Genomic DNA, 71,795 nt, shown 5'->3' with positions numbered 1-71,795 from the left:
GAGAGAGGGAGCGAGAGAGGGAAGTTGAAAGATACGGAGGCTAGACAGATAGCGGGGAGAGGGAAAAGGAGAGAGAATGAGAGACAGAGATGAGAGAGAGAAGCTGAAAGGCCAGATAGATAGGAGGACAAGAGACACACGAGAGAGAGAGAGAGAGAGAGAGAGAGAGAGAGAGAGAGAGAGAGAGAGAGAGAGAGAGAGAGAGAGAGGGAGAGAGGCCTGACGGACGGGGAGAAGTTACCTGCCTATAATTATCTCACCAGGTCAGCTTCCTCCTCGCCTCAATCACAAAAATCCCTCACTCACACGAAGTCGACCCATCAAACAGCTATCTCTCCCCTCTCTCCCCCCCCCCCTCTCTCTCTCTCTCTCTCTCTCACCCCTCCCCTCTCTCTCCCTCTCTTTCTCTTTCCCCTGTTCTCTTTACACAGAGAAAAGACCTTGATGTTTTTCCAATAATTGGCAGCAGCAGTTTATTTTTCTCTCTCTCTCCCTCTCTACCTCTCTCTCTCTCTCTGTGTATTTTTTTGTTGCTCTTCCTCTTCCTTTTGAGATGAATAGTTGGCCGGGGATCAAAGCCTGACCCCTACCCCGTTCAGGCCGCCACAAAGGGGCGTGGGGTCTGGCGAGAGGCCCGGTGCTCCACAGTGACACGGACGAAGACAGTCCTGCAGAATGGTGCTTGCGGGGGCCTCAGCCCCCATGCCACGGTCAACAGCCACAGTGTCTGAGCGCGTGCTTCCTGTAAAACGATCCTGCATCATGTAACTGACTCTCTCTCTCTCTCTCTCTTTGTCTTGCTCTCTCCTGTTTGGTCTCCTCTCCTACCATACCTCTCGATCTCAACCTTTTCTTCGCTTTCTCTTTTCACTTTTTGTTCCCTCCTCTCTTTTTGGGTCTCTTACCTTCCTCTCTCTGCTCTCCCTCTCTCTGTGTCTCCAGAGTCTTGATCAGAGGCAGGTAGAGGAGGATTCAAGGCCTACACAGCCAGATGAGGTTGCAGCTTTGGCGGCGGCAGTCTGATAAACCAGCTAAGGTAAACAACTTTTTCCCCCCATGGAGACACAAATGTTTAAATGTTTGAGAAGACCTGACTGGTGTTCAGTGGAACACTTGCTATCCCCCCCCCCCCAACCCTCCACGGACCTTGTTCAAACATATATTTGCCTCGGCCCAGTCAGATGTGGCTAATGCTAGAACTAATAAATGGAGGTGGAGGAGACACAAAAAATCGGGGTAGGTAAAACAAATGAACAAGCCTGTGTAGTCCAAACATATATCCAAGACCCTGCTTAGGTTTCGCCTCCTCGCTTTTACACGTCTGCAGAAATCTCACCTGGTGGAAAGGATAGGCTTCTGGGGGTTACCATACATTAGACTGTACATGCCTTTCAGATCCCCCTGATATTGCTAGCTAAACCCCTATGACGTGGTGTGCATGGCAACCTTTCTTCCTTGTTCGTTATTTTACACGTATAAAATACTTTCACAACTGTTGTCATGATCCCGTGACACTTCCTTCCCTCACCTCCCTCACTTGAAGTTGCTCTATCCTTGCATAGCGACATAACAACTTATGTGCTATTCTGCATCGTTCAATTCATCTACCTCACCTGACATTTATTTATATTGGTTGTGTGTCTGGAGCTCTCTTGGTCTTGTCCTGGTTCCTATAGCTACCAGGAACCACCTGGTTCCCATAGCTCAGCTGTACCACCTGGGGGACGTAGTTTAACCACGGCCTTCGCTACACAAGGTGTTTTATGAACACGAAAAATCTAGCTGAAACCTCCAAAACCCCCCGTTCATTTGTTTTCCTGTTTATTCGCACCGTCAAGTCTGCAGCAATCCCTCAAGTCTAGATGCCTGAGACGGTCTCAAATGTGTTCATACGTATGTCCATATTGAGAGAGAGAGAGAGAGAGAGCAGGATGGAGAGAGAGTGAGTGAGAGAAAGAGAGAGAGAGAGAGAGAGAGAGAGAGAGAGAGAGAGAGAGAGAGAGAGAGAGAGAGAGAGAGAGAGAGAGAGAGAGAGAGAGAGAAAAAAACTGCGGCTGTACTTTTCCACACTGCATGCCGTCATGTGAGAATCCCTGGCCTCGGCCATATGTTCTACATTAGATGTAGTCTCTGTCAGAGGAGAACACAGTCAACAGAGTTATGCTTCTTCTTTCGCTGGTCGTGAATCAACTGAGTCCTATTCCTCACCCTCTGCTTATGGTTTGCATAGCATAACCCCATCTAATGCTATGATAATAGCCATTACGAAAGAGCAATAACAAGCAATGCCATGTATGACACCATGGCATGGGTATGCTGCCACATAGCAATAGCACGGGTTATTTTTCATGTTGTGTACATATAGAGTTGAATTTTTGACTTGCGGAACAGTGTAAATAACTTGGGCATCATCCACAGAACATGACGGTCACGTTATATAATTCTTGAGTGGTTTTAGACAATTGTTTTTAATGGTAATTCAATGGTAGCCTCATAATAAACTCAGGGTCCTTGGGAACCGTGTTCTATTAGAATCTGAGTGAGCTACCAGTGTATTAAGTTATAATAATTAACTGCTTTGTGGTCTGACACTACTGGCTAACGTGTCTGCTTTGATAAAACATCATCTTATCAGGTTACATAATGGTAACAAATGCAACATCAAAGGCTTCTTAGAAAGTGTGAGAGGTCATGAATTCTAAGCCTTCCCTTTCTCTCCAAGGGCTAAAGAACTATTGACAACGTGCCAAATTCTTCACTCCTTGCTGGTTCGAACTGAAGACATGAATATAATAGTGAGGCCTGAGGGTTCTCTATGATGCTTTGGGTACAGAGTTGATAGGTGATGGATGTTGTTTAGGTTAAGTTCATTTCCATCTGATTCCATCTGACCGCGCCTTGTGGCTACATAGTATAAATACTGTAGATGAATGCCTGCTGGGGTTAGGCCGTAAAGTCAACTAAATAAAAAGAAGTTACAGACTTAATGGAACAACTATGGAAAAAGTAATTAGTTCAGACAAATAATGATCCGCTTAGCAAGAGTTCGCTAATTAGCAGCGAAAAGAATGCTAACGCAATTAGCTTAACAGGGTCAACTGGTTAAGCTCTGCGATCAAGTTATAAGAAAATTATTAGAGGAGAAGTCAGATGTTGTTACGCCATAATAACAGGCATTATTTTAACTTTTATGTGGTCCTCCTACAGAGAAAATAAGCCTGATCTCTCTCTTTGTGGTTGCTTCAACTGCTCACTCCCACCCACCCACACACCACATTTATTCAAGCAACATTGTTCCTCCAAAGTTTACACACATTAAATAATGATATGCCCAGAGCAGTTAGCAGTGGCCTCGTACTCCGTTTCCTGGCTGAAGTTGAAATGAAATGGTAATTTTGACTTGAGGAGGATTTCAAAGGCACGGCCTCCACTTTTCATCTCGGGCGCATTCCACGAGTTCGCCGACACATTCTCACTGGCCGTGGAGGAAACCAAAAAAAAGATACAATTTGTGTACGTTTCTCTATGAGGTTTCTGTCTTTCCTCTTGTCTCCCTACAGACGAGAGATGTGAAGTTGGAGAGATATCTCCTTCAGATGTCCACTCGGACGGTCACTATTTACGTAAACAACCTTCCGCCTGGCAGACCAACAGATTGATGTGTCATTGTCCAAGATGGATTCCAGGGATTTGAATATATAATGTTGCACATTTCCGATGAATCTCAAGGTTAGGGTTCACCCTGACACGCAATCGAGGGGGTAGAAATTGAGGGGGTAGAACATTCTATTGTTGTTTCATGCTTTTCAAGTAGAAGTTGAAAAGTCGAAAGATAGGAGTCTGCTCGCCACACAAGGGAGATTGACTAGCGCATCAATCGTCCGTGTGTTCAAGAGTTTGGAAACTCTTTTCAAATGCTATCCGATTTACAACTAACACCTGCTTCTCCTGTCTCCTGATGCTGGAACAATCTTGGTTGGAGTCTAAGAGAATGAAAGTGTCTTTTGCATGTCTTTTTCTTAGATCTGCCATACTTTGATTGCTGCACCACCATCTAAACGAGTCTCAGGATGCCTTGGACGGCCTCACAACTCCATCAGGTCTGTGGGCAGGACAAAAGAAGCCCGAGCTACCACGACAAGGTTGGTCTACGAAGACACACACACGCACACACACACCACAAGTGATCTCAACTCCTCACATCAACATGTCATTTTATACTTGCATGAAATTATTCATATTTTTTTTTATAGAATGAGTCACTGTGATTCCATTTCCATTTAAAATCAACTCCCTTTCTATAGAAACTTCCATCATAGTTTGCCAGAGTATAGGCCGGTCCTTAGTTAGGCTGTCTCTGTCACATTCCAACAATGTCAACAAGCCATGAGGCCATGTCACCATGACAAAGGACTGGGTGTGAAAGGGCCGTGCTCTGGTGTCTTCATTATCTGGGGAGGTTCACTTCACGTGAACCAGGGCCGGGTTAATTGCTGTTGATGAAAGTCAGTTTGCATGGATGAGCAAGAAAAGAGTCGGTATTCAATAGACTGAAGAGAGAGAGTAGGGAGAGAGAGAGAGAGAGAGAGAGAGAGAGAGAGAGAAGAGAGAGAGAGAGAGAGAGAGAGAGAGAGAGAGAGAGAGAGAGGAATTGGGTGGAAGTGGGAGGGGGTTAAATGAAGTTGTCTGTAGACACCGGTCAATAGTGTGCGATGTTTTTTTCTCTTTCATTGCATATGACCTCTTTTGTACATTCATTCATACCCAACCCTTTGGAATTATTTTTTTTAATATCTCCAACCAATCCATGACATCATCACTTAAACCTCAAATAGATTTTCACCTGAACAGCTATTGTAACGTAAAAATTCTCTAAAACTCCATTTAGTCTTGAAACAGTTGCTGAAGAAGCAAACTGTTTTCGCTCATCGCGCCAACCTTACTTTTAAGGTCAGAGGTAGATGACTCCCGTCTCTCGTGTGTGCTTTCGTAGCCACAATAATCTGGGCGGAAGAGGCTGGTTTTGGCAGAGGGGGAAAGAGCAGGGTGGGGAGCAAGGGGAGGAAAGACTCTAACCTTCACGCCTTTTGCATAGCAAGTTCATGCTTTGTTTAAAATTCCTCAGATCAAAGGGCTCAATGCAAATTCCGGCAGCTCAGAACCACATTTGATGTTTTTGAGAGCCAAATTATTGTGGTGATTACAGTAGCCGTACATAGCCGGTGAAACAGACCAAACAACCCTGCTTGTTGTGTCTCTCAATTAGCAGTGTGACTTCTAGGCTAGCTTCAGAAGCATACCCCACAATAAGAGAGCTGTTTGGGCTGATAAAGTGATTTGGCTTTGCTCTGACTCTTTCATCTCTACCGACAGTAGGGTATTTCAGGCTTTGGGTATTCTCTCTCTCTCTCTCTCTCTCTCTCTCTCTCTCTCTCTCTCTCTCTCTCTCTCTCTCTCTCTCTCTCTCTCTCTCTCTCTGTGTCTGTCTGTATCTCTGTCTGTGCATATCTCTCTGTCTGTCTCTTTCTCCCTCTCTGTCTGCCCGCCTCTCCCTCAGTCCGTAATTTGTTAGTTTTTCTAGAACGACATTCATAGTAAGCAGAGTGTGACCCCCTAAAAATTACCTTTGTTACCTTTGTGACAAAGAAGGTGCTCTTCCAACACTCACAGCACTGTATGTTGACGTGAAGGTGATACGTTTATGTCACAGCGCCCGCAACAGTGTCAGTTAACCTAACATCCCTTTGGTAAGTTTAGCTTGAACGGCGTCCACAACAGCAACAAATCCGACATTGCATTCAGCTTGTGTGAGACACATAGCGGACATGGCTGAAAGTCACTCAGAGGACACAGACTTCACAAAGGAATATACCAAACGGATGCATTATTATTCATAAACATGACTACAAGGGTGGTGTGCAGCCGTTGTGTTGAAACAGCACCTAAAACATTAACGTGCAATCCCAGACCGCAATGTACATCGGCCTTCATCCATGAGTGCATATTCATTGTCGTGTCTGAAATTGCACTGGCTGTCGTTATTTTTGTTTGTCGGTTATTGAAGGCAACAGCCAGTTGAAAGGATAACTTTGCCTGTTTGTCGGTTATTGAAGGCAACAGCCAGTTGAAAGGATAACATTGCCTGCAGGAAGGACGGGCGACAGAGGTTCAAGTTCAGCTGTATTTCTGATAACACTTTGCATTCCAGAAGCCACTCACTGAGTTCTGAAGCCTCCTTTTTGATTATTTCTTTCATGTTCTTTCCCTCCTGCAACCCAAGGGATTGAGGTGTGTGGACTGCAGGGGCTAAGGACCACGTCTCCGCAGTGAAACCAGATGGAGGTGGATGTCACTTAACAAGGTGAGCTATGTAGGAAGGGATGTCTTTTTTATTTTTTTGTATGCTTCAGGCCGCGTGTGCGTAACTTGGCTGTGTGAGAAGTTCCTGTAGGCGGAATATGCCAGAAGCAATTAGCGCTGACAGGAGCAAGTTGGTAGGCAACCATATGATGCTTGCTCAGGATCAAACGTGTGCCCTGAAATCGTGTTATGGGAAAGAGATCATGTTAAAGTAAAACATGGCATTCCTTCATGTGAGAAATGAGGTGTGATTTGAGTTTGAACCTGTTTCAAAAAGGGAGAAGTTCCACGTACAGATATGGAGTTCTGACACTCTTTAAACTATAAACATGATAGCTCACACCTCACTCAATATTTTTTTTTTCAAAAGTCACGATTCACAATTTTTGGTTCGTAAACTATTTTTTACATTGACCAACAAAAGGCTGGGAAATCACTCGTGCGAGCAAGTCTCAAAATCCCCACATCTTCCTTTGGGTCTTTTCCAACCCGAAATATAACAGTATTAGATCTAGTTTAATTACACTAGGCTTGTGGATGGGGCCCTCACTTTCTCTGGACGGTGAAACCGCTTAGCGTTTGTTGTCGGTTCAAGGCCCTCCAAAGGATGTGTTGGCATGTGAAGGGCCCTGGCAGAGGAAACATGGGGGTGCGGGGAGGGGAGGAGGGGTCAAACTGTTATTGTTTGAAAAGCGTGTAAGCGGCCTTCACAACGGCACAGCCACATCCATGAAAATGTAGAGAGAGAGAGAGAGGGAGAGAGAGAGAAAAGAGAACCCTCTCGCGCGGCTTTGACGGACGGCTTAACAGGCGAAACCGAATTTTGTCTTTTGCCGGGAGACGTCAGATGGCTTGCCAGTGAGAGAGAGGGACAGGGAGAGGGAGAGGAGGAGAAAGAATGAGAAGGGGAGCCAAGGCAGCACCACAAAATCTCTCTTCCGCGTCTTACTCACTCTCTCTTTTCTCCTCCGCTTTAAGTCGGTTTGGTGAATATGAAACATCAAAGGATGAACACTGCGGATGTACATTGTTGTTCCACTAACCACATGAAACAGAGACAAAGAGAGGGAGAGGGAGAGAGAGAGGGAGAGGGAGAGAGAGAGAGAGAGAGAGAGAGAGAGAGAGAGAGAGAGAGAGAGAGAGAGAGAGAGAGAGAAAGAGAGAGAGAGAGAGGAGGAGGACCTTACCCCTCCCATAGATAAATAGGGAACCATGGAGGATTGGGTTTGGAAATGGAGGGAAGATTAACTCTTTTATCTCTTCATTTCAAACGTCTTCCTCTTCTTCTTTCGAAACCACCTTCTCCATCTTCATGCCTGACCAACTCCGCTACAAAGCCACAAGCCTCCTGTATGGGGCAAGGTAATCTCCCACAAACAGAGCTGATGTGAGCAGCGAGGCTTGCGGGGACTTGGGAGGTTTATACAGTCTGAGACAGTCATGCTCCTGACTCATTGTCATTAAACAAGCTCTGTAATCGGAGCTAAACTTAGAGGCTCCTGCACTGTAGAAGCACAGACATTCCCCACACAAAGAGAGAGAGAGAGAGAGAGAGAGAGAGAGAGAGAGAGAGAGAGAGAGAGAGAGAGAGAGAGAGAGAGGGAGGACAGGCCGAAGCTAACCCAACAGAACAGTCCCAAACTTGTGCTTCGACTCTGAGCTTTGTGCACGCTTGCCTTATCTTTACACAAGGACCACCCAGGAGCTACAAGTCAGTTCTCACCTTCAGTCAGTGACTGTGTGTGCACTCCTGTCTTTGAGCCCTTGGGAAGCACAGGCATTTGTGTGTGTGTGCGCACTTGTGTGTGTGTGTGTGCGCACGTACCTCAGAAACCACAAGTTTGAGTTTGTGAGTGTAAGAACATCGAAGTCTGTGTGTCTGCCTGCCTGTGTTACTGCGTGCCCCATGTGTGTGTACGTCAGTGTTTTATGTGTGTCTACCTCCCACCATCTGGGCTCTCTTTGGAGAGATTCTCTGTAAAAAAACCCAGTCAACACTCTTATCCAGAGTGACTTACAGTAAGTACAGGGACATTCACCCCGAGGCAAGTAGGGTGAAGTGCCTAGCCCAAGGACACAACGTCATTTGGCCAGCGGGGAATCGATCCAGCAACCTTCTGATTATTAGCCCAACTCCCTCACCGCTCAGCTATCTGCCTCCACTGTGAAATGCAGCACCTGGAAGACACCCCCACTGCTTCTCCACTCCCTCTCATCCTGAAATGGGGGATCTGGGTTCTAGGCTCTCTGCTGGAGGCGCGGGATTTGTTTCTGACCTACATGGGCGTCCCGGTGTTGTGTTCCCGTCCAAAAACACAGAAAATCTCCAGATTCTCACCGGCGGCGTCAAGCTAGATTTCATCCGAGCCTTGATAGACACGGAGGTCTTGTATGAGAATGGGGCACAGTAGACCTCCTTCTCGTGAGAAAACCGTCCGGACCTCTCTGATGAAGGGGCAGGTTATGGCCCCCTATACCCAGACTGCAGTGGAAACGAGAGAGTCGTAAGCTTTGATTAAGATCAGTTTCACCTCTGATCTTGATTGGTTCGGTCCAAAATCCAAATCTAGTCACTATTTACCTTGGTGTAGGTGGGTACCACTTAAAGAGTAGGGGAAGGCTGCTGCCTGGCCCAGGCTGTTATTCCCACCCCCACCACAGTGAGTGGGTTGTGGATAGGGTGACCGCACCGTGGCCTCACATTGGCTGCTGTACTCTGTAAGAATGTGCCGAGTTATGCAGAGTTCCTGAGCAACCCACATGGTTAGATTATCAGACTCCATCAAGCCACGGTTCAAAGGCACGGGGCCGGGGCCTCACTCTAATTTCTCTGTGTGTGTGTGTGTGTGTGTGTGTGTGTGTTGGTGCCTCTGACTTTGTCTGGGTAATTTGTCCCGTGTGTGTCCATGTTTTTGACCTTTGACTCAGTGTGTGTCTGTGTGGACGTGGTTGTCCTCTCTTCCTTGGACACACTGACTACACTATCAAGTACCAGGGCCCCACCCCCTCCCACACCCCCTCTGCCCTTTTCCCCTCGCCTGTTGCCATCCACCCACAGTCCTGCCCCGGTGACCCCCGGTCAGTGTCTGTCCCGGGACAGCATCATCCGTCATGAAGAGTCCCCCGCCATGCCCTGAGGGTCAATGGGCACGATTGTTCCTCAGCACAGTGACGTGCGTGTGGCACGCTCCTACTGTAATCATGAATGGTGAAAGGGAGGGCCGAACAAGAGGGTGGGCTGTGAGGATCACGGCATTGGATGTCTCAGCTGTTCTTGAAAGGAAGTTGTTGAGTTGAAATGCAACAAAGGACCAAAGTATGTCTCTGCATCTTGGGTGTGAGGTGAAAAGAACCTTTAACAAGTACCCTTTTCTAGGAAATCTTTGTGTGTGTTTGTGGGTGCGTATTTCATGTTTTATTAAGAGCGTTGTGTGTCAGTCTTCAAGTGGGCCTTACAGTCGTTTTTACAATCTTCTCTTGTTTGTGTTTTCCTAACGAACTTGGTTATTAGCACAAACCATGATTAGATCTCCACAGCTAGCTAGGGCAACCACATGCAATTAGGAGACCACGGAAGGCTTTGATGAGACTAGACAAAACAAATGAAAACACAAAAAACTCAGATATCTGTGAAAATACTGGAGTATTCCCGCGTCTACGGCCTTTGCCATTCTTTCCTGATTCAATTCACAGAGTCGTCTTAATCTGTTGTTTTTGACACATAACAGACATTAGTAATCTATCCAGTGGATGAACTGGCCAGTGGAGATAGTGTTCGTTTCTTGGAATTCCGAAGGGATCCACATCTGGGACGAATTTAGGCTGTCTCCTTCAAAGCCGGTGCTTCTGAACTGTTCAACTAAACCTGCTTAGTCAGTGATGTTATGATGGATTCTGCAGTTCAGCTTAGCTGTTACCTGCTATGATGCTAAACCAGTGACACCTGAAAATTCAACAGGACTACTTGTTTGTGGCACCTGGTGCCTTGGTTAAGGTGCCATATTCTCAGTAGCTCTCCTTAGCTTAATGCTGAACTATTATGAGAAAATGCCATATTTTGTGTTCTTGTTGTTTTAATCTGAGGGAGCTGTAGGAACATCTTTTCAAAGATTATAATCCTAGAAGAGCTGAAGAGTGAAGGAATGAGTAAGACATTGAGACAGTACGTTTTTGTTAGTGTAGACAAAGACAAAACACTTTGACTCTTTCTGAGGAAAGCACTGTAGACGTCAAGAGTTTACGGGAGATAGCTTACCAGTCTCTTGTCAGAAAATAAAAGTCTCACACCTTTACTCCATATGGAGAACTGTCCCAATTTCCCGTTCTTTTCATCAAATGTGGCGCCCTGAAAGTCAAACCGCCGTCTTTGCCGCGGTAACAGCGCACGATCTAAGCTCTTTGTAGAGATGCAAACTTTGCACGACATGTGACTTTTTGATATCCCAGAGAAGAGTGGCTGACAAGGTTTGTCGCTCTACTCTTTTTCTCTGCGAGTGTGCATTCTTTCTGCCACTTCATTTGCATTCATCGAGCTCCTGTCACCACGGAAACATTTAATTTGAATCTTCAGAGGGTTCGAGACCGGTGTCTTTCAACTTGCAGCTGTCAGGCACATCAACTCATGACACACACCGCATTGGGGCGAAGTTAAATCGGAGTACACTCCCAATGATATATATAGATGACATGTCACTTTTTTTCCAGGGAATAGGCACTTTCGATGTCATCAATATAGAGAGTGCTTTATCAGGAACAAAAGAGAGAAGAAAAAAGTACTTTGAAACAATGGAGGAGATGAAATGATTCTTTTATCTTTTTTTTCTCTTCCTTTTCAAGAGTGAAAAGCAAAATTGTTCCAAAGTAGGTAGACACGTTTAAGGGCCTGGGTTTTTGATCCACCTGTCCGTCAAAGCCAACTAGCTCCGCCTCCCAACGCGCCTGATTGCTGGGTGTCCTCAAAATGTCTCCAAGTCTCTTTGTTAGTGCCGAGCAACGTCGATTAAAGAGACAAATATCATTTATTCATCTAGCCATTGAGCGGAAAGAAAGGGAGGACTCGAGAGTTTGCCGTTCACATCCATCCGACTCATATTTGCCGTGATCAGCTAGTCATCTTTCTTCCCAGAGACTGAAGGAGACAGAATGATCTAGATGAATTGAGAAGTTTAAACGATGCATGTTTTGGAGGAAAAAGAGTAGAGCTTTGATCTCTTTTTGTGAGATAAGCGGTATTTAAACTTTTTGGGGGTGGAACTTTGAATTGTAGGAGAGAGACAGAGAGAGAAAAGCCCACCACAACACGAAGCTTTACAATTATTTGTTGAGCAAAAGCCATACACACACAAACACATGCACACACTTACAGACACAGGGCGAGGATGAGAGTCAGTAACCCTTGATTGCTATGATAGATCCTATCACCCCATTCACTTACATAGTATTATCACTTGCACAGTATGGTATCATGTTTGCATGCCATCTCTACAGTATGTGTACTCCATCACTATGTCAAATGTGCCTTTGCCTGCAAAACTGTCAGTCTCTAAATCCCATTTACTCTTGCAGCTTCGATTTGTCTTCATCTCAATCCTGTTGGAAGGCTTTCTATTTTGGTGGATTGCTAAGTTTCCTTAGATGCCTGAAGTTTTGCCATCTTCACTTTTCAACTGGCAAGATGAATATCAGTAGGACAAAGCAAAAGAAGGAAAGCCTTTTTTGCTCTACTTCTAACAAGCAGATTCTGTCGTCTCACTGCAGTTTTTCCTTAACTGTCTTCCTCGCGTGGCCGCTGAAAAGACACTATATCAAATGCAAACTGAAAAGTCAAAGTCTCTCAAGTTAACATCAATTGGGCCCTGGTGGAAATGTTGCTCTCCTAAGGTTTTCTCAACTTTTCTTTTTCCCTTTCTCTTTGAAAAATACAGAAATCAGTTCTTTCTTGCCTTTACTGGATGGGAACACGTCGATAGTTCTACTGCGGCAGTGGCAGAATGTGTTCTTTTCATGTGGACAGCCTCCGTCTGTGTCTCACGGTTCTGCACCAGGAGGTGAAATTCACTCTGAAGTAAACAGAGCACCGTGCACAGTATCCATGGTTATGGCTTTCATCAGAATTCATTTGAGTGTGAATTCACATGACCACTGCTTTGGCCATAACGTCCACACCTCAAAACAGGAAGCGTTCACAAGGCAAAGCGTGAGCAGACCTAAACCAGATGTCGACTTTGAGTGATAACAAGAGAAAAGCCCCCAAATAAATCACCTCAGTAGCTTGTTATGATAAAGTAACGCCACGGTTTTATGTTTAGTCAGTCGACGAAGCAAAGCCAATGACTTTAAACAAAACATTTTGCAGCTACAGTAACATCCAGCCCACGTGAAGAGAGGAAAGTGTCAAATACAAACTGGTTTTAGGGCAGACCTACGATCTGTGTTCGATATTTCAAGTCTCAACACTGTTTGGGGTTCAGGGAGAATTAAAGGGGGGGGGGGGGGGGCAGTGGTTGACACTTTCAAGAACACTTGGAGGGGCGTTACCGTGGAAACCTGAAATAGCTGATTCTAGACTTCTGTCCAAATAATCCCCAGGCTTTTCCAAACCAGCGTGTTTATGTATTGTAAATCGCGAACAGAAATGCTTCAACATCGTGTGGCATGTATATTTCAAGGTTCGAACATTATATGGTATCCGAATTTCACCCACACAACCGCAGGTTTTTGCTGTTTCTCCTAAGAAGTACTTGCGTGTATTCCTGGGGCCCCTAAAAAGGAAATATTCTTGAGGTTTCCCAAGAATGTGTCTAAAACTCCTCACGGTTGTTCTCTGTACATTCAACTTTGTCTGAAACACTCAGAAACATCACCATCCCAGCTCAAACCTCTGTGTATGAATCAGGTTTTGGCAGGTAGAAGTAGCCTCACAGGTTTCCAACACTATAATTCACTCCTGCATGCACACACCCACACACACACACACACACATACACACCCACCCCCACACACACACACACACACACCCACACACACACACACCCTCGCTTTGATCTCCAACGAGATCAACAGATTCCTAAGGCTCACTGTTCCCTGTTTGGTCTCTGCAGAGTGGCGAATGAGGCCCTGGTGATGTCACTCGGGCAATTCACCAGAGAACGCCAGGCTGTTACATCATCTCAGGGTTTCGCTGGAGTAGAAAATACACACTCTCTCACACACACACACACACACTTGCCCTATCTCTCTCAAACACCTACACACACACAAATCCGGGGTCTGCAGCACCGAAGGGGTGGGGTGTGGGGGACACTAAAGATCCAAAAGGCCCCTCTCAAAGCCCCCCAGGTAGCGTTTCACGAGTGTCGTGCCAGAACACAAGGGCATGCAGGAAGGCCAAGGGAACCAAAGGGCACAGAGGAGGCTTCCAAACAAGAGGCCCTGGCGGCTGCTTTACCTTTGTACCTGTGGAAAACAGGAAAGGGGTGTGAAAGAGGAGGACTCGGTGTGGAAACGTTCTCACCTGCGGGCTTGGTTAAAGTCACCAAGACTTGACGTTTCGTCAGAAGCCGACGATCGACTTCCACACGGTCACGCAAGCATGCACACACACACGCACGCACACGCGATACAAGTGACATCTCCTCTTTGAGAGGAAGGGAGATTTACACCATAGAAAAGCAAGTAGGATGACATTTTGAACCCTGCGGGTTGATAGAGGTTCTGAAAGGAAATATGATAAGGTATGCCTGTGGAATGTCTTTGAGGGAAGGGGGCGGGGACATTCAGGAAACGCTCGCTTCCTAAGTGTACTTGAACTCTGGTTTCAATAGCTTGTGCTTTCCGTTCATCCCGTGGTTCATGTAAGCATTTTCACAAACACTGTATTGCCAGCACTTCAAAGAAACCTCAAATTGATTTTTCTTCCATGTATGTGCCACCAACAATGGCATCCTATCAAAGTATGGTTAGGAAATGGTTATTTACAATATCGAAGAAAAAGTGAAATATTTAAACTTATACATGTTTGTTTTTTGTTCTAGGTGGAGTTTGGGGGGTAGAAATGACGAGAGAGAGCAGAAATGCAACGCGTGGGTGAGATTTATTTTCTTTCTTGGATGCAAAAACATGTTCTGAATGATAGTCGGAGGAATAATAAACAATCACATGGAATTATTTACGAGATGCATGTTGTTTGATTGAATCACGTGTTGGTCCATTGAGTTTGTTGAAATCATGTTGTCTTGTCTTATGAAGGTCAGCCACTTGGGGAAGTATATGGGTCACTCGTCTTGTCATCACATATGCACAGCCTTGCAGCACATAGCAACACCACACCAATCAAATATTCGCTCTTGCAAGCTATTACATGACCACACACAGTACACATACTGTACAAAACCCAACCAGCATCCCTTCCCCTGGCACATAGTCTCTCACTCACTTTCTCTTACACACACACATTCATTTACACACACACACACACACTCATTTTCACAAAATACACACACTCTCATTTACACAAGCACACACAAACACATACAAAGGCACACAAACACACACACACGCACCCATTTACACAAACACACATACGCATTCATTGACACAAAATACACACACACTCATTTACACACACACACACACACACACAAACACACACACACACAGGAGCTCCCCCCGAGCCCCACAGCTGCTTCAGGGCCTTAAAGTCACAGTGAGCCAGTGTGATGGAGGGTCCAGCTGGTGACCAGCCTTTTGATCCCTCTCTCTCTTTCATGAGAAAGACAAACAACGCGGCGGCGGCGTCACCCACGCCACGCTGATTGATACAGACGCACACACACACACACACACGTGCTGACACCTCTTCTAGCTTAATGGATGCCCTCTCTTTCTCACTGTAATCAGTCGGCTAATGACCCGCTTGAACTTTGAATGAAGCCCAGAGAGGTGGGTGAGAAGAAGAGGCGGAGTCAGTAGGAGAGAGTGTGTGTGTGTGTGTGTATGTGTGTGTGAGTGTAAATGCGTGTGTGTGTGCATACATGTGTGGGGGGGATTTAATTTGCTGTCCAGGGGAGAGAGTGAAGAAGGAGGGCGGGAGTGAGGGAAAACGCAAGGGAGTGAGCATGAATCGCACATTTTGTTTGTTTTCTTCCATTGTTTGTTTTGAAGCTATTTCAAGTAGTGTTGAATTATCTCTTTCGTGACAGAAACCCCAAGGGGGACAATGGTTTAGGCAACAGCCTCATGTTGAAAGGTCTGATGTGTCCAAAATCAATATGTCCCAATGGTCTTTTGCATAAACCAAGGCAGAGTTTAAATTCAACTTGACCTTCTGTATTCATGTATCTTTTAACACAGTCACTACCACCATCAGATGTGGTATCCCTTTCGCTCGTCGAGTCAGTTAGTAGAGTCAGTTAATGTGTCATATAAGAAGCAAAGTAATGAAAGAACAAAAGCTTGGTCTCAGCCTATTAGACGCAACTTAACTCTCGTTCTTAAAAACAAGGCAACTGATAGGTCAATACCCCTACCCACAAGCCCCCATGTCATCGATGAGGTCATGCCAACCCTTTCGTGGTTGAAACGGAGCTGAAAACATCGTTTGAAGCTGTCTCGTGGGTATTTTCCAGCCTTCGGGCCAAACTGGAGGGACAATGGGAGTGACAATGGAGGGACAATAATGACAGCTAGTGAAGCAAGAGGAGAGGATGGGGCAGAGGAGGGGGGGGGGGGTTGGTAGAAAGGGAGGAGTAGGGAGGAATGTTAAGAAGGGTTCTTTGTTTGCCCCCCCTGTCTACTGGGGCCTCCGGTGTGCATCGGCCCATCTTGCAAGGATGAGCCCTCGACGGATTTCACTGGGGTTTCCCTGCAACTGCCATGCTCGCGTCCCCGTAATCAATAGCACAGATCTCAGTTCCCAAACAGTGAATACGTTTTGTCAATTGCACATCGACGTTGTTATTTTTTTCTTTTTTCAAGGATTGAGTGACAAGGTGGAGAGGCAGAGGAGTGAGGGAGAGCAAGAGCGAAAGAAGACATGAGAGAACAACAAAGAGGCCAGAGAAGAGAGAGAGAAAAGGGAAGGAAGAACAGAAAAACAAGAGAAAAGAAAAACAGCGAGAGGGTTAGGGTTAGAAAGAGAAGGTGAGGCAGACAGAGAGGCAGAGAGATAAAAACAGAGACAGGGTTAGGGTTAGAAAGAGAAGGTGAGGCAGACAGAGAGGCAGAGAGATAAAAACAGAGACAGGATTAGGGTTAGAAAGAGAAGGTGAGGCAGACAGAGAGGCAGAGAGATAAAAACAGAGACAGGGTTAGGGTTAGAAAGAGAAGGTGAGGCAGACAGAGAGGCAGAGAGATAAAAACAGAGACAGGATTAGGGTTAGAAAGAGAAGGTGAGGCAGACAGAGAGGCAGAGAGATAAAAACAGAGACAGGGTTAGGGTTGGAAAGAGAAGGTGAGGCAGACAGAGAGGCAGACAGATAAAAACAGAGACAGGGTTAGGGTTAGAAAGAGAAGGTGAGGCAGACCGAGAGAGGCAGAGAAATAGAGACCGGGGGTCAGAGTCCTGCTCCCTCTTACCGTAATCCTACCGGTAGCAGCCTGCCGTTAGGACCATAAATCACCGTTTGTATGAAATACCAGCGGGAGCAAAAGGTCAAAGGAGGAAATTAGCAGCTGTCTCTTCCTCTCCTTTCATGTTAGCCACAGGGCTAATCGCCACCCAGCCACCAGCCTCATTTCCACTTTAAAACAAACTCCCCAACAAGCCCGGGGAGGAGCTGTTTGCTCGACTCCTACATTTTATGGCACCGGATTTCATTATGAGATGGAGTGGGGGGGCTGCTCTTGTCACCCCCCCCCCCTCCCCCATCTCCTCTATCTCTCTCTTTCTCTCTTTTTGCAGTCGACCTTAGATTCTGTCAGTCTCTCTGTGCCACACCATCGCAGGTGTAGGAGGGCAAACAAGGGAGAATGCGTCCATCAAGCTGCTCTGTTGACACATTCTGACACTGCTCAGGGCAAGCGATGATTGGCTGGCCTTTGCATTGGGATGCTCTTCCTGCGGGGCTACTACAGGCTACTGGCGAAACGAGACGTGTTGCAAAAGAGGCCTTGTGTGAACTCACCTGACCCGCTGGTATTTTCCACCATTGCACGCTCCTGTCTGAACACGAGCAATGTATGTCAAAGGGCCAGCTAATCCATAGTGAATAGTTGTTGTTTGGGTCATTAAATGTCAGACTTATTACATATTAGTGCTTCTTCACAGTAGAAAAGGTGCTTCGTGTTTGTATTCTTCTAGATAGGGAATTGACTTGCAGGTTTCATGAGCTTTCGCCTTCCCTGTCTCACTCCCCACTCCATCTCTCTCTCTCCCCCTCTCTCTCCCCCTCTCTCTCTCTCTCCCTCTCTCTCTCTCTCCCTCTCCCTCTCCCTCTCCCTCTCCCTCTCCCTCTCCCTCTCCCTCTCCCTCTCCCTCTCCCTCTCCCTCTCCCTCTCCCTCTAACTCTGTGGGAATGTTTTTCCTATCTCCTGTCTTCCGTTCAAGCTTGCAGGCTCAGAGAGGTGCATACAGGCAGTACCCCCTTTGTTGACGTCTTTGCCTATCTCTCTGTGTGCCTTGTTTTTGAAGCTCACCCCCCCCCCTTTTCTTTTTGCACACCTGCAGAGAAGCTGACACAAACATCCAACAGGGTCGGTCTTATCTCCCAAGGTTTCTTACCTCAGAAACAGAAAGTGAGAATTAACAACAATGCGGTTGGCTCAGGCTTGAGGTCGAAAACGACCGTCCTTCTGATTGGATCTCATACAATACAGCAGCAACCACAGAGTCGTATGTTAAATATTGACAAAACATATACAGATAACTGAACCATCTGGATGCGAAGCCCCTTTTTGTGAACCCAAAAAATATATCACAAGCAAAAGCAGATTTTCGTGGTTTTGGCCTACCTCAGAAATACCTGCGGACACAGATTGCATTAGATTAAAGGTCACTTACATGTGTTAAACTAAAACACATCCAATTTAACACTTTTTGTCCTTCGTTTTGAAGTGGATTGATGAGGTTATCCATTGTATAATTGCTTCATTGAATGTTTCCCATACACTTAAGCTTTATTTTTATTGTCAAGAGCCAACAGTTGTAAGACACTGGATCAATGGATCAATAGGACCAATTAATTTGCCTTATCGTCGCCATCGACTTCCTGTCAAACTAACCATGAGGTGCATGAGAGACAGTTTAACCAAGGCAGTGGGGTAGTTAAGCATAGCAGAGCAAGCAGCATTCGGCTCTTTGTAGACTCCAACTGTTGTTCCATGTTAAGCGGGTCACTTTTCTGGATCATTTGTAATACAGACCTAGTTATTGATCAGTAGCGCTAACATTAACCATCCTACCTGCCTCTCATACTAAATGCCCGTAAAGACGCATTAAAGACCAACTGCTAATGTTAAGCCAACTATCCGAATAATGAGAAGCAGCATTGTGACAGTTCTACATACTAAAGAGAATATCTTCTGATGTTATTAATGCATTTAACCAAACAGAAAGAAGGGGGAAGGAGGAATGAAAGAAAGAAAGAAAGAAAGAAAGAAAGAAAGAAAGAAAGAAAGAGAAAGAAAGAAAAGAAGTTACAGATAGAAAAGAGGATGAGAAAAGCATGTGCCCGTGACCCCGTCCAGGCCACCGTCTGGCTCAGTTAGCGGTTAGCTACATCAGAGAGACTTCTGGTTATTCAAAGCAAATCAGTGGCGGGCCAATAATCTGAGTGATCTTTCCAGGGGCATCTGCGAGTTCTGAAAAGATAGACCTCTTCCAGTTCAATTCCACCACCCCCACCAGGAGAGGTAAAAGGGGATGAAATACACGCCATATTGCACTGGGGAGAGAGCTCTTCACAGGCACGGCCACAAAGGTTTTCTCGGCCAAAAGGATTAGGCTGAGCATCAGACATTGTTTCTATACATTATTAAACTTTTAAGCTGCCGCAAAACAGGATTAAAACAAAAAAAGGCGGGAGAGAGAGTGAGAAAATAATTATTTGTCTTCAAGGCTCACATGCAACCACTCGCTCCTCAACAAGCAACCAAGCAAGCATCCCCCTGGATGCACGTCAACAAGTTTTACTGCAGCCGTCAGGGGTTTTCTTCCACGATGTTGCTCTTTGACTGTCCGTCACCTACTCAATGTATTTAGATTTTTTGAAGTTTTAAAATTAAAGTTTATTTTCTCAAATCAGGCCTTTTAAAGTGAATCCTCTTAACGAAGCAGAACAAGGCGATGAATGGCTGGCTTCTCTAACTTTAAGGGTGTTATGCACCATGTCCAACTTCAAAGCCAGTCTTAACTCCACACTTTAATTGTATCTCTGCCAAGCTTCCCGTCTACCATCTGATTCTGCTGACAACTGAATTCCTTTTCTCTCTTCCTTCATCCTTCCTCTTCTATCTTTTCCTCCCTCCCTCCTTCCTACACTCTTTCTGTCTGTCGTGATGGATTCCCGTCCTATTCTGTCACTCTCTCACTTTTACCCCCCCGAAGTCTGCCGCCACAAGTGTCAACCTCGGCACGAGGCCTAACTAATCTCGATTGCTGTAGACATCCACCAGGGATGAAAAGCTACGGTGCTAATGCTAACCAAATGATGCTAATCGCCCACCTTATTTCTCTCCCTCTTTCCACCTTTTTCTTTCCCCCTCTTTTCCATCTTTCTTTTTCTCTCTTTCTCCGTGGCTCTGTATAAACAGACATTCACGCTGCTTCGCATATGGGCTTTAATTTCCCATTGTCCTCTAGATATTCTTCGCTCAGGCTTGAGATAAAGGGATAATCACTTCAAAGGGAGGCTGGAGAGAGAGAGGGAAAGGGAGAGAGAGAGAGAGGGACAGGGAGATAGAGAGAGAGAGAGAGAGAGAGAGAGAGAGAGAGGGAAAGGGAGAGAGAGAGGGACAGGGAGAGAGAGAGAGAGAGAGAGAGAGAGAGAGAGAGAGAGAGAGAGAGAGGCGGAGGGAGAGACGGAGGGAGAGAGACAGAGTAACCCCCCAGCTGAAAGGAGAAGTGGACAATACGCTAATTGAGAAAGGGGAACTGATCACAGGGTCTGTTCAAAGGGAAGCCTTGCCACGCCCCCTCCAATGCACTAATTGTATTAGTGTTTATGGGGATGCTTCAGCCAAAATTATCACTCAAACCCACCACAGCCTTTGAACTCCCAATATTGGGTTATTTGCAATTATCCACCCTCTGTCTCCTGTTTTCCTGTGCTATTTCATCACCGCTTTTTGGAAACAGAAGTACGAAAAAAGGTTTGCGTAGAATTCTTGTTATGAAAATACGGAGGATTTATATTAAAACATGTATGACTTATGTGTTTTATCGTTTTAACACCTCATCTGAAGATAGGGCGATGGCAGACGTTTGTACACCTTTACAACTGCACTTACATAAGTACAAAAGACACATTTATGAAAGTGGTGTGCGTGGAAGATCTTCATGACAGGAAAGATAAGTCAGACACCTTCTGTCTTCGGATGCTAATCGCCAACTAACCCTCCCACACCTGCACAAAGACCAGTGTAACAGGTGCACTTTCCCTGCACTCTGCAATACAAGTCCCTTAATTAAAGAGCACCCGTATTTCCTGTTGGTGATGATACAGCAGAGGCCTTTAATGTGTTTGCTAGCACGAGCCCTCAATTAACCACCAGGTCACCCCGTTTTATTGGGGCTTAACAGCAAGACGGTGGCACTCTCGTCATGTATTGTGCCTTTATAGCACTGGGATCTTCCTGTGAAATGGTTAGGGCCCCTACAAAGGGGTCAGGGTAGGGTCAACATCAAAAGGGGCCACTCCAGGGACAGTACACATCACCCTCCTATCCACCCAATGTCTTCTGGATGGTAACGCAGGCGTAAGTGGTCAAGTTAAAATCTGTGCGTGGTCACAATTGTACCATGGTCGGGTTTATACTATTTGGATTTGTTTCCGAAAGTTCATTTATTTCAGGGTGCAAAGTTTGAACGTGTGTGTATTGCTCTCTGATTTGCACATCAGATGTGGTCCATGTCGTTGTAATTAAGGGGTATTGAGTACAGAAGTTGTTTTCATGTTGATCTCTGTTTTGTTGTTCCTGCAATTGCATGTTGTTTTTCATGCTGTGAAAACTTTTTACACAAAACCTTTTTGGATATGCTTTTCATTTCACTGACCCTTACGGAAAAGTTAGAACGTTTTGTGCGAGTCAGCAAAAGAAATTTCGGTAATCTATATCCAGAGGACAGTTGTTCATTTTGGTCCCTTTAAAGTGATATTTGCAGTTTAATTTAATTTGAAGTCAAGTATCTTATCCGGCAAGTCAAATATGCCACTTAAAGCACATCATCCTGTTCAGAAATTACTTTTTAAAACCCATCACTATCTCAATTGTACTTTCAGGACTCGTGGCTGTTGATGGAAAAGACACTTCTAGATAACGGCATAGCTTACATATTTCATATTCATTCATCACTTAAATTTAGAATCACACAAATCCATTAGCGTCTCTCCTTCCAACTTCAGAGAGTTTGCCTATGACCCAATTGTGTGTTTCATTACAACACAGAACTTTACATTCAGAGGTGTTGAAAACCATTGTCCATTTGTTGCCATTGAGGAATTGTTTGGATTTAAAGCGGCCATATTTGTTTTACAGAGCTCTCCCACACAAACAGAAACCTCTGAGCATTCTGCTGGCCATGCAGAATGTTACTCATATGTTTGTGACAAGATGATACCTACTTACTGTAGTTTTCTGAATTCACTGCTAAAGTTAAAACATGTAACTCTTTGTAGCATTGATCCAGGAAGAATTTGACAGGATGTCATTGTTATCTAAAGAAGCCAACCAACCTGTAAATATGGAGGCATCAAAATGATCTAAAGTACATTGCAAACTTATTCTGACAGTTTTGTTTTTAGTTTTTTTGTGTGCATATTATCCAAGTATGTAAACAATATACAGTTGTACTCATATAGAAATTGAGACCACAGCATGTTCTAAATGCCTTATGATGCTACACCAGCTGATATGTATACGGCATGATATATAATGCCACAATCCAGTACAGCTGCTTGTCAACAGGGATGTAGATTTAGCTGAAATAGAAACTTCTTATCTTGACACTCAGCTATAACATTCTGTGTCAGCATTCTAACAACGACCCTCATTCTCAATGTTCCCCCTTGACAAATCCAGACAACTCTCAGTGCACATTATGTAATATTTATTTGAATAAATTCACTTATGTTAGTTGGAAAACTAGAAGGCAGCTAGAATATACATTAAGTGTAATATTCCATTTATAGACCAACTTCCTGATTAGAAAAGTCAACCAATAGCAGCCTCTGTCATCGCATATGCAAATGAGATCATATTCAGTGTGCATACATAATGATTAATGTGCGCAAATATCAATGAGCACCACTTTAAAGACACATGTTATGTTGCATCCCTTATACCATCCAATACGTCTTGTGAGTTTGAATTCGCTTATATAAATATATTTTCTCTCTAAAGTTGAATTTTTTTCCCAACATCAAAGGGACAATATAGCCTTTGAAGTACCATGGGATTGGATCACTGTCTAGCCCTCTCTTTAAGATTCCGGCACAATGACATTAGGAAAGTCATCCGAATTAAAAAGCCGAGAGTTTACTCAGTCCTTTACTCTGTGTCCAATTTGAGCTAAATGTCAGTCTATGCCAAACTCTCGTGTGTGGATTAGACAAGTATGTTATGGTGACTAATGAGTAGTTTATTAATAATAATTTGACCGTCATTGTTCCAGTGTAGGGCATTCATAAAGAAAGCAATTCAATAAAATGTAATATTTTACAATCACGACATGAATTAAGGTGCGTTTCACTGGTCAGACAATACATTAAGTATTGTTAAATACAATATAAGTGTTGTTCATACAAAAAAAAAAACACATTAAATACATACATCAACATCACTGATTTGTATAAATAAATTGTATAATTATGATGGATTAAAACGTATTATTTTGTCATTTATGGAAAGTAAGGGGTTAAAATATTAAATATGCAAGTAGGGAGGTATGTCTCTTTAAAGTTTATGTAGCAACAGACGGATTGCAGGGATAATGCTATTGGGGCGGTAGATCACTTACTTCTGACGTTCCAAAGCCTCGGGGAGTTGGCTCGAGATTGCCAGTCTTTGATAAGGTCCTAACAACCCAGTAAAAACTTTGCTGTCTCTAAAAACCTTTACACAGCCCTCTAAATACTGCCGACTATTGTTCAATGTATCGTTTTAGGGTCTATTCGCTGTCTGAATAAAGCAGTCGATGTGACACTATTCATGTTAGCTGGTTTTAGCTTTTTGAAATCGCAAAGAAGAGTAGTTGTTTTTTATCTATCTTCCGGGACCAGGCCGGCGGTTCTTTACTTTGATGTCCACAGTTAAACCCTCAACCCAGTTCGTTTTGAAATAGCCTAGAGGATATCTGCCGCCTGCGTCGACTACTTGAAACAGTACCTGAGTATGGAGGAAACGCGTTTTCTTGTTAAGGTTATACAAAATAAAAATCCCCCTCGTTCCTGATATAAACATTACAACGGAAAAGAACTCTGGCGATATTTGTCTTTACTGGAATACTTTTGGGACTGTTTGTGTCTTTACGCACTGTTTATAATCGAAGGAAGACATTCTAACGTGCATCGATGGTAAGTTGTAAGAATGCTGCTCTGCAGCCTTAACCAATACCCCCTCTCTCGGTTGCTTTGATGTGTTGCTGCAATGCTTTGAAGTTGAGAAATGTAGGCTACATGTCTCGATTGTGGGCGAGAAAATACGGTAAAATAGATAAAGAATAGGCTATAGGTGAGCAATTGAGTTTGTGCGTTTATAGTTTATAAGCAAACGTGGAGATAGAATAGTTTGTTGGTTGGGGATGTAGTAATCGTATTCTTTGAAGAAGGAAAAAGTGGGATGTAGGCTATACCCCCTCCTCCTCGAAATTTTGACACCCCCCTCTGATCTACATAGGAACACTGCCTGCTCTTTCTGGGGCCAGTTGTTGAATGGGACAGGGCACATTAGACCAATCTCTTACTTGGAAGGAAACACATGTGGTTTAGTGCATAGTCAACAGTCCGACATCTCACATTCCCGTTTGTCGGATTACTATTGCATTCGAGTTTGACTGGATATACTCTTTTAAAGAAGACGCATGTAACTGGAGTATCTTCCATCTCACTTTTGGGCTCTACTCGGATTTCGTTTTACAATGGTATGTGGTGCAGTGTGATCTTTTTGCACAAGACATGTTGCCCAGTTTAGGAACAGATTTGATCCAAGTGCAGTTTGATACATTGTTGCAAGGTAAAGTACAATAACCTGTAGTGTTTTCAAATATTGCCTACTTAATTACAGTCACGCTACGGCGCAAAACGCGTTACAGCTATGGTACCTTGTAGAACTGTAGGAATTGAGATCGCTGAAGAACTTGTTCTGCTTATCTAATGCCTCACTAGCCAGCTAGATTGTACATAAGTGCTCATTTGGACATTTAAGAGTAACTTTTGAGTGAACATTAGTCGAGAGAAGTGTTTGATAGTCGTGTCTTGTTCCACAGGCACATTGCCTTGTGCTCTGTAGCCAGTCTGAGCGGCGTGCTATAGCCGACATGTGAGCTGAAATCTAGATGGTTAACTGTGCCAATGATTAAAGGAATATCGATCGCGAACACTGTACGATTGAGCGCTTCGCTTTCCCCCGGGGGCTTTTATACACAATACAAAAGCCAACGTTATGCCATTGTTGCGCATCTGATATATATTTTTTTTACCTCTCTAGCTTGGTTGGCTGCGTGCATCCCCGGGTTTTTGAGTCAAGTGGTAGGTTACGAGAGAAACGAGTCTTTATGCATGATGCCGATGGGATCCTACCGTTTCGAAAAATATATTACATTTTATTTGAAATAATGGCTACGACAAAGGATCACATAGAAACACATTAATGGTCTTTTAGCCACGCTTTAGGGGATATATTTGTGTCTGTATGAAACGATTCGTCAAAAGGTTCTGATGTGACAGATCAATGCGCATTGTGAATTAGGTTCAGTTGATCTCTCATTTAGATAATAAACAGATAACGGAATTAAAAAGGCTTTCATATTTTCTTTCTCTGGGAAACGGACAGGGTTTGAAAGGACTATTTACTTCATGTCTACCTTTGAAGTTGGCAGGATCTGGCTTTGATTAGATCAATACTTTCTGTTTCAGAGTGAAGAGAAGCTGAGAAGCTCCCCCGCTGATTTGAGAGAGTGAGAAGGATCACATTCAAGCTCAGTGTAGGCACAACGGCAACACACACACGGCAACCGGAGCTGGAGCCATGAGCTGGGCGCTTACGGACCATATCAGCAGTAGCTTCAGAGAAGACGCACCTCGTCCTCCGGTACCGGGGGAGGAGGGAGAGGCGTCATGCCACAATCCCAGCAAGCCAGCCAAAATGACAACCCAAATCAAGGCTAAAGTTGTCACCACTGCGTCTCCCGGTTCCACACCGAGGAGGAACGAGGATGGACTTGGAGAACCTGAGGGGAGCGCGTCTCCGGACTCGCCCCTTGCCCGGTGGACGAAGTCTTTGCATTTTCTACTAGGTGACCAAGACGGTGCTCTTCTTTTCAGGACCTTTTTGGAGCGGGAGAAATGCGTGGACACTTTGGACTTCTGGTTTGCCTGCAATGGCTTCAGGCAAATGGACTTAAAGGATACCAAAACGCTACGAGTTGCCAAAGTTATTTTCAAACGGTACATAGAAAACAACAGCATTGTTTCCAAGCAATTGAAACCTGCTACGAAGACTTTCATAAGGGATAGTATTAAGAAACAACTTATAGACTCTGCGATGTTTGACCAAGCACAAACGGAAATTCAGTCAACCATGGAAGAGAACGCGTACCAGATGTTTTTAACTTCTGACATATACCTCGAATACGTGCGCACCGGTTGCGAGAACGCAGCGTATGTGAACCATAGCGGTCTCGGGAGTCTGAAGTTGATGTGTGGATATCTTCCACCTCTTATTGAAGAAGAAGAGTGGAGTTGTAGTGACCTGAAGGCGAAAACATTGGCATCTGTTGTTGGACTATCGGCGAAAGCGTTGAGGGCCACTGCTACCATCCGGACAGCGGCGGAAGTGCTGGAAAATGGGTACAGGTAAGACATGTAATTTATAATACATTTCTCTCTCATTTAATATGAGTTTTGAGATATTAATTGCACAACATGAACGGCATGTGCTTGCTACCGTATTGATCGTGCATGGATAATTTTGATATTATTATCATTTTTTTTATTTTTATGTTTTGGTGTGTGTGTGTTTGTGTGTGTGTGTGTGTGTGTGGGGGGGGGGGGGTACATGCATTTTTGCCTGAAGCCTAATTTAAGAAATTGGCACTACCTGCTAAAAAGTGGTACAAATATAAAAACGCCCCTCTTTGCCATAGAGTTACTTCACAGATTACTCTGTGAGATAAAGGAGCTTCATCAAAGGGAAACATATCTCTTATATATTTGTCCCCTCTCTCTGCCTTGCAGTTAGTTGGGGAGGGGGGGTGTAGAGGGTAGAAGAAGGGAAGGGTGAGGGGGGTGCAAAACATCAATGGATGTGGTCCTTCCTTTTAAGTAAATGCTGTCTCGAAGGCAGCCCTCTGCTGGTTTGCTCAAGTTTCCTGTGCTTTGAAACTCTTCCTCCGGTACAGGCATAGATTCAGACACCAAGTTTGACTGCTGCTGTAACTTGAAACATTGTCGTACTATTGTTCCAAAAAGTTTCTGCCACATTTCTCTCTCTCTCTCTTTTGTTGTTGTTGTTGCATCCTGCTTGTATTATATTAAGCATTTAAATTCTAGCCAGTCTCAAAGAAACACACACGTACGCGCAACACTAAGCCAAGGGGAGATATTTGCCTCTTGGTCGGAGATGAAAGAAAAAGCGTCTCTGGAAAGCATTTGGGCTTATTTCTTAAGATCTCGTCCCACGTATTGTCCAGCAGCTGCAAACTCTTCAGTTCAGGGAACCATCTCAAAGTGTGGATTTTATGTATGAGTTTGCATCAAAGAGCAGTTACTGAGCTTTTCACCAAAATACTTCCTGGTGTTGTTCATACAATAAAAAAGACCACATCTGGACACAATTACCACAGAGCTCTCAGAAAAGTTCTCGTTTTGTTAGAAAACACAGATTCTTTGGGGGGAAAAGGAAACATGCGTTTCCCTGTCAAACAAATCAGCATTGTTTTTCAAAGCAGGGTTGGGAGACATGAGCGCGTCTACAATAGGAATACTTCAATTAACACTGAGTTTGATGCGTGCTCTGAGTCCGTTGTTACATGGAACTAGTTAACTCCGTTTAGCCCACACAGTTAATGCCCACTAGACAGCGTGGCTAACCATTTTGAAGCAAGATGATGGTCATTTCTGAGGCTGCAGTCAGTGTTGCCGTGGCGGTCAGGATGTTCTGAAGGGGCTATGTTGAGTTTGAAACTGGAAGGCACTCGGGATTGTTGACATGAGGGCATCTCTTCAGCTTCCTGGTGTGTTCCCGACATTCTTGTGTTTCACCAAAGAAAGGGAGAACCCCCTCCTCTCCCCTCTCCACACTCCTCCTTCCCCCCCTCCCTCTCTCCCACTCTCCCCCTCCCTCTCTCCCACTCTCCCCCTCCCTCTCTCCCACTCTCCCCCTCCCTCTCCCACTCTCCCCCTCCCTCTCTCCCACTCTCCCCCTCCCTCTCTCCCACTCTCCCCCTCCCTCTCCCCCACTCTCCCCCTCCCTCTCTCCCACTCTCCCCCTCCCTCTCCCCCATGCCCCCTCGACCATCTCTGTAGGTCAACGAATTTCCATCTGAAACATGTGGAACTAATTTTGCCACTGCTCGGATGCTCTGATTCTCTTTTTTTCTTCTCTTTTTTTCCTCTGAAATGTTTGCCCCTCTCTTCAAAACTGATAAAGAGAAATCAACAACAGCACATCACCAGCTCTGTTTGCCCCCCAAAGCCCCCCTTCCAATCCTTTTTTTGTTTTTGTTTTTTTTGCTTGTGATTTTTTTTTTCCTCCCTTCCACTGAACACTTTTATCTCTCCTTTTTGAAAAATCCCTCTGACAGAGACTAAGCATTCTTTGGAGTGGGAGAGGAGGGAAAGGGAAGACAGGAAGGAGAGAGAAGCTCATGAAAGAAAAGAGAAAGGGGGGGGGGGTAGGAGTGGAGAGCCCAGCTGTGCTAAGTACCTGACTCTTTGCGCGAACCTTCCAAAGGTCAGGTTTGAGCTTGGGGCCTACGGCTTTAGTCATGCTGGGGTTCTCAACATAGCACTCCCGGCAGTAGGCATTCTCATAAAGAAAGAGGCCCTCCTTCCCCTTTTTTTTCTCTCTCTCTGTCTCTGTCTCTGTCTCTCTCTCTCTCTCTCTCTCTCTCTCTCTCTCTCTCTCTCTCTCTCTCTCTCTGTATCTCTCTCTCTCTGTGTCTCTCTGTGTCTCTCTCTCTCTCTCTGTGTCTCTCTCTCTCTCTCTCTCTCTCTCTGTGTCTCTCTCTCCCAGCTTTAAGCTCAAGTTCCCCCCTCCCCTTCTTTCCCCCCTTCCTCCTTGTCCACCCCCTTCACTAGTGGAACAGGAATGCAACACAGCAGGAGAGAGTAGAAAGAGAGAGGGAGAGACTTTAGAAAAGATGGGAGGGGGGGGGGGGCAGTTGTTGTAAGGGGGAGGGTGCAAGGAGGAGCCCCAGACTTGAAGAGAGAAGACATGAGAGTAAAGGAGGGAGAGAGAGGCGAGGGAGTGGGGGGGGGGGGGTAAAACACTCCCAAGGAAAGGGGAGGAAGAGGGAGAGAGAGAGATTCAGAGTGGAAAAGTGCGGGAGTAGGGGCCTTGCCCAAACAAAAGGGTGGAGAGATAGCAGGAGAGAAAAACGAGAGAGAGAGGGGAAGTGCTGTTGTTCATTCACATACAGCTGGGCTGCTCACTTCACTCCCTCCCTCGCCCCTCCGGTCCCCCCTGCGCGATGGGGGAGGGGACCTGAAAGCGAGAGGGAGAGAGAAAAAAGAAACGCCACAGCCCCTCAGATTCTGTTGTCACATTCCTGAGGCCCCAAAGTCTCAGGAAAGAGACTCTAATTACAAAAATCTGTCGAAACTCTAAAAGTTTAAAAAGTTCAGAACAAACTCCAAATTCCTACTTTTTGCTTCCAAAACAAAGACATCTTACGAAATGTGGACTCGAGTACACCCGTTTTTCCATAGCAGCACAGTTTGGCCAACATTGGTCCATCAGCGCTGCGAAACGTTCACACATTTGATTCACAGAAAGACCTGTTGTTGTTTAGTTTTTTTGGGAAGGTGGAGAAAAAGAGATACAACTCTAAAACCCTTCCGGTTGTTTCTCTGCAGGTCACACCGACGGGGAGACCCTGCCAGTCCCTACCTCGTCAACTCCGGCTACGTGTTCGCTCCCGTCACCAGTGCCAACGACAGCGAGATCTCCAGCGACGCCATGACGGACGACTCCATGTCCATGACAGACAGCAGTGTGTAAGTGCTCCAAACCGCAGCAGCCTCAGCAGTCGAGATTCCTTCTGAGTCTGCACCTGGAATGGATATGAACTTCGAAGGGGTTCCATTCGGCTGACCCAAACAGAAACCCGACACAAGAAACTTAGACACAGATAGTAGAAGTTCCACACTGTCCAAAGCATGAGGATCATCAGGGTTATCATTCAGTAAACACCTTTCAAGTGGAGAAAAAATAAAAATAAAATTAGCAAAGAGGTTCTAAAGAGTTCAAGTAGGCTATGACATGTTGTTGTAACGTAGAGGGAACAGAGGTGTTGTAGTTATCTTCTCTGATTGACTTCAGGTAATTCTATTAATGTGTAGTCGCTAGGGCCCCAAGGAGATAACTCTGGGAAAGTCATTATGTCGAAAGACCTTTTGAAGTCTATTCTGATGTGTTACAGGCAAAAAAAAGGAACTTCTTGATGTGGGTGGGTGGGTGTTGCCTTGTTTCCCCTCAAAGTAGAAATGTATCTATCCCACCCACCCACCCTTCTGCCACAACAGACTTGTTTTCTTCGTCTTCACATTATCTAATCACCCTTTTCCTTTGAAGAGCTTGAGGGAGAGGGAGAGAAACGAGGGAGGGAGTTTGGAGAGTGAAGGGGGCAAGAGGGGGAGGGAGGTTTTGGGGAGGGTGGAAATAGCCATTCGGGCCTTAAGACAAACTCATTGAAAAATGTTGGCACCAAATGAAAGGAGGCTTACTCACATGGTGGGTCTGTTTCCTGCCACTGGCCTCTCCCCCCGCCATGCTGAGATCATGTGTCGGAGAGGCTTTCACGGGGGTTACTCATTTCTGGGACCTCAGGATAGGTCATGAGGGACTCCCACTGCCCCAGAGCATGGGTACCCCCTGAAAAATCAGTCGGCCCCCCCTCCCCCCACTTCCCTCCTGTCCCACTCCAACCAATAGCCAGAGCGGCGAGGCTTGGAGTGCAAGGGAGTGAGAACGTAAAGTGCATGGAGTATAAAGGGCTTAACTGAATCGCTTTCAGCCTATTGTTAGGTGAGGGGAGCTTAAGGGGATAAGAGGGTGGCTGGCTGCTTTGAAAATGACTTGCACAACTGAATGGGAGATCCCCATAAACTAAGGCACTGTGAAAGAGACCATGGCTGTTTTCACTCCTCCCCGGTCGCCACAAAAGGGGGGCTCGGCCATCACACGGTTTGGTCCAAGAAAGGGGAGGTTTGGGTTGATTAAAACAGCTGGATAGAGGAAGGCGGGGTGGGGGGTGAGAGGACTGAGAGATGTGAAGATGTTTGGAGTTGGTCTGGGTGCTGCTGCAGGGTAGATGGCTTGATACCTTCCTCCTGTCTAGTTGGTACTGCAGGTTTTTTTTTTGTGGGGGGAGCTGTTTCTTGGAGTGCCCTAAAGGGTTTGTGGCTTGTTATCTTCAGAGTGTAGTTTGGAAGGTATTGATTCCGACACCACACTCCACTTATTAGAAACCTGCTGAAGAGAGATGGCCGCTTGCATCTTGGATGTTTGTCTGGTCAGCCTCCACACTGGTTGCCACTGCGGTCAGACTCCAGGCGCAGTAACAAACACGGGAAGTTTTTGTAAAGGAAAGCAACACTGGACACAAAATCCGTCTTCGTTATTGAAAGCACTGCACGTTGCAAACCTAGACGATTACTTCTCTGTTAGTTCACACCAAGGTCTTTCACTACATGTCTGCTCATCCACTTCCTCTAGTGTCTCTCTCTCCCTCTGTCTCTCCCCCTCTTTATCCCACCCCTCACCGATTGTAATAAAGAACCCAGCGTCTTCCCTTCTCATTGGGGGGAACAATTTGATTAGTGCGCCCTTTTACAGCGGTTAAAAGGCAACACTGCAAATGTGAATCTCATTTACAGATAAAGAACAAGAGGAGGATTTGGGTTGGTTTGAAAAGGGGAGGGGGGGGGGCAGTCATCTGGAGGGGGGCAGGATTTTTTCTCTCTTTTTGCTTATATCTTATTTATGGATTTACTTGGACGCTGGGGAATGCTTCTGCGCCAACTTCAAACATTACCTTATCTTACAAACCAGCCTTTTGATGTTGCCGAGATCAGAGACTTGCAGCGGAGCGCTTGCCAAACGAAGATGGCAGCGGGTGCATATGTGCATGAGTGTGAGATTTCAAAGAGGCAGCGGAAAAACTAGCGTTTGGGCTAGGTCACACACTTCTGAGCAACCGAAAAGGCCAAGATAATTGGCCTGGCTTAAATGGCAGCTGACTGGAAAAGTAGTCTACTTACGAGAGAAGAGAAGGGATTGAGAATGAGAGAAAAAGAATGAGATTCTTCTCCTTCTCCTCCTCTCACCCCACCCCCAAATGAAATATTGGCCATAGACTGTACTTTTAGCAATATTGCTAGCTTTCGATTCTTAACACGTTCCAGTGAGAAAGATAAGAGGAGAAAACTGCCACAGACTCTACAAACTCAAACAGCTTCGCAAAGGTGCCATTTTGTAAACCGCCACTTCTGAATGTTGACAAAGGCTAATGTGAAATGACCAGTGGGACTCTCCTTTTGAACTCGGAGGCTGGGTGTTAAGCATATCTTTGCCATTGTCATGCCGTGTTTTGTTCGGTATGTTTTTGTTGCGGTGCCATCAAGGGCTCTCTGGCTCTTTGATTTGGCCATAATGTGGTCTGGGGGGGGGGGGCGCGTTGGGTTGATCACTTCAATGACAAGCGGCCGCCACAGGGTTCTATCCCCAAGAGTTAGCCTAACCTTCCAGCTGCTAATAATGCTAATGTGTTGTAACTACAGGGCTATGCAGGGTCAAAGGTCAAGTTATACCAAACTTAAACATAAACAGAGTTTAGCATAACTTTGTGTTAGCGTTTGCTAGCATTGACTTCCTTCCAGTTTTGCACAACTTTTTTTTTTCCTTTTATACCCTTTTTCTTATTTCTTATTTCTGTTTCTTTCTTCTTTTTTTTTATCGTCGTCTCCCTGTCTTTTCTCCACAGAGATGGAGTTCCTCCTTACAAGCTGGGCACCAAGAAGCGACTCCAGAGAGAGATGCATCGAAACGTTCAGATCAATGGGCAGGTCTCGCTACCCCATTTTCCTGTGAGTTCCCCTTCCCTCACTTCCTGTTAAGATGCCTTTGTGTCTTTTTTTAATCTCTCCCGACTCAAACTTTGTTATACTCGCGTGTGAAAAGCGAGACTACAACTGGGTTCCGTGGCCCCGTGGGGAAAGCTGTGTTTTTATTTCATTGTATTCCCCTCATCCCCCCCTTCCTTCAATGTGCATGTTATGACAGAATACTATATTTCTGTCAAACCTGCTCATTTTCATATAAAAGTCTGGGGTAAAATGAAAGACTCAATTTGCATACTACTTTTTGGGGTCTTCATACCCCTTAATGTCACCCCACACACACGCACACACAGCCCTGGTTGCTTCTGTAAAGCTGTCAGAAATGTTCTTGTGACATTCTTCCTCAGAAACATTGTTGAGGACAATATAACGTGATGGTGGTGGTGGTGGTGTGGAGGTTCAGGGTCAGCTATCCCCCAACCTTACTCACTCCCTAAAAGCAGTGATCGAACTACTCTAGCAGGGCTTTGATCACTGGGATGAATAGAACCCTGGCTGCATAGCTCCCCTCCATTGACAACTTCCAACTGTGACCCAACCCTTCACCCCCCCCCCCCCCCCTTCTTTGTGTCACCCTGGCATCCCTTCCCCCTTCCCCCACCCTCCACACATGAGTTCCTGGCTTAGAGGAGCTGCAGGTCATAATGGGCCTTGCTAAGCGTGGTACAGCATGGCCTGGATGAATGGTGTTGAATTGATACTGAATGGACATTGAAGGGCGGCGGGAGAGGGGGGGGGGGGGGTTCTGGACAGGAGGCAGGGCGGTAAAAGAAACCGATGATTTTGCCACAAACACTACGTGTATGTGTGTCAGAGAGAAAGGGGGAGATGTGTGTGTGTGTGTGTGTGTGTGGGGGGGGGGGGTGCAGTCAGTTGAACTTCCTTGTTGTCTGCTTCTTTCTTTTTCCTTCTCTCTCTCTCTCTCTCTCTCTCTTCCTTTCCCCCCACTTGTTTTCTTTTAATGCCTCCCTCCTGATTTGGAGATGGCTCTCTCTCCCATGATGCACCAGGGCCCCAGGCAGCGGGGGCTGGGAGCGCACGGCGGCGAGGCTCCTCCGCCAGCAGCCCCGCTCGCCTTTCTTCTCCCTCCCTTCATCGTCTCTACAAAGAGATGAGAGGAACAACAAAAAAGGGAGTCAAAATCAAGAAAGCCAGCGTGCCAGATAAAGAAAAAATAGGGAGGGAGATGGGAAGAGAGAGAGAGAGGCAGGGGGAAGAGAGGGGAAAGGAGGGATAATGTGACTACAGTACCTCAGTGGTGCCCTGCGTGCAGTCAGGAAAATAAATTACTACTTCCCCTCAGATCTCCCTGCTATTTGACTCCTCTATCCTCCTCTCCTCCCTCGCACACTCCCTCCACCAGTCCACCAGCGCACATCTCTCAATCTTTCCCCCCCACTTCTTTTTTTAATTTCACCCCCCCCACCCCACCCTGCCCCCCTTTTTTTCACCCTCTCTCATCTCTGTCGATATCTGGCTTTTATTCGAGGCCGAGATTTAAAGCCGCGTGTCCCCTCCCCACCCCTAGTGTGCGTTTGATGTTTGACAAGGGGCCCTTTGAAGTGGGCTGACTTCAGAGGCTGGCTGACTGGCTGGCTGGCTGGATGGCTGGCTGAGGGTGCAGGCGGGAGGCCTCGCCCTTCTGAGCGGGACCAACTGCTACCCACCCGCCGCCCCTCCGCGCGGCCCTGGCAGTGCCAAGGGCAGCGGGCGCGGGGGAAGGAGGGGCGGAGTGAGCTTAGGGGCAAGGGCATGGAATTAGGCCTCTGTCTGGGAGTAGCAAACTCTTTGAAACAAGCTTCCAAGTGGAGGATTAGGCCGGGGCGCGTTCAGTGGATGCCGAACCCCCCCCCCCCCCCCCCCCCCCCCCGGGTGTGGACACTAACGAAGGGCTGGAGTGGTGTTCTCAGAAGTGACCGTCCCCTTCTCGCTCGCTGTGTGCCCCCCACAGAGGACTCACAGGCTGCCCAAGGAGATGACCCCGGTGGAGCCCTCGGCCTTCGCCGCCCAGCTCATCTCCAGGCTGGAGAAGCTGAAGAGGGAGCAGGACACCATGAGCTCTCTGGAGGAGAGGCTGCAGCAGATCCAGGAGGTGAGCTCTCTCTCACACACACACACACACACACACACACACACACACACACACATACACACACACACACATACACACACACACACACACACACACACACATACACCTTTCACTCACCAACCCTGACTCCGAACACAGGTGACTTTGCTGACACTTTCTGGTGAAACAGTTAGTCCTTCAGGGAAGCTATGTGAGGAATTAGCATTATAGCAGCACAGAAGCTAATACGTTTGGAGAAGGTCTTGACAGAAAAGAGAGGAAGGAATTTAGAGGCCAGCCTCATTTCTCTTCTCTCTTTTTTTTTTTTTTTGGTCCCGGGAAGTTTCAAACTTATGTTTCTTGACACACTCAAAGCTCCTCAAACAGTTAGCGCTTAGTTAACTCTCCAGTGGTGAGGGGAAAGGGCTTCTCTCTGTGAGGCGCGCTGTGCATTCCAGATGAAGCACACCCAGGGCCTGTTAGAGAGGATAACAGAGCGAGCGCAGAGAGAGACCCAGATCAAGTCCTCCACAACTCGGAAGAGCTCTCACATCTTCCTGCTTTTTAGAAAGACCACGCATGTGTTTTTTTTTTTTTTCTTCAGTCAAACTTTGCAAGGTTTTTATGGATTGGGTGTTGTGAACTTGAAGAACGTTTTGTCCTTCGGTGGTGTGACGTTAAAACCGCAAGGTTACGTTTAAAGTCCCCCCCAAAATGTATTTTTGTCTGAAGCCTTACGAGACTGTAGAATGTGAATCATCCAATGAATGGGTGTCATCCAATAACAATTGTTCTTTTTTTATTGTTTGTGTGTGTGTGTGTGTGTGTAGGAGGATGAGAAGGAGGACAGCGACCTCCCCATCTCCACCCCCTTCCACCACCCTCTGCTCCCCCCTGGGGGCCCCTGCGAGGAAGACCCCCAGGCCATACTAGACGACCACCTATCCCGCGTCCTCAAGACCCCAGGCTGCCAGTCTCCCGGTGTGGCTCGCCACTCCCCACGCTCGCGATCCCCGGACCGGCCCGGCGCTCTCATCCCCTCCTTCCTTGGACCCTACCCCGGCGGCCCCAAGGGCATTCTGGGTAGCGGCGGCAGGCCGTCGACCAAGCACATCCACCACCACTACATCCACCATCATCACCCCGGGCCCAGGACCAAGGAGCAGATTGAGGCGGATGCTGCCCAGCGCGTGCAGTGCCTCTGCCCTCCAGGGGGCGCTGACTACTCCAACTTCTCCCCCGGGTACGGCCCATACGATTCCCGACGCAGACGCGCGCACGCACGCACGACCCCCAATTATGAGCTGTTCTGTACCCCTGTAAAACGATTCTGAGCCTTCATATCTTTGACCGAATCTTTTATAGAGCTAAGTCTAATCGGAATTCCCCCCGTTGTCTTCCAACAGGCGCTGCAGCACCCTGTCCAAGCGCTCCCCCAGGCTCGGGGAGGGGCTGAGCCCAGGCCACGGGGAGGGGCCCTCGACGCCCCACCTGACCCTGGACGTCAGCGACCGCTCCCAGAACGTCTGGCAGTGGATCCTGGAGAGCGAGCGGCAGGGCAAGCACAAGCCCCACAGGTGAGCGATCGGCCGTCACACAGTGACCCACTGAGGGGATCAACTACCCCCTGGGTCTGACCCGCCAGCAGGGGCTGGGATGTAGGGGAACTCCTAGTCAGAGCTTCCGTAGGGTAAGCTTGTGGGGAAGAACCTTCGGCTCCCAGGCACTGAGCAGCATTTGAAGTTCCCCATATGTATGCTTACCTGTCTCTCTCTCTCTCTCTCTCTCTCTCTCTCTCTCTCTCTCTCTCTCTCTCTCTCTCTCTCTCTCTCTCCTCCCCCTCCCCCAAGCAGCACGCAAGGCCTGAAGAAGCCCCAGCTCCTGGAGCCGGCCTCCAACATCCTCCCCAGCCGGACGCACTCCACCTGGGGCTGTGGAGGCCCGGGCAGCGGGGGTCACCTCCGCACCCACCACCCAGCACACCCCTTCATCCAGGACCCGGCCATGCCACCCCTGCCCCCGCCCAACACCCTGGCCCAGCTGGAGGAGGCCTGCCGGCGCTTGGAGGAGGTCTCCAAGCCGCCCAAACAGAGGTGAGGGCCATGGGACACACACACACACACACTCAGACACTCTCTCCGCGCACACACACACTCTCCACGCACACATACGCAAGCAGTCACATGAAGACGTTGCTTTGAACTATTGTGCGGTGACAAAAGTCGGTCACTTAACAGTGAAGCACAAACCCAGAAGTTGTTATAGGTACCATCTGCTTAACCGGTCGGCCTACTTTGACGGTCGAAGCCAGCGTCGTTTGAGATTGATTCCCCCAGCTGACACTCCTGTGTTTTTCTCACCTTGTGTTGTGAATGCTGATGTCCTCGTCTAACACCACTGTTTCTCCCTCTATCTCTCTCTTTTCCCCTCCCTCCTTCTTTGCCAGGCATTCAACGTCCAGCCTTCAAAGAGACAGGATTCATCCTGCTCCCCTCCCCAGTGGAAATGCAACCCTACCCTTACCCATCCCCGGACTTCAAACAGACGAGTATGTCCTCTCTCACTCTCTCTCTCTCTCTCTCTCTCTCTCTCTCTCTCTCTCTCTCTCTCTCTCTCTCTCTTGCCCTCTTTCTCTGCCCTCCCTTCTCTCTTCACCCTCTCTCTCTCTGTTTCTCTCATTCTCCACTCTAAAGGGACCACTATGAGTCAGCATGCCCGCTCCTTTGAACTCCTCTTCTCTCTCTTTTAATCATTTAAGATTAAAACGCGCTTAAGAGTAGTACTCAACCGCACACCCACACACACTCTCTCACACACACACACACACACACACACACACACCAAACAAAAACATACACAAGCCGGAGTTAACTAGCTCCCAGTGACTTCAGTATTATGTTGAACCCCCACCAGCCCTTGGTCCAGCCCTGGTGTGGTCGGTGGGTTTTGGGGCGGGTGTTTGATGTCAGGGCCGTAGTCACCTGACTGTCTGTTTTCGTTTTAATTGGCTGACCTTCAGTAGGCCAGCTGTCAGCGGGGTCCTCTGAAGAGTAGCCACACCACACTCACAAGTCAACCAGGAAGTGGGTGTGTTTGTGTGTCAGAGAGGCATGTTGTCCCATTTGTTCATCTCGGGGTAAACTGGGGTGAAAACACGCGTATTTACTATTCAAACTCAGACCGAACCAACTCTCTTCACATGTTCCCTTCCGTGTTTTAAAACGGGGGATGTACAGCAGTGTCGTGTGTGGTGCCACAGTCCCACGTTCTAACGTTCCTGCGCCTTGTGTTCTCCAGGCTCCTGGGCTGTGACCTGGTGGTCACCTACTTCTTCTGTGGTGAGGAGATCCCCTACCGCAGCATCATGAAGACCCACAGCCTCACCCTGGGACACTTCAAAGACCAGCTCAGCAAGAAAGGCAAATACAGGTAAACACACTCTTCGACGTCTCCCAGGGAAACGGCGCCACACACGGCCCCTTCACGGAAACACCTCACCTCACACCTCGCGCACATCCTTAGACAGGGGAGTCGCTAAGGCCGGAGAAAGAAGAGCCGGTTTGTTTGGTGGACGGACGTTTAACAGGGCTTTCGGATATGTCGATGCGTCTGTGTGGATTGTGGGTCGGGCGAGTTTTGAACGTGTGTTTGTCTGAACTGAGCGTGACGACTTGTGAGAGCGGTTGATCTTGGAGCCAGGGGTGGGCGAGCATAGCTGAGAGACAGAGAGAGAACGAGAGAGAGAGAGGCTGGGCCAGTCCACTGTCGAAAGAGGAAGAGGGGGATTTCTTTCTGTGCTGGAGAGATGTTTGGTCACATCTGGTATTGATTTCCATGGTAACGCAGTCTTAATAAGTATGGCTTTGAAGCCCGACTCTTTTATTTTGTGCACCAAGACTGGCACTATTTCGAGGCCCCCAAATTCCTGCTTTCAGAATTTCACGAGGAGCAATCGCGGGCATCTTTTTTTTTTAATGCGATGAATCACTCCTAACAATTCCTGTTGGAATAAATTCCCTGACTGAAGTTCACAGCGTCACCTGTGACTGGCAGAACTGATTTTGTGATATTGGTTTTGGCACAGTCTTCACAAGCTTCTGTGACGGACAGATCCTCCACCTTCACTGCAGGCTCCGACCCTACTTGGTCTGGTCTCCATCACAATGGAATACGACTCCCAACAAAATATACCCTGCGGTAACCCCAAGGCAAATTTAAAGCAACTACCTTTTGTCGGCCTTATGGTATGATTTTTGGTCTATTCCATGACATCAGCACGCCGGTCACAACATCACGGCTCCATCTGCTTGTTAGCGGAGAGAGAAGGAAGAAGAAGAGATGAGATCACAAACAACTCATCACTTCAGCCATCCCATCATTCCTGAACGAAAGGAGAGAGAGAGAAAAAAAGAGAGGGTCTGGGGGTGTTTCGATTTGAAGCGGCTGGCTTTAATGGCGCAGAATGTGTGGAGTTGGTTAATTTGGCCTATGGCTGCAGTACAGCAGAGAACAGTACGTCCACGCTCTGCCAGACACCATTGGTGCCAGATGTAGCAGGAAGAAAAATCGTGCCACATAAAACATGTTCCAATGGAAAGACTTCTCGACCTCCTCTCTCTCTCTTTCTCCCCCTGCACTCTCTCTCTCTCTCCTCCCCCTGCTCTTTCTCTACCTCTCTCTGTTTTGATCTCTCTCTCCTCCCTCTGCTCTTTCTCTACCTCTCTCTGTCTTGATCTCTCTCTCATCCCCCTGCTCTTTCTCCGCCTCTCTCTGTCTTGATCTCTCTCTCTCTCTGAGAAACAAAGTTATACCTTTTTGAACAGTTTTGTTACTGGGGAAATGCATCTTTTCTCCTCTGGGAAGTCCAGTTGCCGTGTAACGGGGGGAAAAAACCTCCCGCTTTCAGTTTGGCTAAGATCTGAGCCCCGCCCCCGCCCACCTCCGTCGTGCCCCTCGGACAACACCCCAGAGAACCACGTTGTGGCAGTTCCACTTGTTGAAATGGCATCATCAGATAAAAGCATAGCCACCCCTCCAATCAATCTCATCCACCCCCCACCCCCCCGAAGTTAACGACCCTGAAACCGGATCTGGGATCCTTGCAGCTGTGCGAGGCTCCCGCAACATCCACCCTCGGTTCGTCAGGCATCGCATTCTCGTCTAATTGCGGCTGACACGAGAAAAGGAAAAGCCTGTTTTTCTCTCTTCTTCCCCCCGTTTGCGCGACACGTGTTGTTTGCGGGAGTTAGCGTGGAGTTTGTCCGCGCAGAAAATAAAATAAATTAAAACAACGGGGGGGGGGGGGGGGGGGGTTGAATTCCTCAGCACACGCACACACATGGGCTGAACCAGGCATTTTTCCATTACAAAGCTTATCATTAAAGTTTCCCCGCTGGTCATTAGGAACTGGGTGGCTGGGTAGACTTCACAGATGTGAAACCAACCTGAGGACAGGAGGAGGGGGTGGGAAGCTAGTTAGGTGACCTTGTGACCACCCCACCTGGCGTATCGCCCTACAGACTCGACCTGTGTCCAGTCTATCCCACACCCCCTCATCCAGTCAGAGCGAGCAGAAAAGGCCTCCTCTCTCTTTGCCTCGCACTCTCTCAACCTCTGTTCTCTGCCGGGGAACTGGGAAGTGTGTGTGTCTGTGTTTTAATAGTGTGTGGCTGTGTGTATGTGTGTGGGTGTGTGTGTGTGTGTGTGCGCACACGTGTGTTCAAGCTACAGGCAGACTCTCAGGCACCTGAACCGTCAGCCCCAGTGACAGAAAGGCCCTTCATTTGACAGCAGGCCCCAATTAGAACCCTCCAAGACAAGAGGTGGGGAAGGAGGCAGAGCCCATTTCTAGAAAGAGAGGAGGGAGAAGGAGGGGGGGGTGACTTAAGACAGGCTTTAATTACCCCTTCAACTTTAATGAGACCTTCCAGGACAGATAGGCATCTGTAGAATGGCCGACAGTGGCGTTCCTCGGCGGGCCTGTCTCTAATACGTGGAGTTGTTCTTCAGGAGTGGTCCGGGGAGGGGCAATCACAGAGCTGGGGGCATGTGTGTAGTCATGCTTGGGCTCTTTGAAGTGTGAAGTCAAAGCAGCAGAGCTCCGCGCGGGACTAAGTCAGCTTTGTTTGGGAGAGGGGCGGGGCTCGCTGCGGCGTGCCTGTCCCGCGTGCGCGGGCGGGTGTGTCAGGGAGGGAGCGTGGGCACCTCCCCGAACCACTGGGGGAGGAGAGCTCGAAGGCGCCGTTCAAACACCGAATCATCGCGCGGTGTTCAACACCTCGCCATGTGACCCCCCCCCCCCCCCACACACACACACTGTGATGACCTCCTCACACACACACACACCAGACGCTCTCTAACCATGCTGTTCCCCTTGTGCGTCTCGTTCCAGGTACTACTTCAAAAAGGAGAGCGACGAGTTTGAGTGCGGGGCCGTGTTCGAGGAAGTGTGGGAGGACGCGGCGGTGTTGCCCATGTATGAGGGCAAGGTCCTGGGGAAGGTGGAGAGGATGGACTGATGCCACCACGTGTGCCCCCCCCCCCAGCCCAGCCCCCACCCTGCCCTGACCTACCCCCTACTGCCAACCAAATACCAACCACTTGGGCACAAAGCGTTTTTTTTCGAGGAAGCAGACTTTTTAAGTGACTAAATGGAGAAATGCTCCAGACTTTTTTCTGTCGTTGTTTTGTTTTTGTTTCTATTATTAAGCTAAACAGAGTTAATATATCCAGCACAATAGGAGCGATTTGAAGGAACACGAGCCAATGAAGTACGCCGAGCCCCAGAGGAAGTCCCGCCCTCCATGACTTTCTTAACCAATCAGCCTTAGAAAAACACAAGGGAACGTCACTACAGACTGAAAGCGAGTGAAGGCCTCTGGGCGAGACTCCGCCCCCCCCCCCCCCCCCCCTCCACCACCTCACCGAACCTCGCGTTTTTTTGTTGTTGAAAATTTGCGAATATAACCACTGAAGATGCAGAGGACTGTTTCCGAGGAAACGAGAGACTACAGCTGCATGACCATGTGGGCTCCTGACCAAGTGGACTCACTAGCAGAGTGAGGGGGGGGGGCTCCGAACACACGCCAGCGCCGGCTCCAGCTCTCCCCTTGTGCTATAGTCGTTACAAAAAGAAAAAAGACGCCTCTACGTGTGCATATACATACAAACATGCATATATGTATATATACATGTATTATATATATTGATGCTTTTTGTCATGAGCTGAAAGTTTTTATTGAGTATTTATTGAAAACAATTGTCCTTTAACTCCCCCCTCCCCCCCCCCCCCCCCCCCTCTTGTAACCACTCCCATGTCCAGCCAATGGGCAAGCTGCTTTGAGTATTGGGAGAATACTGTGGTGATTGAGTTTTTTTAGTATTTGCTTTTTTCCCTCCCAAACAGTATGACACTAGCTTATCTCCTCAGACCCCCCCCCCCCCCCATATTCCCCTAGGCCCGTATCCATGCCAACAACCTTATTCAACCAACTGAAGGTTCCGTCTCTAGTCTTTCGAGACGTCCTTCCGCCATTGTAATGCTCAATCCCAGTCTTAATATATGCTGCTGTTAATGTGTACTCCACTTAGACTGGCGGCCTCTCTCGTTCCCTCTCCACCTCCCTCTTTCTCTCTCCACCTTGTTCTCGTTCTCTCTCCACCTCCCTCTCGTTCTCTCTCCGGAGCTCGATCTTTGTTTAGTTGTGCCTTTGTTTGTGGACCAGGCATTTGCACGTGGGAACGAACTGGGGCCGAGGCCAACACGCAGAAGGAACCTGGAGCTCAAGTTGTGGTCAATAACCATCTAATAACGGAAGCATTTACAGCAAGCACACCAAAATAACCTTGCGCTAACGACAAGCTGCTCAAGCCAGGAAGCAGCGACTTAAGTCACCGCGTTAGAAGCTTCCGGATCCTTATTTATACTAAAGTACTAGGTTCAAGCAACGTTGCTCTGATAGCTTTGGAGTTTTGTAATTGATACCATTTTGTTAAATTAAAAAGAAATTGAAAATACATTTATCGGAAAAAGAGAGCTCATGTACACATTGTGATAATGCATTCTGAAGTAATGGATAGACGGACAGACACACTATTGCTAGTGTTTTATGAGTACAGCACCTGTGCCTACATGGAAGTCATACCATGTTCTACCCTGATTCAGGGTGTTTGAGATCCCTTGGTTTTCAGAAGGGCTTTATGTTGAAAAGATATTTTTATGCTTTTAATAATATCCTGTAATCATATTGTTTTTGTCTTGTTTTTAAACCCATGGCTTTTTTTTTGTTTTATGTAAACTGTAAATTATACATTATATACAGAGTTTCATTTAAAGATTTACATGGACCTATAATTATTGTAATTATTAAGAGATGTAGCCTTTATTAAAGTTTTATATTTTTCAAATGAAAACTTCTGCTTCCCTGCTGTTTGGTGTTGAATGACAATAAGAGCGGTAATATCTATAGCTGGTTATTTTAGGTGGCATGTTTATGATGTTTAGTAACATATCTCCATTGGAAACCACCATGTTCAATATATACTACATTCACACAGACATTTCTCTGGCACACTTGTCAAACTACACCATATCTATCCCACTATGGTGTTCCTAATTCTTTCCCTAGAAACAAGGTTACCGTTATACCTGTTGTGAGTCACCCATTGGAGGTCCTCATTGGTTTCCGTGATTGGCAGATCCCTATGGTTGGCTGCCACCTCACAGAGAGAAACCCAAAGGGGTTCTGGGACAATGAGCCTTCGGCTGAACCAAGTCATTATCACTTTACTCACTAGATTCTGACACAATTCTTACCTGCTGACTGCATTTCCTGGGGTGTGGGGGGCACGGGGGGGAGGGAACGATGACAGGACAACGTCCCTACCCGGCGACGACACTTGAAATATTCTCAACCTCTTCAAAGCTCCATAATACTCATCAGCTTCGTCAACATCTGCCACTGCTAAGCAATTTTGAAACCATTCAACGCATGTATCCTTTACTAAGTCTAATCGTTTTCAAGTCCATGACGTTTCAATCGTGAATGCGCTGAGGGTGGTATACATTGACCTATGAGGGGGCCGTTGTTCCCACTGCTCCTAAGAGCCCCCAGCTCCCCTTCAGTCCTAATAAGGGACATGATCGATCGGAACGTGGCCCTTGAGCCAATTGGCAGATTAGAGGGCACTGGGGACCTGCCCTCTCTCCTCCCGTCAACACCGACATCAAAGGAAGTACAAGGACACCCGGCGAGGAAAGCTTAGCTCCTTTTACCTCAATGGTCTGGCTTAAGCATGTAACGGAACATGGAACGGAATCTGAATGCAATATTAATTCAGTTGCTGTAGACTTGGAGAGAGAGATGCTGCGTGAAACACTGAGCGTTGCATTTTACAAAGCGTTTGACACGGAAACGAGCGTCCAACTCCAGAGAGTTGGGGCTCACCAAAAGTAACGTTTTTTGTTTCCTTACATTTAGTCATTTAGCAGACACTCTTTTACAGCAACATTGCCCCCAAGGCAAGTAGGTTGAAGTGCCTTGCTCATGGACACAACGTCATTTGCATGACCAGGAATTGAACCGGCAACCTTCTGATTAATATCCCGATTCCCTAACCGCTCAGCCATCTGAACACCCCTGTCCCACTGGAGAGATGCTCCTGCTCTGTCTCTTGTCCAATGTTAAGACAGACAACTTCCTGACGGAAGAAGCGCAGCTTCACCCCTCCGCGGACACTCGCCATCTTTGACGCGGAGAGGCACAATGAACAGAATCTCCAGGTGTCTGTTGACTGTGGGTTTGGCAGGTGTAACCCTCCAGCCGTCACCTCCGTGCCCCCTCCTCTCCTTATGGCTCTATTTTTATTACCTCTCGGGGGCTCCGGCTTTGAAGGGAAACCTATCCAGGAAAATTGCTGGCATTTTTCCCCTCCGAGGTGTTGATGGATGGACATTGACTGTCTCATTCCCCTCTTTGCCACCACAGGAGCCCTGTCGAGGCCCTCGCTCCTCACAATCTCTCTCTCTCTCTCTCTCTCTCTCTCTCTCTCTCTCTCTCTCTCTCTCTCTCCCTCTCTCTCACTCATTCCCTCTCTCTCTCTCTCCCTCTCTCTCTCTCACTCTCTCTCTCTCTCTCTCTCTCTCTCTCTTCCTCCCTCTCTCTATTGCTCTCTCTCTCTGTTCAAAAATAGGCGCTTTGGACAATTGGAAAACAAGCTAGTGCCCGGTTGGTGACAAGAGTGACTTCAGAGGACGTGGACGGGGTTGGCTTGCATTTCAGTGCAGCACCCGACATACGGCAACTTTCTTTTCCCGACGGCAACAGGTCGCATCTGTCCTATACATTGTGTTCTTCTCTCCCTCTGTGCTCGGAGAAGAAAGGAATCAAATGAGAAAACGTGGTTTTGCATTGATTTAATCGTCCGCGGTCGTCACCCCCCCCCCCCCCCCCCCCCCATCCACTCTCCCCCCCCTCCCCCCATCCCTCTCTCTGTCGCTTTCTCTAAACAGCAGCCATTCATTTCTCCTTGTGTTGTCGTAATTGGCATTTAGCATGGTCGGGGCTATTGTCAACATGCCTGTGTGAGACTGTTAAAGGAGGCTCGGCTGGCTCGCGAGCCATGCCTTGCTGCGGTCATTGTGCTGGTGGGGCCTTTGTAGATGTTTAGTGGGGGCCCTTTTTAATCGCCTTCTCATGCCACGCAGACTCACTTTGCATACTTAATTGCCAGGTAAAATCGTTTGCCGACAATCCATTTAATTATTTGATTGTACAGTAACCGTAAAGAACGAACCAAGGGGAGAGGGAGGGATTTAGAGGGAGAGTTTGTGTGTGTGTGTGTGAGAGAGAGAGAGAGAGAGAGAGAGGGGGGGGGAGGGGGGATCGAGAGAGAGCAGCAGGCAGCATAGAAAGCGAGGGTCCTGTTGCCAGAAGACACATCAAAGCCCTGCCTTGATGTTGATGTTGAATGGGCATTAATGGTTTCTGAAGGCAAGAGATTGCATGGAAAGAAAAAAAGAAAAAATTAAACCCCCTTCTCTGACAATCCCGCCAGCAATCTTGGTAAATGCATAAACATTGCAACCCTGTGCCAAGGAGGAGAGTGAGAGAGAAAGGAGAGAAAGACAGTGAAGACTGCTAGCTGTGTTCCTTCTATTTACAACAGCAATCTGGGAGAGAACGCGGAGGAGATGGAACTGTTACACACCAATCAGAAGCGGGGAGGATTCAGTAGCCATAGCAGCTTAAGGGACCAGGTTGAGTCTTTAGCGAGGACAATACCTCCATTATTATGATAAGTGCCCACAGATCCTCAATGACAACAGTCACAACCCTTTCCTGTGCTCAGGTCTCCATCCAAAAGACCACATGTTTTTCTGGGCACAGCCCCTAAGCTGAACTCACCTTTCGGACATTTCCAGCAACATTGGGACTCTCATCCAGCTACCGACCGGGCCCACACCTGCTTAACATCAGAGGACAGCCAGCTTTTGGGACGTAAACTCAGAAATCTGTTCATAGCCGCTATAACATAATGCAGATAGCGTTATATGAAATAATGAAAATGGTAATAAAAGTTATCGAGAGGCAGATTTGACCTCCTTTTCACTACTTTCACGCATTCTAGGGGTAGGAAAGTCTACTTTGAGTATTTATAGGTAAAGTTTATAAATGCCAAGAAATAACTCAGCCAGTGCCAGAGTGACATCACATTCGAGAGAATGTGCTGAAGGGCTCACAGATCACAGAGAGAGAGAGGGAGAGAGAGAGAGAGAGAGAGAGAGAGAGAGAGAGGGAGGGACAGACAGACAGACAGAGAGAGAGAGAGACGGAGGGACAGAGAGAGAGAGAGAGAGAGAGAGAGAGAGTGAGAGAGAGAGAGAGAGAGAGAGAGAGAGAGAGAGAGAGAGAGAGAGAGAGAGAGAGAAAAAAAGAAAGAAAGAAAGAAAGAAAGAGAATGTTTGTGTTTCTGTCTGTCTTTACCGTAGGTGTTTTAGTGTATCATAGGTGTGTATGTTTATCTTGCAGCCATGGATGTTTGCATGCACGTCCTTGTGTACATTTGCTTACGCACAGAATGGGCTTTGTCCAGTTAAAAAAACACATACAACGCCTGTCGAGACGACCACAAAAAAAGTCGGAGGAGGAGGAGAGTGTTCCGCAAGACGCCATCGTAACGATATATTTTTTGATTCAGTAGAGAGCTTAAGCGAGCGTCATGTCATAGCTTGCCGCTCTGGCCTCGGTCTAGCCTTGTGTTTCACAGTGTTTGCATCAGGGCCCCAGCATATGCGTGTGAACGGTCCAGGCTGTGGGCTTTAGGGAGAGCTTACCTCTGCATTGCATCCAAAAACAAGGTTATCCCTCTGGGTGGGTGGTGGGTGGTGGGGGGTAAGGAAAAGAGATCCTCTAGTACCTCTCTCTCTCTCTTCTCTTTGTTTGTATCGACTGATGATCTCCAGTTCTGTACATCGGTCTAACCTGTTTTCGGGTGTGGGGTAGGTATGCTGAGTAATCTTGCGTTGGGAGTGCTCACATGAAATGTTATGCACTTTGTTGTTTTTAATGAGTGGTCATAAGGACAAATCTTTTATCCAAAGCTTTGAGGAACACATTTGGTTAAGTGCATATACACGAGAGAAAATAGATTCACCTGTTTTCCTTTGGGGCTTTTGTTTGTTTCGCAGTAGCCCACAAAGAACCAAACAATTTGTTTAGCTAACATCGATATTGGGTCGTCGAGAGATGTTAGAAAATAATATCTAGCAAACCAGAGAGTCAGATGGCTGAGCGGTTAGGGAATCGGGCTAGTAATCAGAAGGTCGCTGGTTCGATTCCCGGCTGTGCAAAATGATGTTGTGTCTTTGGGCAAGGCACTTCACCCTACTTGCCTCGGGGGGAATGTCCCTGTACTTACTGTAAGTCGCTCAGGATAAGTGCGTCTGCTAAATATGTAAATGTAAATCCCCTCTGAAGTATTGTAAGGACTAGGAGTGACACCAGCCATGGCTTTGGGTTTAGGTGATCTCCCGAGCCAGACAACGCTGCCTCGGATTTGAACTCTTTTTTGACCACAGCATGTTTACAAAGACAATGACATGTCATACACACTGCTTTGAATCTAGACCAATCTCAACCCTCTCAGATGTGCTTCATGTTCGTTCGTGGGTTGTTTTCTTTGTTTGCCCCCTTGCCCACACAGAGACAGACGGATAGACTGTCTATTTTCACTTACTGCCCCCCGTGGAGATTTCTAACCTCCCACCATAGATGCCTGTGTTCCCTGGGTAAGATAGAGGCGTTTTGGGCTCAAAACCACCGTCAACAAGGGGAACAATTTGGCTAGCAGGCTCCATATTTACAGATGGGGGTGAACCACAGCTGTATTTAGCAGTGTTCCCTCTACAGTAAACACCACAGGACAGCAAGCCTCTCAGATCTGGGGAAGGAGACGGAGATAGAATCATGGCCACGTGAGTAACAGCGTCTGTCTCTTTCGACCGCCGTCGAGCCCTTCAGAACGATCCGATAACACGAGTTCTCATGGCACGCGAGCTGGTCCACATTCCTGGCGAACCCGAAGCATGCGATGTCACCAAAAAGGCTTTGCCAGTGGCCTCAGTTGACTGGTGTGTGGGTTTTTCAGACCCCGGCCAACCGCTTGTCTTTGCTTCAGACGGTCGTAGATACCGGGAAAACAATGTTTCGGAGAATGTAACAATCAAGGTTGTGGGATTTCCCCTTGAACGCCTGAATAAAACTCCACTTTGAGGGCACCGTCCACACATGGCATGTAAACGTATTAAGATATGGTAGCCTTGAGTCTTGTTAACACTTTTGCCTGCACTAAACATTGCGGCCTGCCTGGTATGCTCAAAGAACGACAAGGATTTGGGGTCACAGGCTTCAAGACTAAACATACTCCTGTCATAAAAGGATATCAAAGACAGATGAGGCCTGTAACTACAGCTGAAAGACTTGAAACTCCCACACTCTATGGCCCTGGAAGGCAGGAGTCACAAGCTGGAAGACTCCTGAAGTCTTTCACCTGAGTAAGTCACAAAACCAAAAGGAGACAAAAGAACAAAAAAGACCTCACATTGCAGTAGGAATATTGGAATGACTCATTTCAATGGTCCAGAAGCGGACTGAAATGCTGGTACCAAAGGGATCAAACACGGCGCACGACCGGCGATGGAGAACATTGACCTTGTTCTTTTTAAAGAGGCATGGGACTTTCGTCCTGGCCTTTGTCTTTACACAGCCCAGAGCGCTGCAGGGCTGCAGCGCTGCAGCGCTGCAGCGCCTCACACATACCTCCAGGCCCACAGTTCATTCCCCAGACGACTGTGGGACCTGTGGTGGGGCCACTCTGGGTTTGGAAGCCTCCCCGGCACCACAGGGATAGAACTAACCCCCGTCATGTGACCTGAGCTGGTCATGTGATCACCGCCAAGCTCTTCCTAGCTCTTGCTCTCATGGAAGTTCTCTGCAGCAAAATACGTTATCAAACTTCTCCAGTCATTCGAGTGAGTTTGTGATACACATGTTGTTGTTCCGGTGTGTTTATTGCATGCTCTGGCACAAGATATATTAGTGGAATTACATGTCTTACATAGGCTTTATGTTCAATATAGTTTTGATTTTAGCCATTTAACATGTGTTGAGTGTTAAGAGTGAGGAATAAGAATGGGATTTGGGTCAGGGAAAGTGCAGCATAGCATATGACATATAATACAAATATTTACTTTAATATAGTTCTCAAATTTCTCAATAGAAAAAAGCAACAGAAAAACTCAACACAAGGGAATAGACGTTGGATGGATAGTTCAAACCAAGATAAACCTATTCAGCTTTTCTGGTACTTAAAAGGTGGTTTTGGAACTGTTTATCTGTGTATTTACAAACTTAACAACAACAGAACAATTTCCTACAACATCGTCAAGAAACAAAGCGGACACGGCCCTCTCCTTCATTTTTATTGATTCTCACCATCTAAAAACACTTTGCGTCAAACGAGCCCTGATTGTTTACACCCGGCTAAATGAACCTCCTCAAACCACCTGGGTCATGTATGTGTGGGAGTCATCAAGCCTGACTTTTTCCCAGCATCCACTCTCTCCTCTCTCTCTCACTGGCAAAGCTTCAGTCTCAGCCACCATTGTTTACCCTATATCCACAGAGCTCAGCACCTGTTAGACATTGAGTCGTACACAACCCAGCTGCAAGCCATTTTCAGCTAACATCCAAGATGAGAACTGCCCCTGAAGCCCTAACAATTAGGCTAATGAAGAAGCGATCCAGCTTTTCCCCAAGTCCTGACGCCTTTGAAAGGACGACAGGAAAGAGACTGACAGGAGGTAGATAACTCGAGGTTCTCCCCCTAAACAATGCATTCTAGGACGCCGGAGCTGGAAGACAAAATGGAGGCCTCTTAGGAAACGTATCTGTCTCCACGCAGGGGCAAGTGGCGACCACAAGAAGAACGACGGCTATTCCAGACGGAGACTGAAGTGGCATTGTCTTTCTTGTTTACGTTTTTCGTCCCACACACACCACTCACTGAAGGGCACGGCGTGCGTCCCTAGCGCAACAGAGCCAGCATTGTGAGGAAACATCTTTGGAGTTGGCCGTCCCCACAACTTCTCTCTCTCTCTCTCCTGCCTTTGTCGCCAGCTTGTCCCTCTTCTCCTTTGGTTTTCACACACAGGCAATTAAGTTTGTTTCCCAATGCTGTGATTTTCCCTCAGCGTTCTTTGTTCCTGTTTTTTGTTTTTGTTTTCCTGATCTTCGCTTCTTGGAAGAAAAAAAAGAAAAGAACTTGTGCGGGTTTGTTCCTTGGGTGAGGGGGTCGAAGGCTAGGGGGTGGAAATTGAGAAAAAAGGAAGAGAGAGAAGAAGCACATTTTGAGCTTTATGACTAACCACATGTGTTTCTGGGTCTTTGTATTTACATGTTTCTCATGGAAAATAGGGTGGTGGTGGTGGTGGTGGTGGTGGTAAAGGGGGGCGAGAAAAGGGAGACTGGAGAAGAAAGAAAGCATATGGTTCTTGTTTAGAGGGTTAAAGACAGAGCTAGCCCTTTTCTTCTCCGTGATGAGCAAGGGGAATACATTCTCATAATTATCTTCAAATATAGCTCGTCCTAACAGGGAATGGGGCTTTTTCCTCAAGAGTCCTGGGACGTAGTAGACACACAAAATAAGAGTATGGTCTCTTTGTGTGGTCAGAAAGCTTCATTTGTTCTTTTGGTCAGTGACAGGAGATTCACTCAATTTGAGAACTGAGTCATTGCAATGGAAAGGTGTAGCTGGGAATAACTCTTACACGAACACTGATACAGATGGATTCCCAGTTCTACGTTCAGCCAGAACTCAGAGGTGGCCACTCTCCTGCTATAACTGGTTCACCCTCTATGCCTTGGGCACCTCATATCTTGGCACTGAGCTTGCCATTATAAAGTGTTCCTGAGAACCAACACCATGAATGTTCTCCCTCCTCCAACCCCCCCCCCCCCCTTGTATGTGTGATGGGCTGAACCAGAGCGATATCTGGGCCAGTCCAAATGCCCTGTAGGGGTGAACATTCCATTCCCCTTTGCACACCTTTGGCTTACAACCCAAAGTGGTGGGAAGTCTTAACACAGTGGGATATTTTCTTGTCGTCAAGAGGAAGTCAAGCTGATGCCAATTAAGTGGATTAAGTTTATGCTAAAATCTATTTTGAAAAAGTTAATTCATAGATTGAAAGAGTACGTCAGTAATTGGACACTCAATTGAAAGATAATCTAATCGATACTATGTTGATACAATGTAGATGTACGACTGATTCACATAAAAACTACAATTTTAATTGTTGATTTCTAATTGCCTCACAGGCAAACCCCCTGGTTTCCTGAAGAGAAGGACTCCCGGTGGCTGTTGAAATGGGACACTGCAAAATCAAATCATTTATTAATAATTTATTAATATGGTTCTTTGGTGGAAGTTTTGTCCCCAATGCCTCACTCCCATTTCAAATGTCAGAGGACCACATTTGGTATGTGATGAAATCGTCACTGAAAAGAGGAAAATGAGCCACCAATGATCACCTCAGAGGAGGTAGGTCAGATAGGCCGGTGTTGAAGGTCGGCGATTAACTTCTTAAGTAAGATCCCGAACGTGAACCAACTTCGCTAGAGAAACCACGTGTTCAACAAGTTTTTATAGATCTACACACCAGATCTGTCTTTGGGTTGAGAAACAGAGCATTTAGAGAGTGATAGGGAGATGCGAGGGAGGGGGGTCATGCGAGACGCCTGCCATAGAAGTGAAGAGGAAAGATAATCACCACGGATACTGCCAGGGTGTAAAACTGATGTAAACAAACCCGGCGCTCATGAGAGCTTTTGATCTTGTGAACCGTGAAACGTTCCCAGGGAAAACAGGAAAATTAGGCCTTACTGGTGGGGGAGTGTGTGTGTGTGTGTGTGTGTGTGTGTGGGGGGGGGGGGGGCGTACAGACAAAGGCTCATGGGAAAAACAATATTTAGTCCAAGATAGAGACTTTCAAGCTATTAATTGTGCTTTTTATTCAACTTAATTTGCCCCTGCTTAACCCTGTTTTCCCTAAAATATTTAACCCCAAGGTATTCCACCAATTTGATTTGTTCCCTCATGTAAAGTGGCATACTTGTAATCCATTCCTTTGTAGTTTAATTGTCTTTATTCAATGTCAGGTCCTTGCTGCCAAAGACCATTCAACTAGGGCATATTGCACATAACGATCCCTCAATAAGTAGACGATTAGCTCCTTTTCACTGTAGGAGAGGGTATATAATGATAGTTGGGGGAAATCTGTTTGTTCTCTGGTTCTGTTCTTTTCATGTGGGAACCCCATTGAGACAGCCGATGCTCATCAGAGGTCCATATCCCCATTCCCAATTTTGTTGACATTCCAATGGGGGGTGGGAGGGGGGGATTGAGGGGCTGGCGGGGGGTGGGTGGGTGGGAGGGGGTAGGTTCATAGAGAGAGAAAGAAGAAATCGGATGCTTTGCCCGTGAGCTGCACTTTTAATTCCTGCAGCCCCCCCCTCCCCCTCTCTTCCCGTGCGGTTCCCTGGTAGGATGAGTTGGTTTGGTACAGAGGTGAGCAGCCTCCCCTCCCCCCACCTCCCCCCTCCTCCCCCCTCCTCCCCCCACAACCCCCCACCCCATACTCCCTGCAAAGCTTGTGCCCGAGAGCTATCCATTTGAACTTCAATGGGAGGCTGCCTTCTTGTGAGAACTTGAAACGGGTGTCTTTGGGAGACTGTTAGAAGTGCCCGGGCATGCCTTCTTTACCTGATGTGATGTGAAGCTTACTGTTGTTTGATGATTCGATACATAGATATAAACTGGAAGCTTGGACTTGGAGGAGAGCAAAAGAGCAAAGAAAGCGAGAGAGGAGAAAAGAACAAGAGAGAGAAAAGATGTAGAGAGGGGCGTCAGAAAGATTGACACTCACTCCACCACACCTCTTACTGAGAGGCTGTCATGATGGAAGAGTGCTGGTCACCACGTCTCAGATCTCGCAGAAAGGATGAGTGAAAATACGACGGAAACAAACAACCAAAAAAGTCGAAGCTCGAAATCATCACATCTTCGGTAGACGGTGAGATTGAAACTTCAATGTAAAGATCGGACATTTGCCTTTTTCGATTCGTCAGCAGTAAAAAAAAAAAGAACAGTAACACACATCCCCGCTCCCTCTTAAATAACCATTTGTAATTCCATATGTGTTCAATTCAAACCGAGCAAACTGTGCTTATTCCTCCACCAGATGTTTAGCAGATACTTAAACGCTCTAAGATAGACGACCTGATTTTTCTAGACAAAAGGGCTTACAATTACTTACCTCATCTGGGTATGCTTTGGTAGCAATTTGATACATATATCAAAAGTTTCCTTCAGAAGTCGGTTTGAACCGATGGCTCATAAAAGTCCTTCTTTTGTGTTTCATGCACAAACATTTTTGAGAGCAATGTAGCGGAGATAACAGAAATATAGATGGTCAACTAGCACAAAGTATCACTCCTAAAATATATATATATATATTTTGCATTACTTTTGATGGCGAACCACTTTTTTAACAAGTTCCCCTTTAAGCTCTTTTTATATCAAAAAGAGAAAGAAGAGCAGAAGATAGCAGACAAAAGAACCACACGTCTCCCTTGAAGATGTTAAAATTAGCGTCTTAAAAAAATACATATCAAAGTCCTTAACATTAAACAGTGAACGAAGCCTGAAATGTCGACACTTCAGTGTTTCAGAAAAAAAAGATGTTCGATGAGAGATTCTGGCGACTGACTTTGGTGTCACATCAAAGTGTCGACTTTAAGAAAGTGGGCTAATACTGTTCTGATAGGAAGATCTTTACCTGTCTTCCTGACCCAGGCTATACCTTCTTACGACCAGCCAGTTACTGATCCTGAAACAGTGGTCCCCCAGCAGGGGGTGGCAGGGAGGCGTGGGGGGGATTTGAGGGAGGGGGGTCAAGGGGGCAGGTTTGACGTGTAACCCAGAGGTCATCTTTGGTCTTTTTTCCCTCTTTTCCATGACAGCTTTCTTCTCTTGTTGTCACCCAGACCCCCAAAAATATGGCCGCCTTTGAACTCTACAGTAGCTATAGAAACGGCTGGAGTTTCTCCTCTCTGGCGGATGGGCTGTCAGTGTCTGACTGGGTTGCCTCGGCGGGTTGGGAGTCATTAGACGCCAACACACACAGGACACACGTTGACACATTCGCTGACATGGGCTATATAAACAAGACCTGGTAGAAGTGTGTGTTTTTTGGGGGTATGGGGGGGTCTTTTAATTGGGGAAGCCTCCAAACTCGCTGCCAGAGACCAGATGGTCTTATACCGCAGACAAGTTACTCAAATAAACTTGAGAAAAATGGGAAAGGTCAGGCTACGCAACTAGCAACAGAAATTCATCTACTTAGTGGAAGCCGGGGTTGAAACTTTGACAGGTCGGCGTCTATTTCTGCCTTCTACAAGAACAGATCAGAGTTTCCTGTATTTGAATGACTACGTTCATAGACTCGCTTCACCAACACTTTAACTTCCTCGGTCCCACAGTTTCTCATGAGCCCTCCGAATCTAGGACTTTTTTCTCTTCCTCTAATTTTTTGTAAAGACTTTAATTTTCCAGTCTCCGGGAAACTTCAAAGACCTCCGAATCAAGAGTCCACATTCCTTCAAGCGCTCTTTTCGAGATTTCTCCTTTCTTTCATTTCTACAGCCCTCTTCAATAAATATGTGCAATCGCCCCTCTTTTCTAACAGATTCGTCTCCCATGTATTTATTTTAAATGAATATTATTAGCTGGCCTGGCAAGAAAAGGTTCTTATGCTAATCCAGTGGAATCGCAGGCATTTTCATTTAATGCCTACTTATGGGCCATTCTTTAACGACTATTTGCCTCACAGTCTTAGCAAATGAGCTCTGCACCCTAGACTCCTCCACTCTCGTAATTTTATTGGACCCCCCCCCCCCACCCCCCTCCTTTCTTTTCTGCTTTGATCCCAGACTGTGTTTTTGAATCTTGCCTGTTGTGTATTCCAACATCAATGGAGACACGGTTGTGAGCGCTTCGCTTTCATTATTTTTCCCAGAGATAAAACGAAACAACAGAGGCAGGGGAGGGGACAGAGATGGGGGAAAGGATGGTGGTGGTGGTGCTGGGGGAGGAGGGGGGCGCGGATGACAGAGGCAGTTGGGAGGCAGAGAGGCATGCAAGGGGATGGTAGGGGTAGATGTCTGACCCAGACCCCCCCCCCCCCCTTCAAAAATGATGCAACTTGCCTCAAACACATGGAGGCATGTCTTTATCAGATTGCGCATCCGACGCATTGAAAACTGTGACCTCCATTCACCCCACCCCCCAGTCCCAACTTGTCCACCATTCCTTTATTCCTAGATCCCTTTCTGTCCATGAGGCTTCTGACAATGTATCCTGTAGTTCTGCTGCTCTTTCAGAAAGGTCTGTCCGTGTCGCCAAGCTTTCACATGGCCCCGGGTGTACTGCTCAGTTCCAAGTGCCCCAATGAGTCCAATGTGCCCATAGCACAACAAGGCAGCCCATAGTTTTCAGTTCTTTGAAACTGAGACCTTCCAAAGTTGGAAACAAAGTCTATGAACTAAAAGTTACGAAACTACGAGTCTGAAACTCTGGATATACATTACAAAAATAGCACATTTACACAGTTCTGTCTGGAAGGCGGATAGAGGAACATTTATAATACGTGTGCGTTACGTAGATATCCATTGTGTTCGACTGCCGCAGTAACCCTTTTGATTCCCCGAGCCCAAGTCCGGTGTTTGCTCATTACAGCTTGTTTCCACCAAGGAGTTGGTGATGAGGTTCACCTTCACCCCCTCTACGCCCCTGTCCACCCCTAGTGTGGCACCCCATGGGTTGTGGTTGTGGGGAGTGGGGATGAAGGCATCCCACCAAGGTATAATGAGTTGGGGGGTCCTTTGATTCTCCAGAAGCTTTCATCTTCAGTCAAGGCCTCCACTGATGGACTGACTGCACGCTCTCTCTCTCTCTATCTTGCTCTCTTCTTCCCCTTTGTCTCTTCCCTTGATGTTGAATGTTGTAAGAGATAGAGAGATGGAGAGAAAGAGAGAGTCTTTAGTATGACCCGTTTGGTGAAAGTTATAGTTTTCACATCTCTTCCTTTCCTGTTCCTTATGCCCATGGTTCTTTAATTGGTGTGCATTCACAGGACCACAGGAACCATTCTTCTCTTGTTATAACTGTGCTCTAGTTAGTTAGAGTAGAGCTTTTGACTATGCATCAACTAACAAGCATCATGACTTTCAGAATTTCTCAGAGGAAACAAAAGACCTCTGCCGTTTTTAAGAGCACAGCAAGCCACTCTGAGGCAAGGAAGATTTCGATATTTGGGTGGAAAAAGAGGCAAACTTGAAAGGAAGGCAAGAAAAAGAGCATTTGTTCTCTTTCCGTGTCTTCTCGCGCTTGCACCCTTGTCTTTCGTTCTAATCTCTTATTGTTTCAGACCCAAAGAGAGAGAGACAAAGGAGTATCAGATCAAAACAAATGACTATCATGCTATCAAACGAGTGCCACCGCGCTCTGATTCCGCGCGCAGACTGCGGGAGAGCGAGCAAGCAGGAAGAAGAGTCACAGTCTGACGGGTCGCATATTGTTTCCAGTTGCTTTGATGTCTGAACTTAAAACACCCGGCAACAAATCTAACGGTTCTCGTGGAAGAAGAAGAAGAAGAGAGTGGAGGAGGAAGAGCAAGAAGAAGAAGAAGAACAGGGCAAGGGCAGAGAGAAACATGCTAGTTCGCCTGTTAGCGTTGGCGCGCTAGCTTTTGTTTCATCAGCGTTCCGGCCGATAACCTTTATTAAGCTTGATCTGAAATTACACCCGTGGACCGGTAGGCCTTTGAAGCCTCCTCTGTCTCTTTCTTGTTTGTGCTGTGAATGCAGGTTGTGGTGCGAAAGATAAAGCACTTCTGAGGGATATTAAGACTTGAAAGTCCCTTGGCTATTCACTGGCACATATTTGATGTTGTTCTTTGGCTCCTTGGCTAAATTAGCATATCTCGTTCAAAGGGCCCCCCTACTGACGTTCCTAATCCTCAGCCATCGTGTGTTTGCTAAAAGTCATGAATGATAGAAATACATTGTGTACGCCAGTGACACATGAAAGTACGATAACCCGATTAGCGATGATGACTCGAGTTTGTTTCTTCTCCTCCCCCCCCCCCGTTCCCTTTTCTTTATCATTAACTTCAAAATCAGTGTCTTTTTCCTCTCCTTCATCCCTCCTTCCACTCGTCACTCCTTTGCCTCTCGCACATCCAACACTTACGCCTCTCACACTCACTTTCATACTTGTCTTTCAAGCGGAGGGGTACCACTGCAATGACTTAAATTCTCTCACAATTTTCTCTCCAAGAAAACGCAAGATAGTGAACCAGCCATTCTCTCTCTCTCTCTCTCTCTCTCTCTCTCTGTGCATTTCTCACTTATCCCCTTACCCGTTGCGCAGTGAAATCATGCAGAGAGTCATGGCTGACTGTGGGCCATGCGCGCCCTGCTCCCACCCAGATGAGTGTGGCAGACAGCGAGTCAAACAGCACGGGCGCCTCGCCCCCTCTGCCTCGTCGCAGGCCACGCATCAAAACAAAGGCAGTGACAGCCCCCATTGTGATGTATTATTCAGCCCGTTCTCTGTTTCATCGTTGGCGTGTGCCATACTGATGATCATGCAGATTAGCCTTACGAGAGCGACCGAGTCACTAACCCCGGTTTGTTTTGTTGTATTGATTCACTGTTTTTGCCACCGGTTGTCACAGATTATTGCTGTTTGTGGGGGCAAGCCTGGTTCCTCTGAGGTCATTTGATACTGTTGGAATTGAAATCTTTGCTCGGGGCAAAATCACAAAAAAATTGACATTGAGTTGTCTCCACGATATCCTGTGAGTGATTGGTGGGTTTTGGCGACATGGTTTTTACTTCGCTGGCTTCCCGTTTCTGCCAGGATTGAATACATGTTCTCCTTTCTCACCCGTCAGTGCATCTATGGAAATGCCCCCCCCCCCACCTGAAAGAACTACTCACCCCTCTGACTTCAACACGATCCCTCCGCTCAACAAACTCAAACCGTCTCGCTCTCCCCAGGACTAAGCTCAGCACCGTGGGTGACCGGGCTTTCGGTTCTGCCGCTCCTCCGATCTAGAATGCCCTCCTTGACCATCTGAGAGCGCTTCAAACTACTGAGACTTTTTTTATAAAGGACTAAAACATTTCTTTTAAGCAGAACTAATGAGTTTTAATTTACCCTGCAAGTGGTTGCCTTATCTATTTGTATTTTATATAGATGTTCTTACCTTGCTTTTATAATCTTAACTGTAGCACTTTTAGATTTGCTTCAAATGTAAAGTGCATTACAAATAACATGTATTAATGTTATTATTTTCTTCCGTAAGGCCTCGGACTATCAGTTCTCACTCTGTCTCATGCTGGAGAAGTTATATTGATCACATTTGGCCTCGGTGGGAACTGACCCCGTGCTCTTGGGCAAGGGCAGAGGCTGTAACCAAAGCCTGCAAGGAGAGGTTGGGGAGGGGCAAGGGTGTTTGGTACCCAGGCACTGGAATGAATAGTGTTGAGAGTTGCAGAGAAGAAACGATGTCTCTCTCTCCCTCTCATTCCCTCAGGCCACCACAAAGCCTCTCTCTCTCTTTCTCTCTCTGTGACTAAACATTGGTTGCAACACCTGCCATGAACTGCCCTGTGGACGCATCACTCCAGTGGCTTCCAGTCCTTGTCCGTCCTGAAAAAAATATATTAAAAAAGATAAGAAGACTGTTCAGGTACTTCATTAGACGAATTATCTCGGAGTGGCGCTGAAGGCACAACAATCGCAGCTAATCCCGTTTGATTCTGAACTCCGACCCAGCTCTCTTTGACCTCAGCCACTCGGCCGTGCGATTGTTCACTCAGCGAGAGACAGAGAGAGAGAGAGAGAGAGAGAGAGAGAGAGAGAGGAAAGAGGGAGCCTCGGTTGATAATTAGCAGAGGACCTTTTTATGAATAGAATTAGCGTCATTAGCATCATCTTTGTCCCCTCATGGTGAATATAGACCTAATTACGGAGCCCTGTCACTGAGAGGGCATACACAAGGCAGGGGAGGGATGGACTGAGGCCTTCTGCTGCTCTGGCCTCGAACACAGCGGCCGCCGTGAAAAGAAAGATGAAAAAGAAGGGACTTTTGTGGACAGAACAGGGGCAAAAACTCTGAAGTGCTAATTGAAGGTTGACTGCAGATGGGTCTCGTTAATTTTCCACCAACGGGTCACGGTGTAACCCTGACACGGCCCTTTGTGTGTGTGTGTGTGTGTGGGGGAGCTGAGAGTGGGATAAAGAGAGAGAGAGAGTGCGCGTCTGGTGTTTTGGACAGGGTGGGGGTTACGGGTGTAAGAGGGGGCGCCCCAGATGAAAGTGAGGAACCCGCGCCGGGTGCCCATGCATCGCCCAGACTTGCTGCTGATTAAAAATGCAAATATTGTGCCCCCATTGTGCTTTGATGTCGGCCTAACAATGACGGCAGTGGCGGGGGGGGGGGGGTGGAGTGTATGGGGGGGGGGGGGGCAGGGGTGTAATCCTTTATTTGTCACCGTGCAGTGACGGCCAGCTGAGCGAAGTGACAGTCCGAATCAATCATATCACAGCCAGACGCCGTGGGCACTCCTGCCCCCTACACACACACACACACACACACACACTGTCTCCTGTCCAACTTTAATTAGCCTCGCTGTCCTTTGAACATGGATGTTGTTAACATCCAGAAAAATGAAGAGATTGGTTCTCAAGTCATGATATGGAAGTGTAGGCACAGCCAACACACACACACACACATTCACCCAGAACACGGTGAAGAGAAGAATAGCAGAATATTCCCATTCTAATTTACCACGCACACACACACACATAGGTACGCGTGTGTATTCACAGAAACACACAGAGGGTCAACAGACAGACGTTTTGTTTATTTGCTCAGGGGAAACCGAAAAACATTTTTGGAATTTCTGCGATTTGCCAATTAGACATTCAGTCGTTCAGTATTAATCCATGCATTGATTGCAAATGGAGGCCTCTTTTTTTGTTGAGCCCACAGGGCAATACAATGACCAAGACAGCAACTAGACAGAGAGACCAACTTCATCACTCACCAAGGCTGGATCCATCCATAGCAGGCACACAATCTCTGATTTAACCACATCAAACATGCAAAGGGAACTTATTTTTAAAATACTGCTTGTAGCCTGCACTGTCTGCTCCAGTAAACAACTGTATACACAGCCTTCACACAAACCTTTACACATCCATATATCCTACTGTTGTGTGTTGGAGTTTACTTTGTGCATTTTGACCAAAGTTGCGTGGCATGTTTACCATGTTTACTCAACTTTTATCCCATTACGACAGGATACGACATCTCTGTGACTCTGTTTTAAGACGTCTTCCCAGCTTGAAACCATAACCACAGTCACACCCTGGCGATCTGAGGCTTTGCTGTGCGCGGCGAAGCTTGAAGATATTCTCCACAGAGAGAAGTCTGTGTGTGTGTGTGTGTGGTTTTTTAAGTGTGTGTGTGTGTGAGGGGGGGATATACACATCAATGTGTGTTTTTATATCTGTGTATGTGTGAGTACATCAGTGTGTGTGACTGTGTGTGTGTGTGTGTGAGGGGCGTAGAGGGGGGCTGCTATATGAAGCAGCTTTTATCAGTCTCTGAGCTGGAAGTCTTTGAGGGCTCCTCAGAAGCTCTGCGTTCCTTCCATTGTTCTATTTCCATCCTCGCCTCTCTCCTGTCACATATGTGAAATTACAAAAGGCCTTCATCCCTCACTCCTCTTCCTCTCCCCTGCTCTCCTACCCCCACCCCACACACACCTTCCCCCCCACTACTCCCCTTCTCTTTTGATTCACTTGGCGGTGGGGCACATAACCCATTTAAGAATATTTCGAAAATACTTCACTTGTCTGGGACAACTTTTGTGGGAACCGCTGAAGACCAGTGGCTTGGTGAGATGAACCGGAGGGAAGATTCCTCCAGTAGAGAAGGCTGAGTCATGGAGTTCTGCTTTTGATGTGCAGCACTTTAGCTTTTCCGCTATATTTTGAATCGGCTGACGTGCAACCAGTTGGAACTTACCGGATCTAACGCTGCATGCTACACTTTGCAGTTGTCTTTCTATGGCACCCCGCCAAACTTTCTCCATTAAAAACCCTTTTCCTTTTTTTCCAGTTTTCTGTTCTTTGTGTTCATAGTTCAGATGTTGCTATGATAAAATGTCACAAATAAAGGAGACAAAGATGTTGGAATAAACAATGGTGTTTGGAAAGGGTGTCCACTCAAAGCCACTCAAAGCCCTGAGCAAAGATGTCTTACTCCCTGACTCTTTTTGTAAAAAAACAAAACAAACATCTGTACTGCCATTCCAATTCCAAAAAAGGCAGCATACCTGACAAATCCGTCAAACAACATTGTGCGGTGCGCAAAACTGACACGACTTTAAAGACGCTTACATCTCCGACACCTTGTTGACTCTTAGCATGGTAAGCTTATCTCCCTCTCCTCGGGGATGGGCGGAGGTGGAGGAGGCGGCTCGTTGTTGTTGTCTCCTCGTGACCTCGCCGGCTCCTCCCGCTGTTTTGATAGGGTTACATCTCCCCTTCGTCGTTGTGATAGGGTTACATCTCCCCCCCCCGTCGTTGTGATATTGTTACATCCCCCCCCCCGTCGTTGTAATAGGGTTACATCTCCCCCCCCGTCGTTGTGATAGGGTTACATCTCCCCCCCGTCGTTGTGATAGGGTTACATCCCCCCCCCCCCGTCGTTGTGATAGGGTTACATCTCCCAGTAAACAGGGAGGTGCCGGCGGAGGACGCCACACTCCCGGACACCCGTCACGCCAGCGATGCAGACTGCAGCCCGGCAGCCCCTCCGAAGGTGATACCAGTGTGTCAAGTGTCGGGAAACAGAGACAACCTTCCCCACCTCCTCCCCCCCCACCACCACCTCTGTCTCTTCTACCTGTCTCTCTTGTCTTCCCTTTTTCCTTTGTTCTTGTATCTTTTCAAGACACCCTCTCTTTTCTCCCCTCCCCCCCCTTTCCTTTCCTCGTTTCTCTCATTCTCATCCTCTCATTCTCATCCTCTCATTCTCATCCTCTCATTCTCATCCTCTCATTCTCATCCTCTCATTCTCATCCTCTCATTCTCATCCTCTCATTCTCATCCTCTCAATCATTTTTTGCATCTTTTCCCTTTCTTGTGTTTTTTGTTCAGGTTGTCCCTGGGGGTAAGTGACTGGGTTACAATAGGACTAACAGGAAAATGGATTAGCCAGTTGCTTCACCAAACACAAACTGTGGCAGGTGGATTGGAAATCCCCTCTTGTCCTTTATTTTTTTCCTGGCAGAACGTCTGAAAGGATTTGAGTGTCCTCTGTCTGAGAGCATGTGGTTTGTGTGTAAGACACATACACACTTGACTCCAAAGTCCCCACACACAAAACAACACACTCTCAGAAATCCGCTTTCGGCCCCGCTTTTCTGTTTGCGCACAACACCGTCCTCGGCTGTGCCTGTCTATCTGCCTCCCTCCCTCCCTCCCCCCCCCCTCCCCTGCAACAGCCCATCTGATTTGCTGTCCAATGTAATCAAATATGACACCAGCGTGTGCAAACAACTTGTTATCTGCGCCGTTTTCCTCCCCCTCCTTGTCCACCTCCTCTTTTTCCTTCTCCCTCAGCGAAGATAAAGAGGTGATTTGGGAGTGCTCCTATTTACAGTAGGTTAGAGAGAGGATTCATCTTGTATGTGTGTGTGTGCGTGTATGCTCTGGCTGTGTGTGTACATGTGCATCTGCACGTGTGTGTGTGTGTGTGTGTGTGTGGATGCTGGATTGCAGAATAAAGGTATCTTTGTTGGCTGCAGGTGTGTGCTTGTGCCAACCGGCTCCGTTGAAGGATCCGTCCTGTGGAACAATGGATCTCTGTGTGGAGACACCTGAGTCTGCCAGGGGAGGTGAGAGGGCTTGATCACAGGGAGATTACACAAGAGCAGACTTCATTAAACCTGCTGGGGGCAATGGAGGGAGGGAGATCGAGGGATAGAGGAACTTGGAGAGGAGAGAGAGAGAGAGAGAGAGAGAGAGAGAGAGAGAGAGAGAGAGAGAGAGAGAGAGAGAGAGAGAGAGAGAGAGAGAGAGAGAGAGAGAGAGAGAGAGAGAGAGAGAGAGAGAGAGAGAGAGAGAGAGAGAGGAGGGAGGGAGGGAGGGAGGGGGTGGGGTGGGGGGAGGAGAAGATAGAGTGATAGAGGAATGAAAGGAGGAGGCATGGCAGGAAGAAAGAGAGAGGTAAAGGGAATGGAGGGCAAGTCGTATGAGCGGAGAAATAGAGGGGTGGAGGAACGTGGAGTGGAGGAACGGAATGCCGTGGAGGGAGGAAGAGAGACAGAGGGATGGCGCAGAGGACGGCCAACGGGAGGCAGAGGTACAGGTTCTCTAGGAGAGTGAAAGGGGAGCGAGAGAGAGACAAATCTCGAAAGCAAACATTGCGAAACAGTGAGGTAGAAGGAAGCGAACTTTGACGTGAATGAAGGTTGAGAGACAATGAAAGCATATGGAACGTGTGGAGAAAGAAATGCAAATGAAATCGGTTTTGAATTCAAATGATCCTGATCAAATCTGGGAAGACTCCAAGTCTCTAAGATATATGACTGCCAACCATAGCCTACACTCGACTCCATTGCTAAATGAACAACACACACACATCTCTATTGCATCCTCCCACGCGCGTCTTCATCTCCACTCCATAAACAGCCTGGAGGCGGGGGAGGAGTTTGAACTGAGATCCAGCACCCCACACTATTTACACAAGGTCAATCCACCGGGGACCCAGTGCGAAAGGGGGGACTCCTTTGCGGCCCTGTGATGTCGTCCGTCAGCTTACAGCTGCGGGAGGTAAACAGGACTCGCATGGAGAACGTTGGAGGCCAGCTCGTAAATGACAGGGCTGTGGAGTCACACCCAGCGAGAGGACAGAGAGTGCTTCTGAGAGTACAGACCCCATAGACATGCATGTGCTCGGAGCACGAACCATAGGGTCACTGGGATGGCAAGCCGTGGATGACTTAGTGATGGGTTTGCGACAGTACAAGGCACACTAATTGCTCATGAAATGTTGTGGACACTTCACAATAAAAAGTTTTCTTGAGCCTACCAGTATTTTTACTGCAATGAGACAAGATGGCAGTTATCTGGGGGATAATATTAATTTTCATAGTCCTTCACCATTGAATAGCTCCGAAGTACCAATAGCAGAGTGTGCCATAATACACAGGGCAGCGACAAGAAACATTACCCCTTTAAGACAACAGATTGGAGGACAGAAGGGGGAGAGCTTTCTTTGAATCTTAACGCAAAACGCTGACAAACGTGTGGGATATCAGGGTGAGTGGGAGGATGGGTGACACGCTGCTAAAGGTAAATTACATCAGGCACTCAGTAGTAGTAGTCTGAGAGAACCTCAATTTTTACTCTTTCACTAATCTCTCGGTCTTTCTCTCTCGGTCTTTACTCTCTCTCTCTCTCTCTCTCTCTCTCTCTCTCTCTCTCTCTCTCTCTCTCTCTCTCTCTCTCTCTCTCTCTCTCTCGCTCGCTCTCTCTCTCTCTCTCTCTCTCTCTCTCTCTCTCTCTCTATCTCTCTCTCTCTCTCTCTCTCTCACTCTGTCCCCTCAAGCAACCCCTCCTCTTCACTCTAAAAGTTCCCAAAGTTCAAGCCGTCGTCTTTCATATGAAGAGAACACCGTTTCTGTCTCAATCCCTCACACATGAAACACAAACTGTATGTAAATTGTCGTCTTTGATTCTGTTTAATACATCCAGGCTACCAGGTATCACCATGAAAGAGAGACTCTCTCTACCCACAAAGCTTTGCAGAACACCTTTATGGGACAGTGGGCCCCCTGCCGTGAGGATAATAGGAAGAAATTGTTTTGCTGCGAGATGAAATGATAAAAGAAAAGTATGCTTTTTCAAAGAGTTTTCCTACTCCTCCCACCCCTCCCCAATGTTCGTTTTGGAATACATGAGTCGGAAACAGTTTGAGAGCTAATTGAGTGCCGGTTGATTGTTGAAGTGTTCACCTTTGATTATACTGTCTGTTCTGTTTCAGCATATGTAAATAGGAGAAGGGGAACCGGTGGTTAATGTATGCTTGTACGTTTGAAAAAGTAACCGGGGGGGGGGGGGGGTTGTTTGGGTCGACGGGGTGGTTGATTGACGAGTGGGTGCTTGGAAAACTCTTCTGTGTGAGTTAGTGTGTGTGTGCGTGTGTGTGTGTATAAATGAGTGTGTGCAGGCGTGTGAAGGCATACAGGGAGCTGTTGGATGAAGAGAGGTAGTTAAAGGCATCTGTTTAGAAGGGAGCAGCAGCCGTATGGCCTCTCCAGACTTGGTTTACATGGAGATCAAGGGGCCCGGGCCTCCCATCTGTGGCTGGGGGACGAGAGCCTGTCAGGGGCTGCAGGGGGCGGCCCAGGGGGGACCTGGCTGAAGAGTGGTGGAGGAGTGCTCTGGCCAATGGGGCGCAGGGGTGGAGAGTTAGAGGTTTTGAGGGGTGGGTTTGAGTGGTAGAGGGGTTTCTGGGGGGGAAGGGTCGGAAGGTGGAGAGGCAAAGGGAGTGTAGGGTGGAGGACAGGGGTGAGTGTGGGGGGTGGGGGTTGCTGGGGAATGAGATGGGATGAGAAGCGTGGAGCCAGTGGGTCTGGGGTCAAAGGAGAGGAGGATTACACCAGGTCAGTGGGCCCAGGCTATATATCTGCTACCACGTACCTGCCCGACACACACACACACACACACACACATGCACTCACACACACACTCACTTGTCGTACACACGGCAAGCTTGTCATGGTGTCTTTCATGAGGGGCTTACAGTGTTATATACGAGTGTGTGTGTGCTCCTGCACTTTTGTGTGAAGGCGTGTGTGTTTTGTGTGTTTTGTGAATGGTGTTTCAGACAAGAACCATTCCTTTCAAGAGCCCCAAGACAGAGCTACGGTGTGTAAACTCACATGTTACAGGATAAGGCTGCATGTCTCGAGTTGGAGCCATGTTGTTCTGGGTATCAAGGCTACACTGGTGTTAAGGACATGAGCCGCAGAAGAGAGCACATCACCTAACCCACTCCACCATTATAGTCTTGTGTCAGGTCTCGTCGGTTGTTGCGTTGCAAAAGTTTGTTACTTCCACACTTAATGCACATTTGTGTAAATCAAATCGGCCAAAGTCTATAGTATACTGAGATGACTTCTCTTCACAGTCTTTCACAGTAACAGATGTGTACGCCTTAACACATGACCCTGTAAACACTTCCTCACCAGACACTGCACATTTCCATGCTATACACTTGGATCCTACACTACATTGGGCTGCTGTTGCTTGTTTCCACACGGACAAAGACTGCGAGTGACTCTAAACTAGCAGCCATGATCCAGCTGGGCTTCACAGCAGAGCAAACATGAAAGAGAGGGATGGAGGGATGGAGAGAAAGCAAGGGATAGAAGAGAAACACTCACTGGGATCATGCTGTTCACAGCAGCAGGTGCAAGAGGAAGGGGAGGGGAGGGAGGGAGGGAGGGAGGGAGGGAGGGAGGGAGGGAGGGAGGGAGGGAGGGAGGGAGGGAGGGAGGGAGGGAGGGAGGGAGGGAGGGAGGGAGGGAGGGAGGGAGGGAGGGAGGGAGGGAGGGAGGGAGGGAGGGAGGGAGGGAGGGAGGGAGGGAGGGAGGGAGGGAGAATAAAAGGAGGGGGAAAAAGTGGTTTCGTGTGAACGAGAAAGTGAGGGAGAGGCCTGGATGGGGAAGGGGGGTGGGGGGTGGGTTAACATGTAACACTCATTGGATGGAACAACATGATCTAGCTTTGGAGAAAGGCAAAGCACCCTCCATGGTTCCAGACGAAGGGAATCCCCGTTTGATGTAGCTCTAGTGAGGCCTTCAGTTCTAAACCATTCAAGGGGCTGTATGCAGGGGCAGGCTAACACAAGGAGTGTTGCTCCCTTCCTAGTGTGAGAAGAAAAACATCTATCGAGCTGATTTCGTTATTCACCACCACTTACAACTTTGGCCTCCACAGAAGTTGAGAGTCTAATAAATTAGCAGGGACTGCATCATTGATTGTGCCAGAGCCAAGCTAGGGATCACAGGAAGTGATATCATTGTAAGAGAGGTGCACAACTCGGTTCCTCAAGGCTGCCTGTGTTAGTTTGGCTGTTGTCATTCTCGCTTGCTTAACGAGAGATAACAGACAGCATTTTTTTAAAGCACAGCGTCGCATTCACCTTTGTCGCAGCTTTGTGACATCTACCCCCACAAAGAAGAGCAGCGAATGCTAACATCTTTAGCCTTCACCTCAGGGCCTGTACAACTTGTACTCTGCCAAAGATACTTTAAAAGCAAGGGAAGAGAGAGAAAATATCAAATTACAGTACATCAGTCTGGAGAAGACAGTACTTTCTAACCGACGAAACAGTGACAGACATCCAGAGAGCAGGCAGGAGGGGAAGGAGAGCAGAAAGATCTTACGCTTTGATGAGACATAACAATAACCAAATCCCCCACCGCCCCTTATTTAAGTTACTGAGGACTCTAAAAAAGGGAAGTTCTCTAAAGTCGCTCAGAAGCTTCACGCTTTAGGTGAGGGGAAGGAAGGGAGAGAAAGGGAGGGGGGTGGAAAAAGTGCAGATAATGTTTATGCATTAGATTTTCAAAGCACTTTTTTTCGCCAAGGAAATTCAGATTCAAAGGTGTAGTTCTTGCAGGGAGATCTGAGGGATTTTTCCCTCTTGCTGTTATTGCTTGAGTGACAAAGTCTCCCTCAGTAGCTTAGCTGGGGCTTTGTGTGCACATGGTGTGTGTGTGTGTGGGGGGGGGGGGGGGGGGTATACGTGTGTGTGGAAAGGGAAAGACAGAGAGAATTATATATAGCTACATCAACCAATCGGTGTGAGCAATGCATAACTATACACATGATATCATGTGGTCGTTTTTTGGAGGCAAACAACCATTGCAACACTGTAAGGTGCTTGTGTTTACATCGACCTCTTAACCCAGCAGAAAACTACAACTGTATTCAAACGGCAGGTGAACTCACTCTCACATCATAGGATTGTCTGTTTCAAGGCCTCGTCAAACTTATCCCTTGCTTCGCCAGATCGATTGTGACTTCTTCTAAGTGGAAGTTTTAGCTCCCAAGACTTCAGAAGTGGAGGTCTTTGATTTGTCTGCGAGAGCCGAGAGAGACCGGGGCCGTGTAGAAAGACGCAAACACACAGTAGTGCTGAGCGCAGCACTTGTACATACTTGTGATTAAAAATTCAAATCAGTGCCTTTAGAATCAATGGAAGTCTTTGAGGGTCTTTAATGATGCCGATACGTGAAGTTTAAACACACCGCTGGAAGTGCCACCGTGGAAGAAAGGGATGGAGAGAGGGAAAAGGAGCGAAGAAGGGGAAGAGAGGGAGGGTAAAAAAGGGAGGGGAGGGGGGAACGATTCGCCTAGCTTTGATGCGAGGGATAGCACCGTGGGGCAAGGGGTGGTTGTTGGCGCCGGTTCTCGCTGTTGCTCAGGATCCGGAACGGCACGGCACGTTCACAGTCTGCATGTTGCGCCCCATTCCCCAAGACACCGTTTCGAGTAATCCCTCGCTAACGGTCCAGGAGGGACTCGGGAGGAAGAGGGGAACAAAGACTGAGAGGAGAGGAGAGAGAGAAACAGGGGACGGATAGAAGGAAGACGGAGATCAAATGATGCGAGGGGAAAGTGAAGGAAGTTAAAGTAGAACGGACAGAAAAGAAAACAGTACGGCATGTTATTGAAAAGGGAGAGATGGAGCGATTGAGTAGGAAATAAAGAGTGACAAAAGTATTTTTCTTTTTTACACACACACACACACACACACACACACACACACACCCTCTCCCTAGCTCAGTAAGAGCATATTGGCAGGGGGTGTGCCTGATTAACTGGGACAGAAAGAGAGAGGTATTAGCTCTCACACACACACACACACACACAGAGCAACTGGAGCTGCGCTCCACTTCCATCTCTCCAAAGCAGTAGGAGTCTAGTGGCACTTTGAACTTGCCCACCATTAAAAGCCTGACAGAGTTTTGAAGAGGTCTGTTGAAAGGAAACCTGTGCATTTATGATGTAAATGTATTTTTTCCACAGCTTTCTTCTCCCCCTTTTTTATTTTGACAGCCTTTGAAATTTGTCATATGCACATCCAATTTAACCGTCAGAAAGGACTTACTTGCCCCCCCCTTTTTTCAGTTTTTCTTTTCTTTTGCAACAATCCATTTTCATATCAACTTGAAAGGAATTGTTGGAATATTTGCGCTGGATTTTTTAAAATTTACTCTGAACTATTTCATGAGCATTTCAGTTGCATATTCTTTTAGTACGCCTGCTTTGTGTGTGGTTAATGTCACATGGCACTCTCAAAAAAAATAATTTACAATGCCTTTTTTCTCTTTGAATCAGCTATTTTGCTTTAACCCCTTTTTCAAAATCGGTGGACAAACATCTCCTTGTAGTTCTCTGGACTGTGTTTGACACGAGCTAAACCTCCAATATCACCATAATGTATCGCTAGTCTTCAAAGACTTTTCACATGATGTCATTCAGACATGTTGCCGTCCGTTTTATACAAAAGGCAGTATGGATGGGCTGTCTGGCAGACGGGAGAACCTAACACGTCACTCCAGCCTGCCTGACAGCTCTGACCTCCGACCCCACGCCGGGAATGCTGGGAGAGATGAAAGACACCGGCTGAAGTGACGTGTGTTTATTCATCTCGCTCCAATCTCAGGACTTTATGTGTGCGTGTCTGAGCGTTCGCGTGTGTGGAGAGGCTGAGGGAGGGTGTGTGCGTGTGTGTGTGTGTGTGTGTGTGTAGGGGGTGGGTGGGTTCAAAGCCTCCAGCTGGAGGGAGCAGTGGTTGGGATGGATTCAGGGATGGAGGAGGATAGAGAAAGGCTGAACGGGGTGTTTGGAGGGAGGGGGAAGATGGAGGAGAGTGGCGGGGGTGGAGTGACAGCTGGGGGACGACTGTGGTTCACACGCTTCTGGACCTGGAACCCACCTGTCAGTCTGCACACACACATATACTCATGCACAATACACATACATGTTGACACACACACACCAACGTTCTAATAAAGCCTGTGATAGCTGCAAGGGCCACCAGCTGTGGACAATACACACATACACACACATACACACACATACATACACACACATACACGCACATACACACACATACATACACACACACACACACTCCAACAGTACAAGTAAGACCCAAGTGGAAAGGGAGGATCTCCAATGATTTCATCCACCCACCAAACAATCCCATCATCACCACAATTGAAAATCCAAAACTTTGGGGATTTGCTTCCTTTGAAGCAAACCTGTCATGTTGACTGAATCTCTGGCATCGGCCATGTTGGAGAGGCGAATGCATCATCGATGTAAATAAAGTCAGTTTAGACAGGATGTCCTGGCCGCTTCAGTCCAAACCCTGGAGAAGACATCCAGATCGTGTCATCCGTGTATATTGTGGTGACACTCTGCAGAACAATGCAGCATCTGTAAACAGTTATAGACCTGAGATCCTTATTACGGCCCACTCCTGTTCCCCAAGCGGAGGACCACCTATAGATAACGAATGATGATTTGTGGCGCATTTTTTCCCCTCCTGACAAACACAAACACACGAGTATATGGCCCACACACACACACAAGAGCGAGTTTGTGCTCAAATGTACGCTTTCTTTCCTACACACACACACACACACATTCCCCCCTTCTCTTTCACTCCGTCGATCTCACAAACAAACACTCTCGCGCACAGTGTGTTGTCATCGGGCCTGTCCTGGGTGACTGAGTCTTAATAATGCCTAATCCCTGCCGCGTGTCCTTTCTCTATTCTCCCACTCCCGCTGGTCGCCTGTCTCGAAGGCGCCATAATTTACCAACAGAAACTGCTCAAACTAGCCGCCGCGCTAGGGGGA

General features: G+C 47.2%; 1 protein-coding gene across 1 annotated transcript; it reads left to right on the top strand.

Annotated features, from left to right (window-relative positions):
- The first annotated feature begins 24,454 nt into the window (after window positions 1-24,454).
- On the top strand, window positions 24,455-42,032 carry LOC146237659 (axin-2-like). The gene is made up of 11 exons (XM_084685103.1): window positions 24,455-24,655; window positions 25,650-26,588; window positions 29,811-29,951; window positions 32,939-33,041; window positions 35,026-35,166; window positions 35,976-36,388; window positions 36,552-36,722; window positions 36,999-37,238; window positions 37,592-37,693; window positions 38,443-38,574; window positions 41,537-42,032. The coding sequence occupies exons 2-11, from the start codon at window positions 25,762-25,764 to the stop codon at window positions 41,661-41,663; spliced, it is 2,397 nt and encodes a 798-aa protein (XP_084541229.1). The 5' UTR covers window positions 24,455-24,655; window positions 25,650-25,761; the 3' UTR covers window positions 41,664-42,032.
- The last annotated feature ends 29,763 nt before the right edge of the window (window positions 42,033-71,795 follow it).

Source organism: Hypomesus nipponensis, chromosome 21 (assembly GCF_054491055.1).
Source record: "Hypomesus nipponensis isolate SF chromosome 21, ASM5449105v1, whole genome shotgun sequence".
Classification (NCBI taxonomy): Eukaryota; Metazoa; Chordata; class Actinopteri; order Osmeriformes; family Osmeridae; genus Hypomesus; species Hypomesus nipponensis.
Note: the sequence above shows the minus strand (reverse complement) of the source record. Positions and strands in the feature narration are given on the sequence as shown.

Excerpts from the sequence above, each read along its gene's own strand:
- LOC146237659 (XM_084685103.1), top strand. The coding sequence starts at position 25,762 with ATGAGCTGGGCGCTTACGGACCATATCAGCAGTAGCTTCAGAGAAGAC. Across the intron at positions 29,952-32,938 it reads TCCATGACAGACAGCAGTGT|AGATGGAGTTCCTCCTTACA; the intron begins GTAAGTGCTCCA and ends TTTTCTCCACAG. Across the intron at positions 36,723-36,998 it reads GGCAAGCACAAGCCCCACAG|CACGCAAGGCCTGAAGAAGC; the intron begins GTGAGCGATCGG and ends TCCCCCAAGCAG.